Source organism: Monodon monoceros, unplaced genomic scaffold (genome assembly GCF_005190385.1).
Source record: "Monodon monoceros isolate NGI ecotype Baffin Bay Population unplaced genomic scaffold, NGI_Narwhal_1 Super_Scaffold_2, whole genome shotgun sequence".
NCBI lineage: Eukaryota > Metazoa > Chordata > Mammalia > Artiodactyla > Monodontidae > Monodon > Monodon monoceros.
This window is the reverse complement of record NW_021703776.1, coordinates 84,372,348-84,433,872: the sequence shown is the minus strand read 5'-3', so window position 1 is coordinate 84,433,872 and position 61,525 is coordinate 84,372,348. Positions and strand designations below refer to the sequence as shown.

At 47.6% G+C, this 61,525-nt stretch overlaps 1 pseudogene; it reads left to right on the top strand.

Annotated features, from left to right (window-relative positions):
• Positions 1 to 25,514: 25,514 nt before the first annotated feature.
• Positions 25,515 to 26,387, top strand: LOC114901880 (annotated as a pseudogene).
• Positions 26,388 to 61,525: the final 35,138 nt, after the last annotated feature.

The following is a 61,525-nucleotide window of genomic DNA, read 5'->3' as shown; positions in this document are numbered from 1 at the left end:
GCCCCAAGCTGTATTTCCTGGCTTTGCGGTCCATGCCTTCACTTATAACCCACCAGTGCTGCCCAAGTTTGTCGAGTAGTTCACTGGTCAGGGCTCACTGTCTTATGACCGACCCCAAGGACAGTCATAAATGTCAAGAAAGGAAACAAAAAAGAGAGCACCAGGGCACACTACAGCTGGGAGGCACTGCAGGGACCATCTACAATCCCCTCATTTTACAGGTGAGGAGTCGGGGTCATGGAGGAACTAAGATACTCACGTTGGCTGCACCAGCAAAGATGCCACCCTCACACTTGCTTCTAGGCTTTTAAAGACTAACCATGGATCACAATTACATGGAAATTAGGTGGATCAACAGGCAGTGGGAAGTGAATGTAGTGGGCTACAGGCATGGGGGCCGTCAAGAAAGAGATGCTCCAAGTGATGGAAGAACGCTTCCTGAAATAAAAGTGTTGTGAAGCAGGCGCTGAAGTGTGAAAGAACATGGAGAAGTTTACTTGAAGGCTTTAAAGCAGAAATATATCTCAGAAGCTGTGGTGTGCCATTGTTTGGGACTAGTTGTCTCTGCCAATGTCTGAGCTCCTCTTCTTCCTTTGAAACAGACTTCCTGATTTTTTGCCGGGCACATGAACATCTGGAATGAAAACTACATTTCCCAGCCTCCTTTGCAGGCAGGTATGGCCAAGTGACTAAGTTTTGGCCAATGAGATCTAAGACAGAAGTGTTGCGTGAAACTTCCAGGACTGAGCATAGCCTTTTCTCCTCCTATCTCTGCTGACTAGCGCAGATATGATGATTGGTCCTGAGCAGATATCCTGGACCATGAGGTGGCATGCTAACCATGTCAGAGCAGGTAGTTTTGGACTGCCTACCCCCAACTTCTTTACATTAGAACGTCTATGTTGTTTAAGTCACTTATAATTGGCCTTTATCCCCCCAACTGAATCTAATTCTAGCTAATACAGAAATAGAAGAGAAATAAATTCAGACACCCCTGATAAGATCCAGAGGCCTAGGGCTTCCCTGGTGGCGCAGTGGTTAAGAATCCACCTGCCAGTGCAGGGGACACAGGTTTGATCCCTGGTCCGGGAAGATCCCACATGCCACGGAGCAACTAAGCCCGTGCACCACAACTACTGAGCCTGTACTCTAGAGCCCACAAGCCACAACTACTGACCCGCATGCCACAACTACTGAGCTCGCGTGCCACAACTACTGAAGCCCGTGTGCCTAAAGCCCATGCTCTGCAACAAGAGAAGCCACCACAATGAGAAGCCCACACACCGCAACAAAGAGTAGCCCCCACTCGCCACAACCAGAGAAAGCCCGCGCGCAGCAACAAAGACCCAATGCACCCAAAAATAAATTAAAAAAAAAAAAGATCCAGAGACCTAGACAGTGGAGCTAGCCTTGCAGAGAGTTAAAGTGAATTGAGAAGAATTCTGACACTGACATTCCAGAGGACCTAGTCAATGTTCTAGATAGACCAGTGGTTTTCAAACCTGACTGCATATCAGAATCACCTGGAGAGCTTCCACAGACTGCTGGGCCACACCTCAGAGCTTCTGATTCCGCTAGTTTGGGAAGCGGGGCCTGAAAATTTGCAAGTCTAACGAGTTACCAGGATGCTGATGCTGCCGGTTCAGGGGCCCACACTTTGAGAACCACTGTTCTAGACTTTTCAAAGATGCTCACCCAAACTCAGTTTTCTTGGGTGGGTCTCAGCTTTGCATCTCTGACAAGGAGGTGTGATGACTGTCAGCTGCTTTCAAGAAGGAATGTGGGGATGCAGGAGAGCCTGGGTGAGCTAAGCATCCAGTGAAGAGAAGATTTGTGATGCAAATGATTTACTGGTGTTCAGCTGGGAGCAGAAGGGATTTCTATATGGTGAGCCAAATCGAATTCATTACCTGACAATGAGCTCCAAATTAATGCGAGACTGTGCAGCCCGACTGTGCTCTAAGAAAGAGGTTCCCTGACAGCTTCAGATGGGTAGGATCTGAGACCTCAATCTTAGCTGGATGCAGGCAGGGCTTTTTCCCAGTTTACAAGTGTACCCCGAGCTCAGAGGATGGCCAGCGCCCCCCTCAGAGGCCCTCTCCAATTTCACACCCTCCAGACTTGGCCCTTATTAACCCAACTCAACCCCATCCAAAGTGGACTTGTCTCCCAATGCCCTTGCGCCTCCAGGTTTGTTCCTCGGGAGACTGCCTTGGGCCTGCACACAGGCTGGCTGCTAATTCTTCAGCAATGAGATGCTGCAGGTTGAAGCTCATTATGTTTTAGGGGAGCAAACCGTTGGCATTATGTGAATATATCTGATCTCCTTAACTGAAGCTGCAAATCCCTGGAGGATAGGAACAAGTTTCCTTATTTCTTTTTTTTTTTTTTTTTTTTTTTTTTGTGGTACACGGGCCTCTCACTGCTATGGCCTCTCCCGTTGCGGAGCACAGGCTCCGGACGCGCAGGCTCAGCGGCCATGGCTCACGGGCTCAGCCGCTCCGCGTCATGTGGGATCCTCCCGGACCGGGGCACGAACCCACGTCCCCTGCATTGGCAGGCGGACTCTCAACCACTGTGCCACCAGGGAAGCCCTTCCTTATTTCTTTAGTTAATTTTCTCCCCATTCTTCCCATCCCCTCCCCTTCCCTGCCCTTCCCACTCTGCCTCTACTACTTCCCATCAGGGCCCCTGATAGGGGGCACACAAGAGATGACCATGATAAATGATGGCCAGTGGATTGAGCACCCTTGGGACTTCATTCATTTATTCATTAAACATTATGTGCCAGGATACAGGTCCTGATGGCCTCTGACCACATATAACTCACAGGCTAGTCTAAGAGATAGGCAAGGAAGGAATTTTTTAAAAACCAGCAAGTTCTGCCCTGTGGTCCATGGAGTAAGGCACAGGGCACCCTGCAGACCACTGTTTGCCAACTGAAAACTCCTGTAAGCATTCCAGCTCAGGATGTGGACCCTTCCGCTTCTTTCCAGGACAGTGGTCAGCCCTGCCATCTGCCCACAGCTCCCTCCCCTGCTCAGGGCACTCTCCTGAGCCGTGTCGTGCCCACAAATCCTCAGGATCAGTGATTCTGAAAAGTCTAGTTAAGCAAGGTAAGCAACGCAAGAGGGGCAAAAATGCCTTGGAGCTGCCTCAGCTCCACCCCGAAGGCCTGACCAAAGCCTCTTCCAAGTGGGGGCTTTACTTCCCATCGTTGCCTTATGACACACATCTGCATCCCTGAGAGACCTCACGTAAAGGACTTCACTGGTTCTGACAAATGGCCCCCAGTGTTTTCTCTTCTTGCTTGAACTTTGCTGAACTGACACTCAGAAGGAGAACCAAGCCCATCTCTACCTATTGGTCACACTCTCTCTAAATAACAGGTATTTGATACTTACCTCAGATAATTTGAGGGCTGAATCTGGGTTTAAAAAAAGTAAGGATACCGGGCTTCCCTGGTGGCGCAGTGGTTGGGAGTCCGCCTGCCGATGCAGGGGACACGGGTTCGTGCCCCGGTCAGGGAAGGTCCCACATGCCGCGGAGCGGCTGAGCCCGTGAGCCATGGCCGCTGAGCCTGCGCGTCCGGAGCCTGTGCTCCGCAACGGGAGAGGCCACAACAGTGAGAGGCCCGCGTACCGCAAAAAAAAAAAAAAAAAATCTCCTTCACATAGCATTGGCCCCTGCACCCTCCCATGGGTGCTCTCATGACAGATATAGAGAAGATGGAGAGAAACAGCTGCTACCAAATAGACTCAAAGACCCCGAAATCCGCTCACTGCCTAGTCGCCTTCAAATCCTGGAGCACCAGTGAGCTAATTCCCCACACTTACCCTCACCCTCCCGTGAAACAGTCACCCTGGGATTGATTTTCTTGATTAGCTTATTTCTCACATTTGATAAATAACACCTGCCCTGTTCCAGTGCCTTCCTCTGACTCTGTTTATTAACAATGTTCGAGAGATTTTTCTTCTCCCATGATGGGTACTAAAGGCGCAAAACTCTAACTAATCATAACGAGGGGAGGGCTCCAGCCATCCGCGGCTCTGCGCCAGGCAGGGGCGTTTTATTTGTCAAGGGCTGACCGGGGCAGCGCCGTGTTACTGGAAGAGTTCTGCTTCAGGGGGTCATCCTGGCCCTGCCTCGAGTGGCCTTGAGCAAGTTGGTAACCTCCATGAGCTTCGGCTTGAAGATCATCTGAAAAGAGAGTTCTCCTGCCTATAAAGTGGGAATTGTTGATGCGACATTACTATGGAAAAGCACCTTTAAAGTACAAAGTGCTTCATGAACCCAGGGGCTGAGCCACTTCCATCCTCACTGTCCCAGATCCCTTCTGAGCCTTGTCACCCACGCGGCCTCAGGCAGCCCTGCTTTGGGGCCCGCTACTGGTTACTACTGCTATGTACGTACAACCGTAAATGCACTGACATTAGCAAAAAACATTTTCTTATGCTCAAGGATTCTGTTGGTCAGGAATTCAAAAAGAGCCCGGCAAGGATGGCTTTCTTTGCTCCCTGGTGTCTGCGGCCTCAGGTGGAAAGAGTCAAAGACCAGAGTGACTCATGACTGGGCACTGGAATCATCTGAAGACCTGTTCACTCACAGATCTGCTCTTGGCTGGGCTCACCTGGTGTGTTGGCCAGAATTCCTACACCTGAACCCTGCATGGGGCTGTTGGGCTTCCTCATAGCCTGGTGGCTGGGTCCCAGGAGCACGTGTCCCAAGGGAGCCAGGTGGCCGCTGTGTTGGCCTAGCCTCAGGAGACACACAGCTGCACTTCAGCTGTAAGCACACGTCCACTCAGGTTCACGGGTAAGGAATAGAGGCCACCACCTCTAGATGGAAAGTCCCACTGTAAGAACAGTGTGTAGGATGGAAGATATTGTTACAGACATTTTTAGAAAATTCAGTCTACCAGGGGTCTGAGTCACTAGGTGAATGAAAAAGCTGGCAGGTTAGAATCCTGGACCAGGGATGGAACTTGGCAGACGTAGTACCCCTCTACTCCTGGCCATTTCTGGCTCCAGGCATCCACTGAGACCAGCACAAATTGTACCCATCCCAGGAAACCTGGCCAGCACGAAAATCACACCAAGAAGTGTCCCAAGGAGGGAGCGGGGCAGACGGCACAACGGCCCTCTCCACCCACTCCTGGCCTCTCTGCCTCCGCCATGGCCTGAGCTAGTCTTGGTATTTACGTCTCCCCATTTCCCAGAATGATCCCAGCCTCCCATTTCACGGGCAGTGCTCCCCAGGGTCTGCCTCTTCAGGGTATTTGTAGTAGACTCTCTCTATGTAAACTCTGTTCCATGGAGGGCAGCAATGGCATTACTGGGGAACTTACTACAAATACAGAATCTCTGGGCCCACCCTAGATCTAGGGAATCAGAACCTGCATTTTAACAAGATCCCCAAGTGATTGTGATGTGATAAAAGCTGGAATAGCACCAGAGTGGGAGAAAGAGAACTTGATTTGAACAACTCAGGCTACTGGGTGTTGATTCTGGCTTTGCCTATTTAATAGCTCGGCCAACTCAAATTACTGAACCTCTCTGAGCCTCAGTTTCCCTAACATGTAAATTAGGTGTCATAGGCATGTATGTGTGCGTGTGCTTGTGTGACATTATGCCTCCCAGGGCTGGCAGTCAATAAAGTTCAACCCTGAGGGCCAAGCACGGCCATCAGTCCCCCGCCCCCTTCCACTTGGCCAGGCCTGTCCTGAAGTCTCCCCTCTGCCATGGGGTGTGAGAGGAGCCAGCTGTCAAGAGCGGCCCAGCAGCATGGTAGGCATTACAGGGAGGTGTAAAGCTCAGGGAACCCCTCCGGGAGACAGCAGTCTCCTTGAGGGGAGAGGGATTCAGGGCGTCTGCTCTCCTTTGCAGAACTTATTTATTTTTTCCAGCAGACACTGTTTATCGGCCACTTACAGGAGTTCTGACTGGGGCCTCTGTCGCCCTTTAGACTCTGGAAACTAGGTCAATCCCCTCCAGAATTTACTTGTGCTGGGAAACCTGCCTGGCTGTGGCAGCGAGGGGCCCTGACAGGGACCAGGGGCTTCGTGAGGATTCACAGAACCGCGGTCCCTGCACCCAGCGGCAATCCCCAAGGTCACCGAGCTGCTCCCGCTACCGACGCCCAGGCCTACCAGGCTCCAAGTGTGTGTGCAGGGGTGTGTATGGGGGTACTTTACATAAAAATCGTGCTTCGGTATGATCTTGGAAAGCAGAAGAAGGGCTGGTAAAAAAATGTTAACAGGATATTCATGTACTCCAAGCCTTTCTTTAAAATGTACATCAAAACGATCCCACCCTTCCCCTATGCTACAAGCTTTCAAACGAAATTTTTAAAATATCATACGTAAAGATTATGAGCAGTCCTTACTCTATCAGTACTGCTAGCTGCAAGTCCTTCTTTAGATCTAACTTCAAGTCCTACTGCTTTAAGTGTCTGCAACTAACTGCTCAGCACCATGAACACAGTAACTTCTCAGCAAGTACACAGCAGGTGGTTGTTCCAGAAGCCTATGGCCTGAGGTGGGTAGAAAAATCTCTCCATCTCTTTTGATTTCCCGGGAGGTCTGCTTCACTAGGGTCAGATGGTCCAGGTGTGTTCAGGGTCTTGCTAAGTCCAGCTGGCCTCCTCCCCAACCAAGGGTCTAGACAATCAGCGATACTCAAATTGCCCTTCTAAGATGGGCACAGTGCTGTGGGGACATTTGATTGTGTTTCGCAAAAGAAATCGGCGTTGAGGTTACGTAGTGAAGTAAAATTAAAACTAGGGAAATACTGAACCACAGAGAGCAGGGACTTTCTAGAGGAATATGTTATGGGAAATGATTCTGCTGCTAGTCAGCGGGATGACCAGGCTTTGGTCTCTCTTCTGGACGTCGGCCTTTATGTCAACATCTAACTGGCCTGTGAGCTGCCCTGTCTAGTTAGGAGGGTCACATGCGCACAATTCTACAGACACTGTCCTCCAAAGTCGTTTATTAGAAGATTTCAAAACATTTCAACTGAATGTGCAAGCGCTACAGACATGTTAATATAATAATTCTCTCACAGCAGAGCCACCAGAATTGAGCACCCTGGGAGGTCACTTGGGGGGGTCCGTGGGGCAGGGATGCAGAGGTCCAAGCTCAGCCTTCTCTGACTCACTGTGCGGACAAGGTCCTGCCCCAGCACGGGCCATGAGAGGGATCAGCCATCCCCGCCTCCACCTGATGGAGACACGCCAGAGACAAAGTGATGTGCTTGGAAGCGGGAGATGCTGACAGCAGATCACACCCTGACACGGCAGCTGCCCCGCGGGAGAGCCAGGCCTCCTCCACTCCATCTGGCTGATCCACAGCCACATAATCTGGTTAATACAGATGACTTCTGATGACTGGGTCCCCACAGAACCGTGTCAGGGCCAGATCTCCTGGCCAGAAATGGAGAGATCCATTTCCATGGGAAGGGATCGCTCCCAGCCCTCACAGACGTGGGCCTGGCTTTGGACTTTAAAGGCCAAGGTCGAGGGGTCTCTGATAGTGGAGTAGGGGTTCTCAGGTCCCACTTGTCTCAAGGCAAGATTTGGAGGCCTTGCTAAACTTTCCTCCCAAACCGAGGGCTGATTACGGGCTACAATGTGAATGGGTCAAATTGACCCATGGATGACCAGGTCCCTTACCCAGAACTGCCTCTACCTTCTTGTAAATACATCCCCACTTTCTGACTCGAACTTCACTGCTCAGGGTCTCAGTTCCTTGGAGGAGCGCCATCCAACCTTCCAACAAGCCAGCAGCCCTCAAACCTGGCTATGCATCTGCATGTGCCAGTAGGAAAGCCTCTTCTTCCTTCTAAGAGCTTGTCAGAGGCAGACAGGACAGAGAAGAGGACAGTGGGGGAGCCTATAGCATTAAGGACCCAGCGTGCAGTGGCTGGGAGAAGAGAGGAGAGGGATCCGTGACAAACCCGGGGAGGTGATGTTTAGGAGGGACGGGGCCTTGCAAGGTGACGCCTGTTTCTCACAGATGCCAGGGCCAGACAGTTCAGGCGTCTCCAAGAGAAGCCAGCTCGGGGAGCCATCCTGAGAGGTGCTAGAAAACCTCATGCGTCATTTCACTGTTTGTACACATGGGTCTGCCGAGGGGGCGGCACAAGAGGAAGGAAGTTCACACTGCCCACTACAAGAGTTCCCCTCCAGGATGTGCCCGAGGAAGTTTCTGGAACCCCCAACCTTGCCCACACTCCCGGCTGTGCCCCAGCTCTGCATTCTCCCCACCTCCCAGTCAAAACGCCCAGCCCTAAGTTCTCTGGCTCAGTTTTCACTTGCAGATCTCCTTGGAGACTTCCTTCCAGGGGTCCCCGTTAGAGCAAGCTCATGTACACAATAGACGGAGTCACTCAGCAGCAGCTGGCGAGTGTTTTCAATGAGTTGGAAAATCAGGTTGAATGTATCATTAAATATGGTGCTTACGCCGAAGCCCAGACATGCGGGCTAAGTGCTTTGTGATTAGACCTCCTTTACCCACTCCCCAGCCCCCTTGCCTTCTCTTCACCTTCGTCTCTGCTTCTCCAGGGTTTTTAAAGTTAAAATCTGCCTAAGTATTCTATTAATATGTTTTAAGAGATGCTTCTTCAAGTAAACAGTTCTTTGCCTTAGGGGTCAATGTGATCTTTTGCTAACAGGAGGCATGTTGGCTTGGTATGTACATGAGCTCATGAGTGTGTCCCTGTGTGTGCGGGGGCTGAATACATGTTTACCGTGGACACCTGCCCATACAAGTGTCATTGTGCTTGTATTTCTGTCCCATGGGCATCTGTGCATCTCTCTCTCTCACACACACACACACACACACACACACACACAGGCTCCCAGAGCTGTAGGTGCTCTAGTTTCAGTTTCTGAATGTCTTGAGAGGCTGGAGTCTGTCTAGATGGATGGACAGAGGGTACTCAGACGGCCACCAAGATGTGTTTTCCTAGCTGACCAGGACCGCCACCCCACCCCCCATAGTCTCAGGACCTTCAGCCCAGGGGGGTCAAGTCTTCAAAGGTCAGCTGCCCGCTTCTGAGCAGGCATAAACCAACCCAGCACAACCTTCCTTTTTTCCTTCCACCCCTGCCTCTCTGCTCTCCTCCTAATGGTATCTCTTCCCTCCCAGCCTCCTCCGTCTTCACTTCCCTTCTTCAAAGAGCCAGATGTTACACAAGCTTGACAAGGACCCAGAGAGCACAGACATCGGAATGGGAAAGGCAGGGGAAACCATCTTCAAACTCTCACTTCATGGATAAGCAAACTGAGACTCGGAGGTGCAGAGATTTCTCCCAAGTGCCCAAGGAGGTAATGGGAGAGCCAAAGCCAGAGCTCGGATTTTCCCAGCCTTTTCCACAACTCTGCCCTTGGAGGAGAAAAACCATTTCATGGGCTCTTTTACCACCCCTCTCAAGCCCCACCCATGTCAGAGCGTCGGGATAGAATGAGTGTGACCAGGGAAGGTCCCCAGTAAGGGAAAGAAGTCTGACCTCCTTCCGGGAGGTAAGGACTTCAAAGGGATTCTCTTCCCAGTGAGCGGGAAGGAGGGGGCGCTGAGACACGGAGGCAATGGCCCTGCTGCCATCAGACCTTTGGTGTAACTTTACAGGTGTCGCCTTGGTCCCCACACGCCCCCAGCTCTGCCACGTGGCCATCAGAATGCTGGCACGGACCGGCATAACCGTGAAAAGAAACGAGAAAGTGCTGACATGAATCCCAGCTTTTAGCCCTGGAAGGGGCTGGAGAGGTAGACGACCCTCCAGTTCAGTCCCTCGTGTTATGCAGGAACTCTGCACACGGGGACCAAGGACTTGCCCCAGTTCGCTCAGGTAGGTCCAGGGTTGCATCCCTAGAGCACCCTTCTGTTTACAGACCCTTCGCATCCATTCTCCCACTTGGAGCTGGTCCTGATGATGCTCCTATGAGGACAATGCTTGGCAAGCCTCGGATGAGGACGCTAACTCGAGATAACGTGCCCACATGGCAATAGTGTCCCCACAAGCCCAGCTCAGCTGTCTCTCCTCTGTCTACCACAGCCTACCGTTCCTCTGCTTCCCTGGAGACAGAGCAGAAGACAGAGGCACACGGAGGGAGGAAGCAGAGATCGGGGACACAGGTGTGCCTGGGACTCCCCCCAGAGCACTGCCCTCTGCAAGGCCCCCAAGAAGCCAGGCTGACGCGAGGGCTGAGGAAGGGGCGGGTATGATTCGTTCTCCAAGGTCAGGGGCGCCCTCTGCTGTTAGCACAGTGAATTGCACGGCCCCAGCCCATGCTCAGAGACTGTCCATTGAAAAATCAGGCAACCGCCCTGCATCCTGCCAGAGGAAGGGCTTATAGAACAGGGTCAGTGGAAATGGAACCAGAAGGCCTTCCTTTCCCTGGGTGTCAGAGCTCAGTCTATCCTCTGAGGACTCAGATGGGGAGGGTGTGGGTATAGGGGAGGAGAAAAAATAGGGGGCTGCCTTAATTCTCTGGGACAGGGGAGCCTTTTATTTCGGATTTAGGGCAAACGTAGATGCCCCTCTCCCCTTCGTCCTCTCCATGTATTGACATTTCCAGAAGCTCCTCTCACTTATTCAAAGACCAAGCTGTGCCAATGGAGTGAACAGCCCAAGAAGGAGCCCACAGGAGCCACAGCATCCATGAAGATTTCACTCAGTCACCCGCCAGCCCAAAAGTTAAAAACAAAATGTCCATTTTGGCAGCTTTGAACCTGGGCCAAAGCGGAGTAGCAGCAGGAAGAGCACAGAACTAGGAAACCTGGGATCTGGTTCTATGTCTACCACTTATTACTTATCGTTGACTAAGGCTTTTCTCTCTGTGCCTCAGTTTCCTCTCCTGCAAAATGGGCCTTCTAATACGCTGCCTTACAACTCAGAGATGTGTCCTGGAAAATTCACTTAGGTATATACATAGCAGCGTTAGCAAATGGTGGTGATGCTACCTTGCCCCGTTTTCTTTCCCACGAAATGGGCAGTTGTGGTGGGAAGGTGTGGACAGAGCCAGGGCCAACTTCCCTGCCTGGAACTCTTGACTTTGAAATGTCACTGGTGGTTCCATCTTAGCCCTTAACCATGTCACTGGGCTCCCACCTTAAGGCAAGGCATTGCCAAGGTTGTATAAATAAAAATGCTGGTAGTGGGGCAACACAGTAGCCGAAAACTAGACAATCCCCTTAGCAGTCAGCCTCCTGGAAAGCAGGGGCTGCTCCCAGCTAGGTCCAGAGGATCTAGGACTGGGGGAGGGGAACTCTGCTCAGGAAGGCAAGAGAGAGCAGGGGTAAGGTCCCAGCGACAGCATGAGGACCCTAAGATAGGGGCATGGAGGCAGGGAGGGAAAGGACAGCTTTCTCTGAGTTTAGGATTGTCCTGGGACCAGCCCTGAGTTGACTTTACCTGACAGAGAGGTCAGGAGCATTAGTGAGAGCTCGCTGTGAGGTGGGGTTCCCTCTGTCCCTGTGACCGGGACAGATCCTGGACCTCACTGACCTCAGCACCTACCCCAGTGCAGGCAAACTGCTTCCCCAGTAAGCAGCATCCAGCAAGCGCACACGAAGTATTACTGTTGTTATTATTGTCTCGATCATCATTGTGATAACAGTCCTGGCCCTCTTATTTCCTGCAAGATGTTCTCTTATTTGAATTTCTATTTCCTCATCAACAAAAACAAGAATCATCTTTGCCCCTCCTCAGCTCCCGGGGTTGCAGCGCGGAGAGGGAGAGAGGTATCCCAGGTGCATCTGCGGAGGAAGGTTCCAGAGGGACCCCAAATGCTATTATTGAAGGCTGAGTGTTCCGTGGCGAGAAGCTGCTGTAGCATCTCTGCCTGCACTTGATTTGAATGTGCACATTACTGTAATGTCCCAGCGCTGCCGTCAGCACCGGGAAGGTTGAGCTATTTGTAACCACGAGACGCATGAAGATCAAATGGTAGAGGAAAGCTTGTCTGGCTTACCTGAGAAAACAGGGCCACTGGCTTTGAACACAACTGGCATTGAGGCGTGGCCACCTGCGTCACATACCGCAGGGCTTCCTGTGGAGAGGGAGGAGAGACGGGGGTGAGGAGACAAAGGCAAGGAGAGCATGCGTCCTCCCGGGGCACCACGAAAGAAAGAGAGAGAGGGAATCCAGTTATAATCCCACCCCCGGTGCCATTATGGATGCTAGAAGTCCTGTCCGCCTCCACCTGTTGCTCTGAGAGCACCACCTGCCCTCCACAAAACTTCCTGGGCCCCTCAGAGCTGGGCTGAGTGCCTGGTCCTTGGTTTCAGGCTATTCCTCTCCCTGCTCTCTCATCCAGAGCGACAGAGGACCCCAAGGCAGCCAGTCTCCAAGGCTCAAGTTGCAGGGAGGGCATGGCAGTGAGGTGATGCCCTGACTGGACTTGAGAAGTGGCCGGAGGTGGAAACCAATGGGCAGCACAGAATCCTGTTGAGACCCTCATGAATGTCCCCTCAAGGCTATGGCTGCCTTTTAACTATCCCCAGGCCTCTCCCTCCTCATGGTAGGTCCTCCCAACTTTCCCACCACGCCTCCCTCGATGTACATTTGCAACTGTTTCCAGTACTGGGGTAGGGGGGGACGTCATCTTGCCTAAACCTTACTCCCCATGGGATGGCCAGACACTCATCCCCCTTTTTCTTTTCCCTCCAGACCCTGGGGAGATCTCTGGGCCTTGGTTTTGTCATCTGTATGATGGCAGTAGTCGTCAATGCTCTCCGAGGACCCAGGTCACTCCCAGCATTCTCACTGTCCTCATTAGGCCCCCCTCTCCCGACACCACGGGCCAGCAAGGCCTGTGCCCCTCAGTGTAGAGATTCTGCTTGGTCACCTCCTTCTCCCCTTCCCCCTATCATACTAGGAATTTCCCCCCAGACTTGCTGCTTCATTTCACCCTTTGGTTATGACAAAACATACACATTTATCATTTTAACTATTTGTAAGTATACAATTCGATGGCGTTAAGTACACTCACAATGTTTTATACTATCGTCACTATTTATACGCAAAAGTTTGTCATCATCCCCAATATAAACTCTATTCCCATTAAACAATGACTCCCCCCATTCCCCCTGCCCTCATCCCAAGTAACCACTATTCTACTTTCTATCTCTATAAATCTGTCTATTCTAGGTGCCTCATATAAGTGAAATTATACAATATTTGTCCTTCTGTCAGACTTGTTTCATTTAGCATATTTCCAAAGTCCATCCATGTTGCAGCACATGTCAAAATTTTATTTCTTTTTATGACTGAATAATATTCCATTTTATGGATATATACCACATTTTCTTTATCCTCCCATCTGTCCATGGACACTGGGTTGTTTCTACCTCTTGGCAATTGTCAACAGTGGTGTCACACACATGGATGTACAAGTATCTGTTTCGAATTCTCTCGGGTATATACCTAGGAGTGGAATTGCTGGGTCACATGGTAGTTCTCTGTTTAACTTTTTAAGGCGTTGTCAAACTATTTGCCCCAGTGACTGAACCATTTTACATTCCCACCAGCGGTGCATGAGGCTTCCAATTTCCCCACATCCCCACCAACCTTGTTATTTTCAAGGTTTTTTTAATCATAACTATCCTAGTAGGTGTTAAGTGGTTTAATTTCACTCTTAAACCCCCTCAACGCCCAAGATGCTTGTAGTTTTGTATGACAATGGTCCTAATCTTGTATTTCATTAGGTATAAATAATCCAGTTTAAGAGGGAAAGCTCACAGAGGGCAGGAACTGCGTATGGTTCCCTCAAGACCACCATTTTCACTTTCATGTCTCACTAGGAGGTGACCAGGGTGGCCTGCAGAGGAAACAGCTTTCTCCCTTAAGTCCCAGAGTCCAGCTTTGTCCGCCCTTCCCACTGACAGACGCTGGAATGCCAGAGGCCTCAAGGACAGTCTTTGATGAACCGGGAGAAAAAGAAAGAAAAGAGAATAAGAAAGAGTTGGACGAGCCTGAGATAGAAAGGGCAGGGCCCAAGAGTGAAAGCAGGGAGAGGAGAAGAGAGATTGAAGGGGGAGCTAATCACAGAATCCAATCCCCAGAGAAGCAGATTCCGCAGCTCCTTCTCTGCACCTGATTCTTCACCTCACGGATCTGAGCTGGAAAATTACAGAGATTCTGCTGTCGAACTCCCTGCCACCTTAGCCCCTGCCACTGAGGCCAGAGACAGCCTCAGGTGCCCCCCCAAGGACGCCAGTCAGGGCCCAGGCAGACTGGAGAATCCAGCTGTTGTCAACACAGCTGTTGCTCTGGGCTTTGCCAAGGGACCTGTCATTGCGGGCCTTTGAGGGGTGCAGGTTACTCCAGGAGAGGGAGGGCCCAGGAACGGGGTGGCAGTGGGACCTGTGAGTGCGGTTGACTAGCCAGTGGCTACATCCCTGCTTCTTCTTGTCCAGACATCCATGGAAAGGCAGAAGAGATGCTCAGAGGCTCACTCACCCAAAGGGCAGGATAGGGAGATGCGTGGAAAGGGACGTGAAGAACCCCAGGGAGGCCAGGAGAGCAGACCGGGGGCAGAGGGAGGCCTGGGACACGTTGATCAAATGTAAATCGACTGTGCAGGTCTAAAGTGGAACACTTTCCCCTCTCTCCCTGTCTTTCCCCGTCTCTCTTCCAGTTACTATCAAGGCAAAATTTATGAAGGGCTTCAGGCACTGGATATTCCTTGTATTTCAATCTAACTTTTTGCAATCTCAAGTGAACAGCTTGGCTGCTTCTGCCTGTCAGGGAATTTAAATTGCAGATGGGATAGTGAGCCAGCCACCCAGGCAGGAGCAGCCCCTCTAGTGCGCACCATCATTGCCTAGCAACCAGGCTGAGAAGAACTTGACGAAGCTGTAGAAAGTTCCACTCCGGAAAGTGCCCTTGACCCAGGGCACCTCCTGGGAAAACAGAGGGAGTTTCCCAGAGAGAAGAGACAGCCAGGTAAGAGGTCTGCTCAGTCAAGGAACGCAGCCAGGGAATACAACCAGTGCCACTGGTGTGTCCTTCTTGACATACAGAATCCCCTCTGGCCTCTGCCTGGTTTTTGACATTCCATTGTTTTGGAGATTGTTTTCAAACCAAAGATGCCGTCCTTCTTCTCTGTGTGCCCTTCACACCTCACACATCGACAATGTGTGGAGAGAGACGAGAATGAATAATCCAACACACACACACACACACAAAATCACATGCAGAGATAGGTAGGTGCTTATGCTGTTAAAAACTAACCGTCAGCAAATACCCACAACAGCTAAAAGGAGGAGGAAACCTATTAAGTCTGCTCCCGCTTGGACCTCAGTTCTCCAGGATGGAACCGGTATGATTATGGCCTTTGGCCTTGATCAGAGTTAGTAAAGTGTTTGCTACACTTAACATCCTAGGAAAGAGCACCCCAAATGCACTTAAGGCCGTAATCAAAGCATATGCTTTTACTTAAATAATTGGCTTTGAGAATAAAAATGTAAATAGTACCCCAGTGTGTCTGTCAAAGTTTACACATATTGGTGTCCCATCAACTTTGAGGCAAAACAACCCTCCACACACACTCATGGAAAACACACCCACATCAGACACACCTTTTTCTACCGTGTGTCCAGGAGATACCTAATGTATTTTCTGGGTTTCTGCTCTGAGTTGAATTGTGTCTTTCCTCCAAAAAAAAAAAAAGATATGCTGAAGTCCTAATCCCTGGTATCTCAGAATGTGACCTTATTTGGAAATAGAGTCACTGCAGATGTAATTAGTTAAGATGAGGTCATGGTGGATACGGTGTCCATAGGACTGGGGTGTCCTTCTAAGAAGTTGCACGGGCCATGGCAAGACACAGAGACACAGGGAGGATGCGATGTAAGGACGAAGGCAGAGACTGGAGAGCTGCAGCTGCAAGCAAGGAGCACCAAGGACTGCAGGCAAACCAGCAGAAGCGACAAGAGGCCAGGAAGGATTCTCCGCTATAGGTTTCCGAGGGAGTGTGGCCCTACGACACTTGATTTTAGACTTTTAGCCTCCAGAACTGTGAGACGATACATTTCTATTGTTTCAAGCCACCTGGTTTGCAGCCCTAGGAAATAATACAATCTGCTCTCTGTCACTCTGCTGAAGGGGACCAGAAAGGCCCATGTGCTGGCAGTGCCAGCTCGGAGTGAGATAGAAGTGGGTCCGCACAGGAACAAGCCTGGGCCCTCTGGATGCAAATGCTGGCGTGGAGTTGAAGGGTTTCAAAATCTTTGAGACTCTGGGCAGAGAGCTGGATATTGGCTTTTTGGCTAAACTGTGCTTTTTCATTAAGGGTTTGTTCAGTAGACAATCCCATGGCCCTCGAGCATCCCGTGGGGGAGCCATGTTTTCAGAGTGCTGAGGCCGGTGCCCTGGCCCGCATCTTCTTCACACGTGTCGACCCCACTCACTGGGCACTTCTCCACTGCTGCCTGGCCCTGTCCTTTAGCTTGTCCTGCCCCTCCAGAGGAGCACATCTTCCAGGGCTGGCACCACGCTGTGTCCTTCACTGGGTCATGCAGAGTCTTGTGCACTTAGTAGGTGCTCAATAAATGTGTGGGACTCAATGCACAAGGCATACAAATATGAAACCCGTGATTCGCACAAAGACGCCGTGAGTCACCACCAGTGGAATTAGCGCGCCAACCCATTCATGTCTGAGTTGTTATTATTGCTGTGTTATCAACACCCCATTCATGGTGTCTGATTCAAGTGTATTCGCTTCGGGTACCTATGTCTTCCTGGAAATTCTAGAAGGTAGGTAAAATGGGTGTGATCACCCCATAGGTCAGAGACAAGACAGAGGTAGGATCTGAGTACTGGACCAGTGAGGCAGCTGGATGTGGAGTGGGCCAAGAGTTGGGAGCATATGGTTCTAGACCTGCCCACTGACAGAACAAGTTACTTCACCTCCCCTGACTGAGTATCAGTGCCAGCAATCTGTTAAATGAAGGTAGTTATGCCTTAACCAACCTGCAAATGACTCTTTGGCCTCTGATTTCCCAATCGTGGTAGACACAGAAAAGTGCCACAGGTCCCCTTCCGTGGTCGAGGTCAGCTTCAGCTGAGGGCACCGAGCCCTCAGGGGGATGAGCGAAGAAGTACAAGTATCAAAGGCCAGGTCCCTGTGCGTGATGAGTAGTCCTCAGGCCAGAGCCCCAGGCTTTGGGGCCCGCACCCCAGATTCAGTCTAACGTCCTCCTCTTCCCAAACCTACCTCCTCCCCCGTCCTTCAGAAGTGTGGGTCCCCAAAGTCACCTTGCAGCCCAAACTCCACCCCAGCATCTGCATCTAGAAGGCCCGACCTGCAGCACCAACTTGCCCCTCTGCAGACTTTTTAAAAATTGTGGTGAAATACACATAACATTAAATTGATCATTTTAACCATTTTTAAGGGTACAGATCAGTGGCGTTCTGTACATTCCCAGTGTTGTGCAACCATCACCACCATCCATCCCATCTTTGCTGTCTTCCCCAACTGAAACTCTGCCCCCATTCAACACTAACTCCCCATTCTCCCCTCCCCAAGAAACCACCATTTGACTTTTTGTCTCCATGAATTTGACTGCTCTAGGGACCTCATATAAGTGGAATCACACAGTATTTGTCCTTTCATGTCTGGCTTACGTCACTTAGCATGATATCTCCAAGGTTCATCCATGTTACAGCATTTGTCAGAATTCCTCCCTTTAAGGCTGATTAATATCCCATTGTATGTACAGACCACATTTTGTTCATCCATCCATTCATCTGTCAGTGGACACTTGGGTTGCTTCCACCTCTGGCTATTACTAATAATGCTGTGCATCTTTATTCCCATCCTGCCCCTAGATTCTTCATGACCACTTTTTTTTCAAAGTGAGAGACTGGCATGGACATATATACACTACCAAATGCAAAATCGATAGCAAGTGGGAAGCAGACGCATAGTACAGGGAGATCAGCTCAGTGCTTTGTGACCACCTAGAGGGGTGGGATAGGGAGGGTGGGAGGGAGGAAGACACAAGAGGGAAGAGATACGGGAACATATGTATATGTATAGCTGATTCACTTTGTTATAAAGCAGAAACTAACACACCATTGTAAAGCAATTATATACTCCAATAAAGATGTTAAAAAAAAAAAGAAATAATATAATACATGTAACATACTGGCACACTGTAAAAAAAAAAAAAGAGAGAAAGAGAATAATGCTGTGCAGATATATTTTTATCTCACGCCAGCTTATCTCCATATACAAATGGGCCTTCCTAGCCTCCTTCAGGATGACCAAGAAATAAGAGGAATGGCAGACATGGTCAGAATTTCCCAATCATGGGGTTAAAAAGGCACAATTTCTCTAGCTCCCCTGGCCTCAAGGATGGTTAGCTGGGCAGTATCCTGGGCAGAGGTGCTGGTGTAGACAAACAGACAAGGCAATATCTGTTTTCCAAGGTGCAAAAACTGCACAAGGTATGGAAGTGAGGAATGACGGAAAAGCACTGGGGCAGCCCAGAAAGCGTTCATGTCCTCTGCCCTTGCTAGGCCATCTTTCCCTATAACACTGCCTGTGACATTCCCTGCAGAGAAGGAAGTGAGCAAGGGTTCCCCACTCTGCAGTTTGCCTTGCCCAGCACCCCCTATCCACACAGCCAGGGGGAGCCCCGGGAAGATGACTGTATTAGAAATAATAATCCCTGACCTCAAAGAAAAACATGATGGATTGCATTAATTCAGCAACAGCTTCTGAAAGCCCGACTGCACCGGGCACAGTGCTAGGCGTATGCACTTCACCACTGAGACCACCCTTCCAAGAGCTCAGGAACTCTTAACTGGGTCTCCATATATAACAGGGCAGAATAATGCAACCAAGCACACGAAAACTGCCCTAATGTCTGTCCTCTTTGGGAGGAGACTGTCCCCGCTCTAAAGACCTGGCCCCTTGACCCTTAGGGCAATTCCCAATTCTTCTGCTCATCTATTCATTCATCCAGGCATCCCATGGTTGTCTTTTCATCTGCCAGGCACCATGTTGGGGAAGCAGAGGTCAAGAGTGCCTCCCAAGCGGATGAGAGGAGCCCCCGTCCACATACACGCATTGTGAGAAATATCGCTGGGGATGCATATGTGCCCTTCATCGCAAAACAAAAAGAGAGCCTCTGACCCAACTCTGGTAAAAATGTAAGCACACTGTCCTCTGCCCACATGGTCAGCAGTCAGTGGGTTTGGGAACAGCGTCTCTGGCAGCTTTCTCTGTCAGAGACCTTGGGCTGATCAACATTATTCAACCACCAACAGAGCAGTGGGCCAGCCCTTACCTTCAGAGACCACCCCCCCTCCACTGCGTCCTTAATACCCACCTCAGCACCAAGTGGTCCCTGACGAAGCTTCAGGGACCAGCCATTCAAATAGGGACTTGGATGCCGGGTGTCACCTCAGGAAGGAAGGAAAAACCCAAGCTGAAGGCACGTGAGCTTCCCCTCTGTGCCAGAAACCCTGCTGCCTGTCACAAGCCAGACATGATGTATAGGAATAATAAGGCCCCTTGAATTACCCATTAAGTACTGTCAGCAAATCACATGATTTCTTTTTTAATATTGCACATATCTGGCCCCTGGAAAATGATGATGATGCTATCTCCGCCGGCTGGATAATAAACAGAGCTCCCCTCCGCCGCCCCCACCCCCCCTCCCCCCACCGAGCCAGGGAGACACAGCCCCTCCTCCAAAGTCATATCAGAGCAAAGGCGAGGAAAGGAAGGAGGAGAGACTCAGCCCACACTCCGGCTCCTGCATCTTGGGCTTCAAGCCAGCACTCTTCTGACTGCCTTCACAGATACAGGAGGGTTCACAAACTTCCCTACCTTGTTCCTCCCTCCAGCCAACTTTCCATGGCTTCCCAGGGAGCATGGCTGCTGTGTAGATGTCACTTGCTCAGAGTAGCCATCCCTGACTCCCCTGTGTAACTAAACCAGGAACCCTCCACGATTCTCCCACCAAGCGCCTGTGGTTTCACTTCTAGCATCCCACCTGTTTGCTTGTTCAATGCATCAGTCATGAGACAACATGCCCCGGGAAGGCAGGAACCATGGCTGCCTTGTTCACAATTCAGCCCCACTACTGGCACACAGTAGGACCTCAGGAACCACATGCTGAGTAACTTAGTAGTAAATGCTCAGTAAACCCTGCGTGACTGAACTGGGCCACATTTCCTAGAGCAATCAGCGCATGGCGAACTTTGGCGTGCATCAGAATCATGCCACAGGTTTTTTAAACCACAGACCGCTGGGCCCCATCCCCAGCTTCTGATTCAGTAGGTCTGGGGTGAGGGGAGGGGCGGCCTGTGGATTTGCATTCCCAACCAGCTGCGAGCTGATGGCAATGCTGCTGGTCCAGGGACCCCACTTTGAGAATCACATCCTGAGAGAATCGCCTATAAATGAAGATACCCGTTTCCTGCCCTTCTGCCTTCTCATCAAATTTATTGGAGCTGTCCACGTGAGTACAAGTGACAAGGACAGAAAACAGAGCTCTCTGGATCCAATTTGTCCTATGTAAATAAAATTCTTCTCATCCCTAATAGTGGGAAGGTAAACTGAGGAGAATGGATGCAAAGTGAGCTGGATTGTTCAGCAAGTTGGCACAAACAACATAGAACCCCGCACACCAGATACACAGCTTCCTGCTCCAATCACTGGGCTGCACTTTTCTGACACCAACTGTAGAAATGAGTTGGCTTCCAAGTGGCTTATTAGAGAACAAATTATTCCCTGTTTTGCTACTCTTTCCATTTGAGTTAATCTGCAAGTCTAAAGTCCAAGCAGGTGCCAGAGTTATTCCTGCAACTGGCACCAAATTGCATTCAGAAAGCACAATTAGCACTTCGTTAATGTGCCTCAGAATGGGATAATCTACATATTACCCAAAGGCCGCCTCAGTCCCCACTGCACTTCACCTTAATGTGCCAAAGTGCAGGTTGCCCTGCTCACAGGCCTTTACAAATCCAGCATTTGCCAGGCAGCTGTCCCGAACTTTTCATTTGAACAGAGCAGGGAGGACCCCCTGGTGACAGCAGTTAAGAATCCCAGATGCAACCTCTCTTCTTTCTTCCTATTCTTTTTCTTCCTGAACTATTCAGGCCACAAACAAACGGCGGGGGGGGGGGGGGGGCTGATGGGGGCATCCTAGAAAAGTGGGCACCTGTGCCACAGCACTGGGGAGACACAGTGGCCCAGAGCCAAGTGTTGGAGCACAAGTGTGGAGAGAAGGACCCAACCAAGGGACAGCTCAGCTCAGGGTGTGGAGCCTGAACACTGTGAGAGGTTCCTGCATGGGACGAGGGCCACAGGGGGAGCCTGGTGTGGGGTGCTGGAGCTCCAGAGGGTAAGGAGGGAGTCCCAGGAGGGGGCAGCCAGGCGAGGGGTATGGGTACCTAAGAGGATTGGGAGGGTCTTCCTCACCAGGTTAGGGGGACAGCCTGGGACAGGCTGGGAGGCCAAGAGGGATGAGGAGGGCATCTGTGCCAGGAAGGGGTGATGGTGGCAATAGAAGATTACATAAGGGGAGATTGATCAAATAAGAAAGATAAACAGGAGCCAGATTTCCCACTGTTAGAGAAGGAAGCTACAGGCATAAAAAGGATGAAAACTAAAGTGAATCCTGAGGTATTAGATTGGAATTTGGGGTATCTATGTGAACTGATGGTTTTTACTATTTAGTTAGATAAACATATAAATACACATGCCATTGTATGTGTAGACATATATGCACATATTTCTCCACTCTGTCCACCGAGAGGGTCTGGGAGCCACCCCAGTACCAATGAGCACGCCTAGCCCTTAGATCTTGGTTTCTAAATACCATTCTCCACTGAAAGGAATCAGGGCTCCCTGAAAAATGGGCTGATTCCAGACAGGGGCAGGGAAAGTACAATACGAATTTGGAATATCTTACTTTACCGTTAAGTAAGGAAGCACTCAGAGAATGATGGGGACTTGTGAAAAGGACACTAAAGCTAGCTTGGAGGGATTCCCACCGGGCAACTCTGAGACAATTTCAGCATCAAAAGACATAATAATAAGAAGGTACAATCCACTGAATAAAATATGAAACACCAGTTCATCCTGATACGGATAAATGAATAAACTGAAGTTTGATAAGGAATGGGATATTCACCTAATCCCAAAGCGTCTCCACACATGGTTACTTACAAAGAGGAAAAGAGTAACTTTGCCGTGAAGGCTGGTGACACCACCTTAAACAAAAGTAATCAAAGTCTATATCACCAAGTCTGGGACAAATCAGAATCACGGGATGCCTGATAAGGTGCAATGAGAAGGGCACAGCATCACTTCTATGAAACTCCTGCCGAAGATGCACCGTCTGAATCGAACCATGAGGAAACATCAGACAAACCCAATGTAAGGGACATTAATCAAAAGAGTTGGCCTGGAGTCTTCAAAAGCGTCAATGTCTGGAAAGTTAAGAAAGGACCGGGAATCTGTTCCAGAGTGAAGGAGATTAGGGAGACACAACAACGAAATGCAGTGTGTGACCCTAGACTGGATCCTTTCACTCTAAAGATCATCACTGGGGCAGCTGGCCAAACTTGACTGGGGTCTGAGGATTAAATGTTAGTAATGAATCAGGTCACTTCCTGCCTTCGACGATTGTTTACGGTCACGTAAGAGCACGTCCTTGCTTGTAGAATATATAAACTCAAGTATTCATGTCATGCATCATGTCAGCAACATACTCTGAAATAGTTGAGGAAGAAAAAGGTTTTCTGCACTGTACTTGCAGCTATTCGGTATAATTGAAGATTGTTTCCAATAAACCATTCAAGAAGCTACAGCAATGATGACAGCAACAGACCTGAGTCTCCTTCAGCCAGCATTATCTGGCCGTGCTCTCAACGAGCTCGGTCGGCTTAAAGACACTGCATGAGTCAGCCTCACGCCACCGGGGTGAGGTCATAGTCGTGCCTGCCATTTTAAACATCCTGAGTGGACGAGTGGCTTGAGGGGAGATCAGTGGATGCTGTGCCCTCCGGGAGCCCTGCACTGATTTGGGGAAGGATCCAGGCCACTCAGATTGGGAAGACGGAAGTCTATCGCTGATGTGAACGCTGGGTCTTTGCGGAGGGGAGCGGTGTCCTGGCTTCCGATTCCAGGTCTGGTCCTCACGGGTGCTACTCTCTAGGGCTCTACCCTCAGAGGCTTTGCCTCCTCCACCTTTTCATGCGGAATGCTGGCTGGGCAGGAGTGTCTATGCCAAAGCCTATCCTGGAAAGCAGATGTGGTCCTCTCGGGGTCTGACCTGCTTGCCAAGGATGAGAAGCCTCCTTCAGTGTAGACTGACGTTCACACCTGTGCTCCACAGTGCAAACACAGCAAAGACCTACTAACTGATTAACCCCTAGAACAGGGTGACCAGGTGGTGAGGGGTCTGACAACCACATCGTGAGAAGAGAAGACCCAGCAGAGATGGGACATCTGTCTTTAAACGTTTGAGGAGATGGCCCATGGGGGTGACTGGATTTATGTCACGTAGCTCCAGCTTACACCTAGAACCAATGGTGGAGGATGAAAGGCAGTGGAGTTCAGCTCCACATAAGGAAGGGACTTTCTAATACTGGATCTAGCCAACGCGGGCCAGGGCCCCTGGGTGGGCTGGGATCCTGGAAGTGGGCAAGCAGACATTGAAAGGCCATCTGGGAGGGGAGCTGCAGCAGTGACCTCATCAATGTTAGGATGATTCCAGGGATGACCAGATTACCCTGTATGGCTCTGACTAGGAAAAGAAGCCAGAGCTTTAGTGAGCAGAGTGAAGACAGCATTCCTGGGCTTTGCTTAGGCCAGTAGGACAGTCCCACCAAGCCAGAGGACCTCTATCTCCCCAGCAGCTCACCTTCTGCCACCCGCCCCAACTTTTCCAGCATCTAAGGTGAGTAGATGCAACACAAATCCTGAGGAAGGACCAGGACCTCACGGCTCAACACTGTGTCTGGGACTCCGTGTCCTCCCAGATGTGCGGCTTCTCCACCACCACCACGGAGGCTGCCCCCCCGAGTCCAGCTTGGACCATAGTCCCACCTGTTCCCAAAGACCTCTGGCCCCTCCCAAAGGCAAGACGGCTGGCCTGCCTGGTGAGTCTCCTCCTTCCATCACCTGTTTCTCTTCCTTCGACCCTTGAGTCACTGTCCCTACGTCACACAGGTGAACAAGCCTCAGGCTTCAGGTTACAAATCCTAAGCGGAACTGGAGGGCTGTGCCCTTCCTCCCACTTTACCAAGAGCTGGTGAAGAAGAGGAAAGGTCATCGGAGCCCCCGGAAAGAAAGAGTAGGGTGCTGCAAGATTCATCATTATGCCAGTTCACCTGGAGACAAAGCTCAGGTCAGCGCGGAGAGCTTCCCACGGGCAAAGCCATCATCCATTGACGAGTCCAGCAGATACACATATACTGTACGGTTTCACATTTGCGTTCATTGCTCTGGTTGGATTTATTAAAAGAAAGAGACAGGGCTTCCCTGGTGGCGCAGTGGTTGAGAGTCCGCCTGCCGATGCAGGGGACACGGGTTCGCGCCCCTGTCTGGGAAGATCCCACATGCTGCGGAGCGGCTGGGCCCCTGAGCCATGGCCACTGAGCGCGCGCGTCTGGAGCCTGTGCTCCGCAACGGGAGAGGCCACAACAGTGAGAGGCCCGCGTACCACAAAAAAAAAAAAAGAAAGAGACAGTGATTTTTAAAAAGGTAGAGAAAGGGGACTTACAATAGCACACAGGGATAATGGGTTGTTGCACTGGATGCATTATTCCCCAGGGGCCTGAATAAAGAATTAGAGCAGTGAGATCTTATTTGATGTTTCCATACGCCTGTTGAATTTTCAGCTTGGATGCAATAGCAAGCAGACCCAGTAGCCAGCCCCTCCCTTCTCAGCACTGCCACGACAAGTTTTAAGGGAGACCAGTTCAGGCTTATTAGACACTTTTATTATTCAACTTATACCCCACCCAGATCCATGGGCACAAATCACTTTTACATAACCCATGTATTCACACACATATAGTTAGCAACTTTGTGTCTCGGAGTTCAGCAGCAAACTCAAAGTTGAAAGCAGCCGACAGTCAGACTTTTATTTTTTTTATTTTCACGGTACTGCTGATAACCCCTCTCCACGGGCTCATCTGCCCAGTGAACATGCCATGGGCAAGAATGGACGGTGGGCTGGCACACCCAAGACCTGGCCTCTGCATTGGCTCTACTGCTAACTTACTGGTAGCCTTCAGAAGGCAGAACCTTCCCTGCCTCTGTGATCATACCGGCTCTATGTACTTCAGAGAGCAATGGGGAAGAGATCATAAGATCATGAACAGGAAAGTGCTCAGAACAATAGGAAGTGCTTTAAACCTATAAAATTAGGTGCCATGTAGTCAGAATCAGGTTCAAAAAATGGGATCTGCTTTCCGTGCCAGATAGGGGTCCATACGGCTTTGTCCTGGATTCCCGTCGTAACTTAAAGGGAAACTTTCACAATGTCCGGAGCCCTTGATGTCCTGCAAATGAAGGAGGAGGATGTCCTCAAATTCCTTGCAGCAGGAACCCACTTAGGTGGCATCAACCTTGACTTCCAAATGGAACAGTACGTCTACAAAAGGAAAAGTGATGGCATCTACATCATAAATCTGAAGAGAACCTGGGAGACGCTTCTGTTGGCAGCTCGTGCCATTGTTGCCATTGAAAACCCAGCTGATGTCAGTGTCATATCCTCCAGGAATACCGGCCAGCGAGCTGTGCTGAAGTTTGCTGCTGCCACTGGAGCCACTCCTATTGCTGGCTGCTTCTCTCCTGGCATCTTCACTAACCAGATCCAGGCAGGCTTCTGGGAGCCAAGACTTCTGGTCGGTGTTTATTGATCCGAGGGCTGACCACCAGCCTCTCCCAGAGGCCTCTTACGTTAACCTGTCTACCATTGCTCTGTGTAACACAGACTCTCCTCTGTGGTATGTGGACATCGCCATCCCATGCAACAACAAGGGAGCTCACTCAGTGGGTCTGATGTGGTGGATGCTTGCCCCGGGAAGTTCTGCGCATGCGTGGCACCATCTTCCGTGAACACCCATGGGAGGTCATGCCTGATCTCTACTTCTACAGAGATCCTGAAGAGACTGAAATGGAAGAGCAGGCGGCAGCTGAGAAGGCTGTGACCAAGGAGGAATTTCAGGGCGAATGGACCGCCCCACCTCCTGAGCTCCCTGCTCCTCAGCCTGAGGCAGCCGGCGGACTGGTCCGAAGGTGTGCAGGTGCCCTCTGTGCCTGTTCAGCGGTTCCCCACTGAAGACTGGAGTGCTCAGCCTGCCACTGCTCAGGCCGCTGAGTGGGTAGGAACAACCACTGAGTGGTCTTAAACTGTTCTTCCACAAACTCTTAAAACAGAAATAGGTTGATGAAAAATAAACAGTTTCTTAAAAAAAAAAAAAAAAAGGGATCTGAACACAGGGCTGTGAAACATATAGAGGTCTGAGTCATGCTCTGGTCCCACCCCTCATTTCACAGGTAAGAAAGTGGGCACCATGGGCGTCACAGCTACTCGCAGGACAATAGCAAGACCAGTCAGGTTTGGATGAGACAGTTAAGGTGCATCCCATACTTGAATGCCCACCCAATGGCCGCCTAGCCTCTGTTTGATTATCTGCATTGACGAGGAGCTCACTTCCTCAAAGGCAGCGCCTTCACCTTTGAAAGGCTTAGGAGACTTTTCAGAAGCATGAAGAAGGAGAAGCAATTTCTGTGGCCTTTTCTCTACCCATCATTTGGCCCAAGAGATACTAAAGACGCCCCACAGACTGCTTCTGCTCCCTTTTCTGTACAATACCTGGTCAGTGGGGCTGTTCCCTATGATACTTCTCTCCTTCAGTCTGTGCATCCCTGCATCACTGGCTCCTTTGTTCACTCCTCACATCAGTCTCTTTGCCGTCCCGGTTACCCTGCAATCAACATGCTCTAATTTGTCCAGCACTAGCTCCCAGCTCATCTCTTTGGCGTGGCCACCTTGTCCTTGGCAGCTGACAGTCTGAACATTCAGGACCTCTTCAGTCACCTTGTGTCAGAGCAGCTACTGTCAGCAGCTCCTGAAACTGAACAGGAAGCTGAGGGATCAGGCCTGGACAAGCAGAGCTCCACGTGCTCCAGTCCACTGTTGATACCTGGCACAAAAATTAAGGCCTTGAAACAACCCAGAGAGGCGGACACAGAGCCTGCGGCTTGGCTAGGTGCTGGTCAGGGGCCAGTACTCCAGCAAGGAAGCCCCTGCACTATAGAAGATGGCAAGGAAGACCGTTGCCATGGTGACTGTCGGGCAGCCTAGACTGCTGCGGCCAGTGAGGAAAAGGCACTAGGAAGGATCATAGTGAGATGCAAGAATTCACCCACAACCACTACCCAACCCACCAGGGGCGTTACCAACTCAAGCTGCGCCTGGGCTGTTTCCCTTGTGGTCCACGAGGAGGAGGGGGCAGGGCTGACATTAATCATCCTATAGGAGAAGGGGAGGTCTTCAGGGGTGTGTGTGTGCATGTGTGTGTGTGATATGTGTCTGTGTGTGTAATGTGTGTGATTGTGTAGTATCTGTGGTGTGTGTCTTTGGGGGGGTGGTCTGTGTGTGTGATACATGATGTGTGTGATATGTGTGATGTATGTGATGTCTGATGTGTGTGTCTATGTGTATATTTGTGTGATGTGTGTGGCTGTGTATGATGTGTATGTCTGTGAGTGTCTCTATATGATTGCGATGTGTCTGTGATGTCTGTGTGATGTGTGTGTAGTGTGTATCGTGTGTGTAATATCTGTGATGTGTGTGTCTGTGTGGGGAGGATGTACTCGGTGTGTAATACGTGATGTGTGTGATGTATGTGGTATACGTGTGATGTGTGTCTATGTGATGTGTGTGTGTACGCGATGTGTGTTTGCGTGTGGTGTGTCTTGTGTATGATTGTGGTGTGTGTGTCTGTGAAGTGTGAGGTGTCTGTGTGTGATGTGTGTCTGTATGTGTTGTGTCTGTGTGTGATGTCTTGTATCTGTGTGCTGTATTGTGAATGATGTGTGTGAGGTGTGTCTGTGTGTGTGATGATGCGTTGAGCTGACCAAGCATCAGTGCCTTCTTGGGCAAAGCCTCTTTCTTTTCAGGCCCAAAAGCACAGGAACTCTTGGAGCAGCTGGAGGGTGGTGACTTGAGGCTGAGCGAGTCACCCCTCCCCCGTGCCCCGGGAGCAGTATGCATGCTCCTCTATTAGCATTAATTACAATGTGCTCTAATCATTTGTTTACAGGCTGCCTCCCCCACTGAAGGAGGGAGGAGCTCGAGCCCAGGGGCTGCGTCTCCTATTTCTGCCCGAGTGCCAGCACAACTTTGTGTCCTCGGCACAAGGTAGACATCCAGTGAGTGTCGCCTGGCTGAATGACTCTGACAAGGACAAGATCAGAGCATCTGCACTTCATACAGCAGTGTGCAAGATCAAGCTCATTCAAGGAGCAGCAGTGGGGCTCTCGCTCCGCTGGGCACGGCGCTGTGATGGAGTCTCCTCACCACGGAGTTCACGCAGAGCGAGAGGGACACTCAGACTGTGGCCCTCCTTCTCCTGTGGCAGGGACACAGCACCGGAGGCAGGCCCGCTGTACTGGTCAGTGGCAGAGCTGGAAGAGGTGCCCGGAAGACCTCACCACGCGGGCATCCACTCTGCAGGTTACCAAGGAAGGACTGGTCTTGTTTCACATTTATTTAGTTGCTTTTAATTTACATCCAGTCCACCTGCTCTTTTTGGTGTACAGGTTTACACGTTTTGGACAAAGGCATAGAATTGTGTAACCACAATGAAGATGCAGAAACATTCCCTCACCGATCTGTTTCGTTTTCTTAAGTAACCACCCATCTTTTTTCTGGCCCCATTTTTATTTCATATCCCCTTTTAGTGGAGATGTGTTAACTGAAAACTGAGTCAGTTCCTTCCAGTAGCCTAGTCAGATCTGCCCCTCCTCTGAGCCCTATTTGACATTTCAAAGCAAAAGAGGGCAGTACAGGAAAAAGTAAGGTGGGATGTACACCAACTCATCCTGAGAAAGAAGTATTTTCCTCAAGAATATCCCCCTTGAATCGGAAGGACACACAAGCCAGAGAAGGAACTCTGTGAGGACAGACTTTGCCATACACCACTGGTACACTCCTGAAAATTAGGATTATACCTAATCCCAATTTGATCAAACAACCTATCAATCTTTGTCTCTGCTGGTCACCAATCCTCGGCTCTATTTCCGTCACCTTCCCACCTATCCATGCATACCCTTGGAGTTTCAGGGAAGCAGAAGATGGATAAAAATCACTTGCAGATAAACTTAAATGTCACTAGAGATTGCTATTATTTAGAAGGAAACTTTAAGAATATTTTTAAAGGAATAAATATTATCCTAGGAGAACGAGCACATGAGAGCATTTTTTAAAACCATAAAAGGTTGGAATCTGTCCATTCACATTACGTTGCTCTTCGAAGCGGTTCTGTAGGATGCGGCTGACTCCTTTCAAGTTTGCTGTTATTACTCTGAACACTGTTGGAACTTTGCCTCTGAAACTGCCTTCAGAGTCAGTATATGAAGCATTCAAGAAAACCAGCTTCACTTTTCATGTCGCATATGTTTTTGTCAAGTATATTTCCTCCTCCTTGATCCTTGCGAGCTAGTCTCCATTGATTTTCATTAACCTAATGTCCAACCTTGAGGCTGGCAATAGAGTAGTCAAGCATCATTAATTTGGAATCCACCATTTTGGAATAAGAAATAATTCAGACAGTAAACTTCAGCCATCCAATTGCTCTCTTCGAAGGAAGGAAACTAATCATATATGTAAATCAGAAGGAAACCATTTAAAGCTACTTAAAAGAGCAAACTTCGCAAGCATTCTCGAGCACACCTTAGATTAAATCACCCTTTACCCAACATATTTGTAGGCTCATTATAAATTGTCTTTATTAACCAGACATCCCTCCATGGACTTGTAGAGACAGTATTTTTTTGACCTACTTCCTGTTACTGTCAGCGCTGGGGTGCAGGAAGGTTGCATGTCTTTAAAATGATCTCATAATTCAGACTTTTTTTGTGGCACTCCAGCAAATTCAGACGAACCTTCCTTGCATTAGTCTGAATTAACGAAGTTTGATTGTACTGGATTGAACCATATTAAATCAGCAACATTCAACCATTTTTGACCTTTAAAAATGGTGATTTTATATGGTTCATTCAATGTAACATATTTCTTTTCTGGGACTCCTTTCCAAGGAACCAAAAGCATTCCCCATTTCCATGCTTTCTTCGTATATTTTAAAGATACAAGTAGGAGAGTGGGATTGAACACCCAGCCCCTAACCGCCTGCCCCTCAGTTCACAAGTACAGAAACTGCGAGAGTAATAGAAGAAAATCACTCAAACCACAACTGCTTCAAAATGGGACGAAAAAAGTACTAAAATAAAAATAAACAACATCAGAGAACTATCACCACTGCTTTCCCATCACCCAAACTCTCGCCCTCTCCTTCAGACCAGTCTTCCCATCTGGAAATCACTTCGGGGACAAAATATACCTTGCCTACCCGTAAGTGTAATCCATTAGAGCCCAAGAGATTCTGACTGTGTGAAGAAAACTCCAATATCAGACTCCTGACAGGTCTGGGATGAGAGGGGAGCAAATTAAAGTTTAATAGGATGGAACCTCAGGAAATGGACAAATGTAAATTAGGACAGAGAAACAGAAATTATTCTCACTTATACAAGGCTCCTCATTAACTTATTTGATAGCATTCTGAGAATTTGTTTAATAAATGTAGGGGGCTTCCCTGGTGGCGCAGTGGTTGAGAGTCTGCCTGCCGATGCAGGGGACGCGGGTTCGTGCCCCGGTCCGGGAGGATCCCACATGCCGCGGAGCGGCTGGGCCCGTGAGCCATGGCCGCTGAGCCTGCGCGTCCGGAGCCTGTGCTCCGCAACGGGAGAGGCCACAGCAGTGAGAGGCCCACGTACCGCAAAAAAAAAAAAAAAGAAAAAAGAAATGCAGGGATGTGCAAACTCAGAAGAGTGTAAGATTGACTCTCTCTGCTTCCGGGCAAGGAAATGGATTTGCAGTGCAGAAAGAAAGGGTTTCTGATGAGTATTAAGAACTTCCTGGATCGTGAAGGCCAGGAGAAGCTGAGGAAGGAGAGGGTGGCAGACGGTGAAATGTCCTTGTCTGGGGGTATTATAGTGGAGGAGCCCCACTTTGCGAGACGGGTTGATTCTGTCTTCATTTGACTTGTTCCATCTTCTGCCAGAGCAGGCTGGTCCCCCTTGGCCACAGGGTGCCTCTTGAAGGCTCTGTGACCACTGGGGCAAGCCATCAGATGACGGTTTCCTCTGAGGGCTTGGGGGCTCATCCAGCCCTCAGGGGAGCTCCTCCAAGACTATCATTCTCCAGCAAAGACCCTATTTGTAGGAGCTATATGAGGCTTGCTGCCACCAAAGCAACAAATTCCTGAAACAGAGAGGGAGAAACAGCTACCTAAGGGAGCATCTCCTCTGCACTGAGCGGAGGGGGAGGGGAGCAATTTATGTTTAGCTTATTTTTATTTTTAATTTTTTGTTTTTAAAAAAGATGTAGTGACTGCATCTACTCCTTCATTCAACAGGTTCAACTGGTGTTACTGAGACTCCACAGTATCATCAAGGGCACTGTTTCTTTCCTGCCCTCCCACAGTGTCACCTTCATCCAAAGGTCAATCCTAATTAAAGTCTCAATACCTCCCAACACTCCTGCAGCTACACGTCCAGACAGAGAGAAGTTGGGTCTCTTCAAGAAACACTCAGAAGGCTAAGAACATTTTTCCTGGTGTGTTTAGCTTATTTTTAACCAAGTGACACACAGGCATGGAGGAGGAGAATTCGAGCTGGGTTTGAAGCTACAACCTTTCCCGGGGGAGCTGCTACAAGAGGCGCTCTCCATGGACCGGCTTGGTCTCATATGCCCCATGTCACAGGAAGGGAGCATTTCCCACTCCTGCAAAGCCAAGCAGACCCACCACTTGAGTCTCCCTCTCCCACTGACTTGGGCACAGAGTGGTAGTTTATGGCAACAATTAATGTGGCTCTAAAGGTAAATTGAAAACACCAAGAGGAGCACATTTTCACATGAAAATGCAAATTGTTCCTTATATGGGCTGTTCCACAGACACTATGATTCATCATTGACTGTTCAACTGTATTTCCAAGTAAGATCTCAGTGAGAAGGATAGAAAGGCAGAGCCCAAGCCTGGGGAGATTTATAGCTCCTTTTATCCAGATGTAAAGCACACGGCATTGCAAGGGAATATTAAACCTATAAAATCTCCATCTATCTTGTAGTCCTTATTTGAGGAGGGGCCAAAGGACACACAAGCATATACTTACATCCTCCAAAATTTGCCCTCTCCAGACATGCACACTCCTTTACTTTCATGCAATTCACCTTTACTTTCCCTTCTTACATGAAGGCAAACTCATCCATCCATCCACCCATCCATCCATTCACCAAGGCTTTACTGCCAGCCACATACACAATTTCTGATTAAGAAAAGGAATCCAAGTGGGTTTTCCGACGTTCTCTTGTGCCAGCATTCGTAAAGGACACTTATTAAACAGGAAACACCAAACTTGAGAACTGGACCAGGGCTCAGTGTGTGACCCAAAACCAATCGTCTAAAAGCTGGAACTCAAGGAAAGCTGTCCCTTAAGACGGGTCAGGAGGGAACGCTTACATAGCACTCTGGATGTGCCAGCCCGGCTCTGAGTGCTTTATGAATATTAATTAATTTACTGAGCCCCGTAGATGAGTGTGCCCTGAGTGAAACCCACTGGCACATCACACTCTACTTCTGGAAACTACCATGGAGAAAAATCACTTAAGCTCAGGGTGCTCGCTCCCTGAGTGGCCACACTCTGGGTCCTGTGTGGAGCCTCTGCACGTCCTATTGTGGGACAAACTAGGACCTGGGTGACTGGGCTGCCGAATGGGTGGTCTTCCCGGCCTCCCCAGGCGCCCAGATATCCTTGTGATTCTCTGTGTGTCTCTTCCTTGTAATGAGAAGCCTGACCAGTAAACAACCATGCAAAACATTATTCAAAAAAAACAAAAATGAAAACAAAACAAAATGTTATTCCACAGATAACTTCCCGGGTACCAGGGTTTCAGGCAAAGAGTTCCTGCAGGGGAGGGGCGGAAAGGGAGCTAGAGCCAGCGCCAAGCCCTGTTGGTTTTTGAGAGCTGCTGCAACAAGCTAGGAGACTTAGAACAACAAAAATATGTCTCACAGTTCTGGAGAATTCTGAAATCACGGTGTCACAGGGCACCTAGTCCCTCTGAAGGCACTAGGGAAGAAGGATCTATTCCAGGCCTCTCTCTAGCCCCTAGCAGTTCCTTGGCTTATAGCAGCGTAACTCCGATCATCATATAGCATTCTCCCTGTGTGCATGTCTGTGTCCAAAGTTCCTCTTTTTCTAAGGACACCAGTCATATTGGATTAGGGGCTCACTGTACTCCAGCCTGAGGTCATCTTAACTAATTGCATCTGCAACTGCCCTATTTCCAAATAAGGTCACATTCTGAGGCGCTAGGGGTTAGGACAACGACATAATGAAATTCGGGGGCATACAATTCAACCCACAATACTAGCTAAAGGGTTTGAGCTTTACAAGAGAATGTCTTGGGACTGCAGCCTCCAATCATGGGGCCCCTGCATTTGAAATTTGGCCTTAAAAATCCTTCTGCCATCCTTCAGCTTTTCGGATGTCTAGAAACATATTGAGGGGCTATGTTAGGGGCCTCCTACCCCAACAACCTGTGAATGTTTCAGCAGGAGAGACGCGACGATCGGCATTCCCACAGCTCAAATGCAGCTGGCAGAGTTGCCTTGTGCATCCCACTTCCCACCCCCAGCCCCATCCCTTTGTTAGTCGATTTTAAGAAAGGTATGGAATTTCTCCTTGCCTTAAACTCACTGGCTGTCCTCCCAGCATGAAGTTACACTGAGGATGAGTTTTTTTTTATTTTTTTGGGTTTTTTGGCCATGCTGTGTGACTTACGGGATCTTAGTTTCCCAACCAGGGATTGAACCTGGGCCCAGAGCAGTGAAAGCACCGAATCTTAACCACTGGACCACCAGGGAATTCCTGAGGATGAGTTTCTGACCATCCTTCTCATGCAGAGATACACACTCCTTCCAGATGTTCTACCTCACTACCACCCACAAGGACCACTCCTCAGATACCCGTATTCTATAGTGCAAGAAATTGAGAGCTGGTTAGACCATCTGTGGAAGTCCATCTACACTTCCCTCAACTTTCTAAACCAGGCAGAGTAAGCACCTAATTTTTTTATCAGCTTTAATGAAGTGTAATTTATATATGAGAAAGTTCACCAAATTTTATATATAATTCAGTGAGTTTTGACAAATATACACAGACTGTAACCACCACAGTCACAATAGAGAATATTTCTGTCACCATAAAATTCCCTTGTGCATCTTAGTCATCAATCTCCTTCCCCTACCTCCCTGGCAACCACTGATCTGCTTTGTCTCCACAGTTCTGCCTTGTACAGACGTGATATAAATGAAATGATAAAATATGTAGTCTTTTGTGCCTGGCTTTCTTCACTTAGCATGATGTTTTGGAGATTCTTCATGTTGTTGCTCGTTCCTTTTCACTGCTGAATAGTATTCCATTGTATTCATCTGCCAAAATTTGTTTATGCTTTTACCTGCCAATGGACATCTGGGTTTTGTCCAACTTGGGGCAATAAGAATAAAGAATGAAGATTTGAGTGTAAGTCTTTGTGTTGATATAGTATTCATTTGTCTTGGGTAGATAACTAGGAGTGGGGTTTCTGGAAGGAAGAGTAAAAGTATGTTTAACTTTATAAGAAACTGCTAAACTGCTTTCTCACGTGGCTGTACCATTTGCATTCTCAGCAGCAAGGTTCATGTTCATCAAACCTTAAAGCTGTCAGTTCCTTAAGTTTTAGCAATACGGGTAGCTCACTGTGGTATTAATTTGCATTTCCCTAATGACTAATAAAGTTAATCATCTTTTCATGCATTCATTTGCTATTTATCTACCTTCTTTGGTTAAGTGTCTGTTTAAATCTTTCACTTATTTTCTATCAAGGCATTTGTCCTCTTAAGTTTTAAGGATTCTGATCCATGAACATGTTATATATCTCCATTTATTTAAATCTTTAATTTCTTTTGGCAGTGTGTCATAGTTTTCAATGTGAAGGTCTTGCACATATTTTGTTAAATTTTCCATAATTATATCATATTCGTTCTCCATTAATTGTGATGATCCTACAGTTTTTCTTCTTTAGACAATTGATTTTCAAATGTTAAGCCAATCTAGTGTTGCTGGGATAACCTCACGTGGTCATGATATAGTTTTTGTATGTTGAAGGATTTGGATTTGTTAAGATTTTGTTAAGGAAATTGTGTCTACGTTCACGTGGAATATAGTTTTCTGTTCTTACGTCTTTGGTTTTGGTATCCAGGTAATGCTTCATAAAACGTGTTGGGAAGTGCTCTCTTCTATTTTCTGGAAGAGTTTGTGTAGACTTGATATTATTTTTCTTTAAATGATTGATAGAATTAATCAGTGAGACCATCTGGGCCTGGAGTTTTCTTTGTTGAAACCGTTTTTTGCTTTGTTTGTGAAAGATTTTAAAATGTGAATAAATTTCCTTAATAAATATTGGGATACTCAGGTTTTTTCTTTTAAGTGAGCTTTGGTAGTTTGTGTCTTTGCAGGAGTTGGTCCGTTTCATCTAAGTTATCAAATTGACTAGTATACAGTTGTTTCTTTCTCTTTATTATCCTTTCAGTGTTTGTAAGATCTGTAGTAATGCCCCATTTCTCATTCCCGTTATTTGTAATTTGTATCTTTTCTCTTTTCTCCTTGATCTGTCAGGCTAGAAGTTTATGAATTTTATTCATCTTTGTGAAAAAATAGGTTTTGTTTTCATGGATTTTTCTATGTCGTTTTTCTGTTTTCTGTTTCACTGATTTTTGCACTTATCTTCATTATTCCTTCTGCTTACTTTGGGTTTAATTTGCTCTTCTTTTTCTAGTTTCTTAAGATGGAAGCTGGGACTTTTTACATGAAATCTATCTGCTTTTCTAATACAAGAAGTTAATGCTATAAACTTCTCTGTAATCACTCCTTTGGTTGTATCTCACACATCTTCATTTTCATCTTATTCAAAATATTTTTTAATTTTCCTTGTGATTTCTTACTTGACCCATGGATTACTTAAAAGCACATTATTGATTTCCAAATATTTGAGGATTTTACATACTTTTTGTGGATTCCTAGTTTAATCCTGTTATGGTCAGAAAAGATACTTTGCTATAATTTCAATCCTCTTAAGTTTATTGAGACTTGTTTTATGTTTCAGAATATAGTCTGCCTTGGTGAATATTCCATGTGCACTTGAAAAGAGTATGTACTCTGCTCTTGTTGGGTAGAATGTTTTATAAATATTAATTAGGTCAAGTTTGACCTAATAGTGCTCAGGACTTCTAGATCCTTACAGAATTTTTGTCTAATTGTTCTATAAATTTTTGAGAAAGGACCACTGGGGCTTCCAACTGTAATTGTAGGGTTTTCTATTTATCCTTTCTGTCAGCTTTGCCTCAGATATTTTGAAGCCGTATTTTTAGGTTCCTATGCATTGAGGATTGTTATGTTTTCTTGGTGAGTTGACTCTTTCATCATTATGTAATCTTCCTCTTCATTGCTGGTAATTTTCCCTACTCTGAAGTCTGATTTGTCTGATATTATATAATACAACCACTCCAGCTTTCTTTCAATCAATGTTATCATAGCACATCGTTTTCTATCCTTTTACTTTTAACCTACCTTTGTCTTTATATTTAACGTGGATTTCTTATAGGTGCATATAGTTGAGTTTTGCTTTTATTAATCCAACTGAACAACCCATTTATTTGGAATGTTTAGACTCTTTACATGTTATATATGTAATTATTTATATTATTGAGTTTAAAACTACCATCCTATTATTTGTTTTCTACTTGTGCCATCTGTTCTCTTTTTCTTGTTTTTTGTCTTTTTTTTTACTAATCCTATTTTTATGACACCACTGTATCTCCAATACTAGCTATAGTTTTTTGTTTTGTTTTGTGGTTGCTTTGGAGTTTGCTAACTTATCTCAGTCTGCTTTCCAATAACATTATGCCTCCCACATATAGAGGAAGAACTTTACAATAGTATACTTCCATTTCTCCCTCCCATCTCTTTTGCTATTGGCATACATTTATTTCAACTAATGCTATAAACCATAAATTACATTTTTTTTTGCTTATAACAATTGTTATGTAACACATTTTAAAATGAGAACAAATTTATTTTATATCTATTCATATATTTATAACTTGCAGAACTCTTCATTTCTCTGTATAGTCTAAATTTTTTTTTTTTTTTTTTTTTGCGGTACGCGGGCCTCTGACTGTTGCGGCCTCTCCCACTGCGGAGCACAGGCTCCAGACGCGCAGGCCCAGCGGCCATGGGTCACGGACGCAGCTGCTCCGCGGCATGTGGGATCCTCCCGGACCGGGGCACGAACCCGTGTCCCCTGCATCGGCAGGCGGACTCTCAACCACTGTGCCACCAGGGAAGCCCTGTATAGTCTAAATTTGTATCTGTTTTCATATTTCTTCTCCCTGAAGAACCTAATTTTTTAAAAAATTCCATCCTGCGGTAATGTATTCTCTCACCTTTTTTTTGTCTGAAAACGTCTTCATTTCACCTTCACTGTTAAAAAATATTTTTTTAGGTTAGATTTCTAGGTTGAGAGTCTATTTTTTTATCATAAGTTTAAAATGCTGCTACATTACCTCTGGTTTGCTTGGTTTATGATAAGAAGTCTGCTATCATTTCTGTCTTTGTCCCTTTATACATAATATGCCTTTTTTCCTTTGGCTGATTTTGTGGTTTCCTGATTATCTCTGGCTTTTACCAATTTGATTATGATGTGCCTTGGTATGATTTTCTTTATATTTCTCCTACTTTGATCTTGTTGAAATTGTTGGATCTATGGGTTCATATTTTTTATTGTACTTCAGAAACTGGCTATTACCTCTTGAAACATTTTTCCTGTCTCACCCTTTCCTCTTTTCCTTCTGTGACACCAGTAACATACAAAAGGCCACTTAATATTGTATCATAGGTCACTGATGTTCTGTTTATTTTTTTAGTGTTTTTTCTCTGTGCTTAATTTTGAATCACTATTATACTATTTATTTCAGTCCATTGATCCTTACTGCTACAGTGTCTTAACCACTGTAATTCCATCCAGTATATTTTTTATTTCAGATACTGTTTTTCATCTCTGAAAGTTCCATTTGACCTTCCTTTATATCTCCCATTTCTCTCCTCATGTTCACATTCTCCTATACTTTCTTGAATATATGTATAATTTTTATAATGATGGCTTTAACATCCTTGTCTACTAATTTCATCATTTCTCTCATATCCTGGTCTATTTCTCTTAATTGATTTTCTCAATTATTCATCTTATTTCCTTGCTTTTTTATGTCTTATAATTGTGTGTGTGTATGTGTATGTGTGTGTGTGTGTGTTGGATTCTGCTCTCATGTATAGTGAAGTTACTTGGAATGTTGGATAATTTTGAGACTTGCTTTAAGCTTTTTAGAGCAGGTCCACAACAACCATTAGTCTAGTGTTTTGGCTCTACTACTGAAAAAATACCTCTTCTGAGGATTCTACCCAATGCCTCATTTATTAGGAGATCTTCCCACTCTAGCTGGTGGGAACATGAATTATTTCTGCCCCTCTCTGTGCTTTAGCAACTGTTCGGTCTACTGCTTTCTAGTGAGTTCCCCCAGTTGTAGTGAGTTTCCTCTCATGCATGTGCACATCAGTACTCAGCCAAAGATGCAAGGGAACTTCTGCAAACCTTCAGAGCTCTCTCTCTCTCTGTGTGCAATTCCATTCCATCCTCTGTGCTACCCGACCCTGCAAATTCCGGGTACCTTGGCCTCCCCAAACTGATATCTGTCTTCTCAAGCGAACAAGGTCACCAAGCTATGTGTGGTTCTCTCCATCCTCACCTCGCACTGCGGCCTAGAAACTGCCTCAAGGAGCAAGCTGGGACCATCTTAGGGTTCACCTCTCTTGTTTCCCTTCTCTCAGGGATCACCCTCCTGTGTTACCTGCTGGCCAATGTCTGAAAACCACTGTTTCATACATGCTGTTTTGTTTTTTAGCTGTTTAAAGTGAGAACATAAATCTGGTCCCAGTGATTGTATCATGGCTGATGGAAGTCAATACCTATCTTTGAAGAATTTTGAAGGACAGATGTCCACATTTCCTGCACCGATCTATCCTACTGTCCCATTTAACCTCATTACTACCTCTTGTCTCCTGCATATTTTCTCTGGACTCTCTTTGGAACTGCCATATTTTAGACCTACTGGAAAGGACTCAGCACAAGTTCCCAGGGTACTGCCAGAGCTTTACCAACCTCAGGCGTATACTCTCCAGGATGTAGAAAAACAGAAACTCAGCTTTAATACAATGGTCCCTTGATCTCCAGAGCGACTTCGCCTCTGTCCACTTTGACAGCCAGCACGGTGTCATCTTCCCCAGCCACCCCCTCAAATATTCCCCATAAATCGCCCCAGCCAACCACAAAGGAACCTTCAGCTACGCCTCAGATCAGCAACCTTACAAAAACCACCAGTGAATCTATTTCCAACCTTTTGGAGCCCGGCTCAATCAAGAAAGGAGAAAGAGAGCTCAAAATTGGAGACCGAGTACTGGAGACGCGGTTTTGATCCCTGGTCCGGGAGCTGAGGTTCCACATGCCGAGGAGCAACCAAGTCCACGCGCTCTGGAGCCTGCGCGCCACAACTAGAGAGAAGACTGCGCCGCAACTAAGACCCGACGCAGCCAAATAAATTAATTCATTTTTTAAAAAAAAAAAAGGTGACAGTCGCTCTGTCACCTGTTATTACAGAGACAGGTGAACTTGGTCAGACGAGCTGACCCTAATCAGCGAGGGCGCTGAATGGAGTCCTGGGCTGGAAGTTGAGGAAACCAGGTTCTAGTTCCATTCTGTGGCTTAGCAGCTGTATCCGTTTGGGCATGTCACTGAGTTCAGTTTTCTCATCTGAACATTGAAGGGCTTGAATCAGACGGTCTTTAAGTATCCTTCTAACTTTAAGGTTATGATCCTAGGATCTATCAACAAAGTAAACCTGACCATGGTCCCTTTCTGTTCCCTTGTCCACATGGATAAGTTATGCAAGAACCAGTCATGCCCTGGTTCTGAACACCACCACCCATCAGTTCTCTATAAGGCAGAAGAGGGTCTTCTGGGTTGGGGGACCCCCAGTGCGACCATCCTGCCTCCATGCTCTCATATGAGTGAATGCAGAACCATTATCTAACTGGGCCCACCCTTTATTTTGTTTACTCAGAAAGACATCCATGTGTCATTCCATTTGCCAGCACCTTCTTTCGCATCAACAGTGTGCCACCATATATAAACATGGGTTCCATATCCCTGCTAAGTCAACCCTGACAAATCTAGTCTTCACTCTCCTCCCCAAATGCCACAGGGCAGAGGATCTTTCCTTCCCCACTCCATCTGTTCCAACCTTGACAGCCACCCACTGGGTGCTCCAATCGTCACTGCACAACAGCTCTGGGCCCAGCACGGGGAGTAAAGGAACAGTGGGGAGCCCGCAGGGGGTTGCTAAGAGTATTACATCCGCCCAGTCTCCAATGCTCCCACGGTCTGGGCAGTCAAGTCCTGAGAACACATTTTACTCCCAGAAGAAATCTAGTGCAGGGATCTCAGGAAGCAGGTAGTCATCTTCTGGCTCTGGTCACTCCATCCTCTCCATCCTTGCGTGGCCTTGGGCAGGCACTTTCCTTCCCTGGACCTTGGTCCCCTCCTATCTAAAAGGGGGTACACCATTTCTGGAGCCTCCATGATTTCAGTGTTGTTGATAGGACAAATAAGACCCTAAATAAAAGGACAGAGTTTACTGAATGCAAGGTGGTAGCGACAGTGCTGAGATAATTAGCTTTCCTGCACTGAGGAGCTGCAAATACACACACACAGGAACTTTCTTTGCAGGCTTTCAGGCTGTTAAAAGATACTGTGGCTTCCCGTTTCACCCCTAGAGTTTCTTTGTGTTTTCCTGAAGAAAAAGACAGGAGGACTTCCCTGGTGGCGCAGTGGTTAAGAATCCGCCTGCCAATGCAGGGGACACGGGTTCGAGCCCTGGTCCAGGAAGATCCCACATGCTGCAGAGCAACTAAGCCTGTGTGCCACAACTACTGAGCCTGCAAGTCACAACTACTGAAGCCCGCGCACCTAGAGCCCGTGCTCCGCAACGAGAGAAGCCACCGCAATGAGAAGCCCGCGCACCACAACAAAGAGTAGCCCCCGCTCGCCGCAACTACAGGAATCCTGCACACAGCAATGAAGACTCAACACAGCCAATAAAAAAGACAGGGGAAGGAGGTGGGGGGTTGCAGATTTACTCCACAGTTGCTGTTTTAGTCTCCAGAGGAACCAGGCTTGTTGATTCAGAGAGACTGTTATCTCTCTTAGGGCTCAATGAAGCTCACCTTCAAACCAGATGCTCCTTTTCTCCTAGTGCTCAGTGCAGGCAGAACCTGGCACAGCAGTGGATCAAGAATGGGTAGGGGCTGCTGTACAGATGATGCCCTGAGAGCTAAGAACCCAGCTGGGGGGAAGAGGGAAAGGAAATGAGGTGAGAGGGATTTTGAGTGCCACTTCCTGCAGTGGATGTAAGAGACGTCTGGGAGGAATCTGAGAAGCATTTTTAATAACAATACCCTTGTCTGCCTTGGCTCTCCCTAGGGATAGGGAGATGCTCAAGTGGAGGTTGATGTAGAGCCTTGGGGTTTGGAGACCAGACTGATGGGACCACTAGGTGTCTCCAGTTTTCCTCGACTCTTGGAAACCCTGAGCCAACCAGCTTTCTGTATCACTGAATTCCTTGATTTTCTCAAACTTGCTCTTCAGGTGAGCTGTAATAAAGTGGACAGGCATGGGCATTAAGAAACAGACTCAGCTCCATCACTCGCTAGCCATATGATTTAACTTCTCTGGATCTCAGTTTCCTTATCTGTGCAATGGGCACAATAACAATATCCTCGCTGCTTACCTAGGAGGGTTAAAGGAGTTAACACATGTAAATGAACATTCTGAACTGGGAAAGAGGTGGACCAATGAGAAGCCCGCATGGCATGAAGGAACAGTCTGAGCTCTGGAGTCAGAAACTGTGGGTAAGTTACTTAGCTCTCAAGCTTCGGTTTCCCCACACACAAAACCAATGATCCCTAGGCCTTGGGCTCACTGTAAAGGGTCAAATGAGATAGCGTACGTAAAGCTCTTGGAACACAGAAGGGAATCTCTGAATGTGAGGTCTCTTCCATATCCACTTTCTCAGCATTCCTCTTGGAAGAGACTCTTGGGATTCCCTGAATTTTTTTTTTTTTTTTTTGACTGGTGATCATCTGAGTGTGCTTCTGGGCACAGGGGTCCTGGGAGTATTCATCAAAACTCAATTCAAGGCAAGTCAATTCATCACTTTTCTTTTGCCAAATGGTGATGTGGCTTCCCATCAACTGAGTCTTGGAAAACCTGCTTTTGGCGAGTGAGCCTGCCTTCCGGAGGGATTCTCTAGGGGAACTGGGCTGATCCGGATGCAAGTTTCGTGAGTCCTTGGCTCAGATGCAGGAAGCAGTTTGCTTTCAGCACTATATGTTGGCAGCTGAGCCCTGCACTTGGTGGCTGATGTTCTGTGAGGTCTCCTATGGGCTCTGCATTGCCACCAGGGCTCATTTATCGATACATAATCCCCCATCTATGAGGTCAGTACTACTAGAGATCAGGGGACGAGGGCTCCCGGCAGGTCCTAACTCACCCAGGCTCACACAGCCCCCAAGTGGTGGTGACAGGCTGCCCACCTGTAATGGCACTTGCTTTCTTCACGACAGCATGTATGTCCACGTCTTACGACTCATTAGGTTCTACACCTGTAACAAGTAGCTAAATGAAGGCTCAGGGGGAGCAGGTAGTTGACTCTGTGTCCCAACAAGGCAAGCCTTTGTTTTCCCCGAGGGGGCATGTGTCCTTCTAGCTCAAAACACTTCAAGACTTTGGTCTCTGTGGCCTAACACATGGTCTTCTCCCCCCAAATTCTAAGGATTGAGGACTTGCCTGTTGCCAAATTACCCTCTAGGATTATGGCTCCTCTAAGCCAACTCCCTAATCCATCTGAAGCTCTCAAATACAAATTGCCTATGGAAGCATCCAAGGCAACTGACTGATAGGCTGTGTCTAAGGTAGCCGATCAGACCAAGCTCAGGGATCTGAGAGGCAGCTGTATCTACTTCCCTGAAATGCAAACCCCACCCCTGAGCCACTGCAGCCTCCAGATTTCAGCAGCATCAAGACCCATCAAGCGCTGCTTGATTTGCCTTCAACATCTGAAGGCTGTCAGCAGGGAGGGCGCCACCAATTAGTCCATCAGTGAGCGGGAATCAGATATAAGGTTGCAGTTGCCCTGGGATCCACATAAAAGTGTCAACATTCTATAAGGAGACTGACGGGCCCAAGAGTTTATAAAGATTATGGCTCGAAGAGAAACAGCAGTCGCTAGCAGAGAACACATAGTTCTTTAGCTCCTGGATGTCCTGCTATTAAGGAAACGAAGTCCTATAAATTCCTTCTCTTAAATTCCTCTCAAATTCCTAGCCTCCTTCCCTTTCCCAAGGCTGCCCCGTGGGCTCTTCTCCTCTCTGACTTCGAGTCTATCAACAGGCTCCTAAATGCTCAAGAGAGTATTTGACTTCCACATGCCAACTGGGTGATCCATCCAAATGAAAGTTTGTCTGAAATTCCATCTGCTTAGGGCAGAGGCATGTATACACCCCAGGGAATACATAAGACGCACTGGGGTGTAGAAAGAAAAAAATTAACTTCTAATTTTTCTAAGAACAAATTTAAAGAAATTAAGCTTTACTAATATATAATATTCATCTTGATACTTACACCCCTGCTCAGTCCATAGGGGGAGCAAGCAGGGGAGTGGAGGCCCCACAACTAAGGGGCTGACAGTGGTGTCCTCATTCAATCCTTCATTTCCAGCGTTTTTTGTATAATCAATCCAAGCTGCACTAAATCAGATTAATCATAATCCCGATCCATATAACATTTCATCATTAGTCATTAATTCATTTATATATTTATATATTTTTAACAGTGCAATAAGCACACATCAATCTACCACCCAACAAGGAAGCTAGGACCTCAACAATAATTTCCACCCAGCTGTGCAGCCATTCCCCATCCCATCCTCCTGCTGTCCCCACCTAAGGTAGCCACCATCCTGAATCACAGGTCCATTGTTCCTTAATATAGGAACAATGTTGCTTCTAATACAGTGCTAACTCATCTGTATGTATTCCTTAAAGGTGAAGATTTTTATATTAGTTGCTTTTACCACTCTAAAAAAGTGGGGGGGGGGCATTGTGCTGTATGTAATCTTCTGAGCCTTTTCTTCCTTCACTTAATATTACTTTGCTAAGATGCATCCATATTACTTCATGTCACAGAGGTTCATTCACTTTCACTGCTGTGTAATATTCCTTTATGTGCCTATACTACACTTTATTCACCCACTCTCCTGTTCGTGGGCATTGGGGCTGTTTTCATTAATAAAGTTAAAATTTATTTAAAAACTAAAATGAAATGCAAATATCCAAGGATAGCCAGGACAGTCTAGAATATATATATATATATATATATATATATATGGCATATGTAAATATATCCTCTGGAAGGACTCATATGCAGAATATATATCCCTGGAATGTCTAAAAATACTGCTATGCTATTGCTGTCTTCATCAACTAAGATTTGCCTCATTGTTCTAAACCACCTTTTGTTAGTAAAGAGAAACCTAATCACAAGATCTGCTAAGTTAAAGAGGATGTGTACATGTCAAATTGTATCCAGAGGTATTGCTGGGGATAAACCAACTGCAGATGTAACTTAAATAAAAACACTTAAGATGCAAATAAAAAAAGTATATATATATATAAAGAATATCAAAATTCAGTAAGAGGGAAGAGACTCAAACACTTCATGAGGAAGAATATCCACGTGACCAATAAATATATGAAAAGATGCTCAACCTCGTTAATCTTCAAAGAAACTCAAAGTAAAACCACACTGAGATATGACCTCACACCCAACACAATGATGAAAACCTGAAAGACTGACAACATGAAGTGTTGGTGAGGATGTGGAGAAACTAGAACTCTCACGCCTGCTGACAAGAGCACAGATTGGTACAACCACTTCAGAACACGGCATTGTCTATCAGAGTTGAACATACATATACTCTATAACCCAGCAATTTCACTACTAGATATACAGCCAAAGGAAATGTATACATATGTACACCAAAATATATGTATAAGAATGTTTATAGAAGTATTATTCATCAGTTTAGTACCACTTACAAATGTAAATTCTGCCCCAGAATTTATACATCCTTCAGCATACCTACGACAGGATGTAAGAGAGACTGGAACTTGCCTCTCCCCAAAAGGGTGGGTGATGAGGGTATTCCTGGGTACACTGTGCTATACAGAGGTACCCCCCCTCAACCTCCTTAGAAAAAAGTGACTGTCTTTCTAGAATATCAACTTGGGGATCCAGTACTAAATATCCACTTAACTTCAGTGCCAACATTGTTCCATGCGTGGCCTGCTGGTCCACTCATTCATTCATGCATTCATTCATTCATTTTTGTTCATCCAATGCCAAATCTAGAATAATATAAATAACGTATCTCTGTGTTCCTCACCTTGGCTGGCCCTCTCTCAGTGCTCCCCACCTGTGCCAGAGATAACCATTATACTAAATCACCTATATACATACGCCTTATATTATGTATCTTTTCAGTTTTAATTCTGAAGTTTAGAAAACAGGTATTGTACTCTATACAACCTTCTAGGACTTGCTTTTTTCCCATTATGTTACTAAGATTCACCTGTGTTGTTACATGCAATTCATTCATTTTCACTGCTATAAAAATCTCCATTTTGTAACAATATCATCATTCATTTATCCATTCTTCACTCTGTGGGCCTCTGGGTTGTTTCCAAACAGTGCTGCTATGAACACTCTTCTTTTGTGTATGTGAGGTACGTGGGCCTCTCGCTGTTGTGGCCTCTCCCGTTGCAGAGAACAGGCTCTGGACGCGCAGGCTCAGTGGCCATGGCTCACGGGCCCAGCCGCTCCACGGCACATGGGATCTTCCCAGACCGGGACACGAACCCGCGTCCCCTGCATCGGCAGGCGGACTCTCAACCACTGTGCCACCAGGGAAGCGCTATGAACACTCTTATTCCTGTCCTAACACCCACCATTTCTCACGCTATTGTTAAGGCTGTATTATGCTTCTGGACTTGTGTTTCTGGAAAGGTGATAATGATAATAATAACGTGATGATGATAACTAACACTTGTCTGATGTGTTACCCGTTACAAAGCACTCTTATCAATGTGATCTAATTCAACAACTCTAGACACAGGCCAGCCTATCGCAGGGATGGGAAGTAGCTGAATCCACAGCCGCTGGGTCTTGTTTAATGAATTATTCTGATCCACGTTCAGGCATCAGGACTTAATTAGCATTTCTGTCCCTGTAAAGACTAGTTTCAGTGCAATATGCTATTAAAAATGGGTGGGACATTTTATGTCAGTGGGCATTTGAGGAAACTGAGGCATATATTGAATACAAAGGCCATCGGCAAGCAGCCAGAGCTGATACCACCAAAGATTCTTTTCCCCTTCTCCAGCCAAAGGTGAGATGCTCCAGGGCCTGTGAGAGACCTGGGCTGTCTGGGAGGTGGGATTCCTCCTGGAGTCAGCCACCTGGTACCCTTTCTCCCAGGATGAGAGTGAGTTGCCCTTGACCCTTTCCTGGCTGTCTGTCCCTCCCAGTTCCCACATCCACTCCTCTCCTGGGAGGCCAGGCTTGGGAGCAGGATGCCAGCCCTTCTCTGCTCATCCCCTCACTGAATAATGAATACCAGCTAAGTGATGGGCTGGTGCCAGTGACCTCCCAGCAAATCTTCCCCTTGGAACCTGGATCAATAACACTTAGCTGCTCCTTTTCAGCTTGGAAGGTGGGCAGAAGGAAACCTAGCCTGGGCCCTTCCCCTCAGGGAGACACTGCTCTGACAACCCCCAAGCCCACCCTCACAGGCTCTTACTGATCCCCGACCTCCCACGGGGTGTGAGTGCAGGAGTGAAGCAGTGTGTCCACAAAGGAATGATTACACTTCTGTCTGCGGCCGAAGTCCCCCATCTCCCATTAGAATGTGAGTGTTATGCTCCATCTCCAGGAAAGGGCTCTTGTCCTGGGAGCTCTGGCCTGGGCAGCCACGGGAGCTCAGGGGAGACTGTGTTCTGGATCCTTTGGGAGCCATCAGCCATCTCATAACCTTGAGCTGCTTGGGTTGGGATTGGGGAAGATGAGAGGGAAAGAGGAGGTGTTTCTACATTGATGGTCAATTCAACAACCTTGGCTGGGCTCCGTGTCTGATCTAGGCACTGTCAGGTCCAGCCTGGATCTGGGAATCATACCCTCTCACACACTGAGAGGTCATGTTGCAGAGTTTGTATGGGTAAGAACAGCCAACACTCACAACGTGCTTCCTTTGTGCAGGCTCTGCTCCAAGCCCTTGGCTTATAACTCTTTGAATCCTCTGTTACCTACAAGGTGCACACTAGCATCTCCACTTCAGAGATGGGGAAACTGAAGTGCAGAGAGATTAAGTGACTTGCCCAGGGTCACAAGGCTAGTGGGCAGTGAAGCCAGAGATTAAATGCAGGCAGTCAAGTTCTAGAGTACATGGTCTATGCCACTACACCAAGCCTTCCATGACTCCACCACCTGGGCAAACAGGGGCTCTGGAGGCAGATGTTCCTGACTCTGAATCCAGCTGTTATTTACCAGTGACATGATGGGCAAGTTTTGCAATCTCTCTATTTCCCTGAGTCTCTCTTTCCTTACGTAAGAAATGGAGATCATGCTTACCTCCATGGGCTGTTGTAAAAATAAAAATGAACTAATGTGCAGAGTAGGTGTTCAACAGGTATTAGTTTTCTGATTCAGAAGCTGGAGTCCCTTGATCCTCTTTGCAGAGGGAGGACTTCTGACCTGGGGCAGGAAGGCCCTGGCCCATATTTGGGGTCCTGGTATCATAGCTTCTCCTTCTTCTCTGGTTGCTGTTCCCAGGTTCCTCTTCCTGACACCTTCCCAATACCCCAGCCCTCTTCAAGGGCTGGGGGAGGCGGGCAGGGCCTGTCACCACTCCCCTCCCCTGGTCTGCTGGCTCCTGCTCCCCTGCTAACCTCTCAGGCTGCAGCCCATACCTGGTTATGTGGACTTCTGAGGCCACTCTCCATAGTTGTGCCCTTCTCAAGGAAGGTTTGGCCACATCGTCTGGGACACACTGCTCTGCTGATGCACAGCTTAGATCTGTGGCCAAAGAAGTTCCTCAAAGTGGCCTCCCCGCATACCTCTGAATTAAATGTCTCATTCACTGCAGACCTGGTGCATTGGTTATTCAATGCTGCGTAACAAATCATCCCAAACTTAACAACTTCATACACCAGTGATCGTGTATCATCTCATGCTTCTGGTGAGTCAGGAATTTAGACAGGCATGTGGAGGATGTCTTATCTCTGTTCCACGATGTCTGGAGCCTCAGCTGAAGAATTTGGAGGCTGGGTGGCTGGAATCACCTGAAGGCTCGACTGGGGCAGGAGAATCTGCCCTCAAGGTGGTTCACTCATATGACGGATAGTCGGTGCTGCCGGGCTGCTTCCTCTCCACGTGGGCCTCTTCACAAGGTTGCTTGAGTGTTGTATTAGTCTGCTCAGGTTGTCATAGCACGGACCACAGATTGGGGGCTTAAACAATAGAAATTAATTTTCTCACAATTCTGGAGGGTGTAAGTCCAAGATCAAGGTTTCGACAGAATCAGTTTCTTCTCAGGCCTCTCTCCTTGGCTTGCAGACTGTGCCTTCCCCTGTGTCCTCACAGATCATCCCTCTGGGCATGCCTGTGTCCTAATCTCCTCTTCATATAAGGACACCAGTCATATTAGATTAGGACCTACCCAAAATACCTCATTTTACCTTAATTACCTTTTTAAAGGCTCTATTTCTAAATACAGTCACATGGTGAGGGTCTAGGGGTTAGGACCTCAATATATGAACTGGGCAAGGGGGACACAGTTCAGACCATAACAAGTGTCTCTGTGATGTGGTGACCCCAGAGACCAAGAGGGCAGGAGCCACGTCTTCTATGGCCCAGGCTTAGGAGCCACACAGCATCGTTTCCTCACTCTGCTGTTGGTCACATGGGTCAGTCCCATTCAGTGTAGGAGGCAAGCGAGGAGAACACAGGCATGAGAATAAGCTTCTGAAGGAGAGAACTGGAAGGCACACAGTCGCTCTGCCAAAGGCTCCCGTCACCCTCAGCGGTCAGGACAGTGGCTCCAGAGAAGGAGTGAAGAGAAAGGGCTGGAAGCATTCCTCTCAAACCATTACCTCTGGGGTAGTGTCACTGCCCCTGTGGAAACCTGGGACTGATGTCCCTGGTGTAGAGAGAGGTTCCATCCCGCCCCCTGGTTCATGCCTCCTGCTGTGTAGTGTGTGTACCCTGAGCAGCATCGGCCAAGTCTCGGGGTGGAGCGGACACTGCCAGGTGGGCATCGATGAATGAGATACGCGCTGTTTGCAAGGAGCTTGTAATGCAGCACATGGCATAGAACAGGTGACAAAAGACTACCAAGTCAGACTGCATTTGTTCATTCCCAGTACACACTGGGCCACATCGTGGCTGAGGAGAGGGAGGCTCTACTCCTTTGTCCTGAGTAGACCGGACTTCAAAGCAGAATCGTTATTCTTTCTCCCTTATTTGTTTAATCCACAGAAAAACAGAACTGCTGCCGTCCAGCATCGGCTACTTTTTTCCTGGGTCAAAGATCTGTGTCTGGGGCCCCGGATGATCTGCAGTCCCTTTACTGAGTCCTCACTGGGTGTATGTCCATGGAGATATGGAATGAACTTGAGATTGGGTCCCAGCACAACCCTGACTTAGAAGGAGCCACTCAGCTCTGAGGACCGCTGCCTCGTCCAAGTGGATGTGGACTTGCCACTGACCTGGGGCTGGAGTCATAACGTACAGCTCTCAGTCCTACCTTGGAGTCGGTCCCTCACAGGCCTGCCAGCCTTCCTCTCCCCCCTCGTCATATATTCCTGGGACTTGACACCAAAAGAGTCAATCCTCCCCACCCCACCTCCCCATCACCTTCCTTCTTGGCTAAAATCACCCAGCCCAAGCTCTAGGGGAGAACAGCTCATCCTGCGATAGTGCCTTCCCTTCCTCAGGATCTCTGGACTTGATTCAAACTTCCCACACTCCCCCCCAACCTTATTAGAGAAAGGGAGGATTCCTCCAGCCCCAGCTGGCCACATCCCTCATTCACCTCATCCATCATCCCGACAGATGGTTCCTAGAGAGAAGCCATGAGCAGGACAGGGGTAATTAGGATCCATTAAGGAGATGAGGCTGAGCTGCAGGGGGACCATTTATTGCCCAGCCCCCTCTTCTAAATGGGGCCATCAGCCACTGTGAGCTTGCTCCCCCTGCCCCCCAAGTTCCTGGGGAGGATGAGACAACAGTGGGTAAATGAGCATCTTGAGGACAGAGAGGCTGGGATTTGAGGCAAGGGACCACAGGCCACATTCCGGCAAAGGAAGCAGGACCCCCGGCAGGATCCAATGAAGGCGCTGTTCCTGAGCCAGGGCCTCAGCTTATGAATCCAAACCCTGCAGTCAAGGCTGCTTTCGGCGGCCTCCCCATGGGTCCCAGCCCAGGGCCCGCCTTTGCAGAGGCGAAGAAGGAGGTAGCCCCCAGGTGCCCGGTGGCTCTCGTGGAGCCGTCTGCAGAAGGCCCCTGCCAGCAAGCAAATGTGCTTCACGAGAGAAGGTTATAAATTAAACTCGCAGCGCTTTCATCAAACACCTTCTTCCCGATTCATTTGTCAGGCTGGCTGCCTCCCCGAGAGACTGAGAATGCTCACAGCCAGCCCAATTCATTTTTTCTGTTTTGATCAGATCAGAAATATGGGGGGGGGGGGCAATGGCAGATGGTGATGGGGTGGAGAGTAGACAAAGGGGTCAAGTGTGAGAAGCACCCACTGCAGGGGAACCAAGATCCATGATCCCCTTTCTCCTAAACTCAGGCTTGACTCAGTCAGAGGAAGAGGGGGAGCGCTTGTCCTAGGATATGGGGCCCACCCTGGAAAGGACCGGTGGCCCGAAAATGCTCACACACCCCCTGTGCACAGATCATGACTAGAGAGTGGGGCTCCCAATCTTCAGATGGTGCCAATCACCAGAAGCCCTCAGAACCCTCAGTAATAGTCTGGTTGTCTCGTCCTGGAGGCCCCTCCCTCTGGGGCAGTGAAGACGCACAGGAGAGCCTCCACCGTCGAGATGCAGGTGCACAGAGAAGATGAGGCAATGATTCCTAAGTCAAGGTGTGGTGCTCTGCCATCCATGACTGGCCCCCTCCTCAAGGTGGTGGTAGCAACATTTGTCTCCATCTTCCCACCAGGAGACGGGCTCAGAGATGCGGAGTGACATGCCAAGGTCACACAGCTAGTAAACAGCCAAGTCTGGACCTAACCAGCCCCTATTTTCAGCAGGAAGTCCAGGTTTTTAATACATGAAGACCTGTTTATATCACCTAAACCCTGACAAGTCATCCATACTTTCATAATCCAGTTCCTCCTTGGGGATCTGAATTCTTCACTCATTCGTTCATTCATTCAGAGCTGATAAGAAATTGATCCTATATGAGGACGTGGAGAAAAGGGAACCCTCCTACACTGTTGGTGGGAATGTAAGTTGGTACAGCCACTATGGAAAACAGTGTGGAAGTGCCTCAGAATACTAAAAATACAATTACCATATGATCCAGCAATCCCACTCCTAGGCATATATCCAGACAAAACTCTAATCCAGGGACTTCCCTCGTGTCACAGTGGTTGGGATTCCATGCTCCCAATGCAGGGGGCCCGGGTTCGATCCCTGGTCGGGGAACTAGATCCCACGTGCATGCCGCAACTAAGAGTTCACATGTCAAAACTAAGGAGCTGGTGAGCCGCAACTAAGGAGCCCACCTGCTGCAACTAAGACCGGGTGCAACGAAATAAATTAATAAATAAATTAATTAAAAAACTCTAATCCAAAAAGATACATGCACCCCTATGTTCATGGCAACACTATTCATAATAGCCAAGACATGGAAACAACCTAAATGTCCACTGACAGATGAATGGATAAAGAAGATGTGGTACATATATACCATGGAATACTACTCAGCCATAAAAGAAGAATGAAATGATGCCATTTGTAGCAACATGGATGCAACTAGGATTATCATACTAAGTAAGTCAGAAAGAGAATGACAAATACCGTATGATGTCACTTACGTGTGGAATCCAAAATATGACACAAATGAACCTATCTATTGATACAAAACAGAAACAGACACATGGACACAGAGAACAGACTTGTGGTTGCCAAGGGGGAGGGGCTTGGGGGAGGGATGGAGTGGAAAGTTGGGGTTAGCAGATGTCAGCTATTATATATGGAATGGATAAACAACACGGTCCTACTGTATAACAAAGAGAACTATATTCAGTAGCCCATGATAAACCATAATGGAAAAGAATATTAAAAACGTATATATAGGTGTAACTGAATCATTTTGCTGTACAGCAGAAATTAACACAACATTGTAAATCAACTATACTTCAATTTAAAAAAAATGTTTTAATTGGTCCTATGATCTTGATACCTACATGCCATGCCCTTGGTAACAGTGCTCACGCAGTGGTGGGACAGCTCACAGCCTGAGCCCTGATCTACACCAGGCCATAGAGTTGAGGCAAAGTCTGGTTGATCAGGGCTCCACAGCATCACACTCTGTGGCCCAACAAGAGCCCAGAAACAAAACTTTCCCCCTTTGGTCATGCAGTTGAACCCCATACCTCTTGAGTAAAAAAGCAAGAAGATGTATTTTGAATATAATTCAATTTTTGGTGTAGCATATATGCTTTCTGAAGTATGTTTGTTGGGTCTTTAGCAGTTTGCTGTTTGTTTGTTTGTTTGTGACATCAAGTTCCATGATGTCTGCTGAAAGAAGCAAGGAGAAATAGTGGTGCAGGACCACAGAGAGCAGCTCGGGAAACCTCTACCCACTATACCCTTCATCCTGCTGCCCGGGATCTTCTGGAAGGCACTTCTTAGCTTCCTCTTTCCCAAGGCCCTTATAGAACAGAAATGGATGAAACCTGAATCTTGGCTACCTGTGTCTGGCTGAGCTTCCTGCAGGGACTGAGCTACTTTTGCCTTTCTTTGCTGGTTTTAGTCAGGGTAGCAGTTAAGTCCACATGAGACCAGGAAATGAGAGATGATAATTACTAACGTGCTGAGATAGACTAGATGGGTAGATAGACAGATAGATAGGTAGATAGACAGACAGTACTGATGCTTGATATTAAGTATAAGAGAGATGATAATTCAGACAGGCAGAAACTTTAAATCCACCTTGAGGCTTCCCAAGGCAGAATGCACTGACTGGCCACACATCTGCATAATAGCTTTCTTGTTGTTCCCTTTGTCCTTTTGTTGCTTTGACTAAATGCTTCTAAGCACCCTGTTATTTCTCTCATTCCTGTGAAAGGACCGAGCCCAGTGATTTGTAAAAAATGGTAACTTTCACCAGCACAATACTGTCATACATTTGTAAATTTGGGAATATGAATGGACACAAAGCTCTTGATACTGTATGCTAACACATATATGTGGAATTTAAGAAAAAAAATGTCATGAAGAACCTAGGGGTAAGACAGGAATAAAGACGCAGACCTACTAGAGAATGGACTTGAGGATATGGGGAGGGGGAAGGGTAAACTGTGACAAAGCAAGAGAGTGGCATGGACATATATACACTACCAAACGTAAAATAGCTAGCTAGTGGGAAGCAGCCGCATAGCACAGGGAGATCAGCTCCGTGCTTTGTGACCACCTAGAGGGGTGGGATAGGGAGGGTGGGAGGGAGGGAGACGCAAGAGGGAAGAGATACGGGAACATATGTATATGTATAACTGATTGACTTTGTTATAAAGCAGAAACTAACACACCATTGTAAAGCAATTATACTCCAATAAAGATGTCAAGAAAAATATAAAATAAAGAACACCTTGACTCCAAAAAAAAAAAAAAAGATAGCGCGAGGGACCACTCCTTCTGCCCCTCCAGGAAATGGGATATGACAGGTGTGCCACCTCTTCAGCTGTCCCATGCTTAGAAGGGCCCTCTGATTAGAAAGGTCCTATGCTTGGTTTAAAGCAGGGGTCCCCAACCCCCAGGCCGTGGACCGGTACCAGTCCGTGGCCTGTTAGGAACCGGGCCGCACAGCAGCAGGTAAGCGGCGGGTGAGCGTGCGAAGCTCCATCTGCCGCTCCCCATCGCTAGCATTACCGCCTGGACCATCCCCACGCCCCACCCCCGTCCCTGAAACCGGTCCCAGGCGCCAAAAACGTCGGGGACCGCTGGTTTTAAGCGTGCAGTCACTGTTTAGAATTTCTCTGTCATTTTTTAACAAGGAGCTCCACGTTTTCATTTCATACCTGGCCCTACCAATCATGTATGCTTCTCTCTCTAAGTCAAGTTTGGCTGGGATATGGCGGAACTCCAACGGCAAGTGGGCACCATGTGACAAAGCCTCCCAATCATCGCTCCACCACAGGATCTCTGCCTCCTCTGGTTCTCACCTAGCTCCCCAGCACCCTCGATGGCCATGACCCAGAGCAGAGGGACAAATCCCATTAGCCAGCACTCAATCTGATGCCAGATTTCCTGAACTCAGCTGTCAGGCTAGCCCGGCTCATTCATGAAGACATGGAACAAACAGAAGCACAAAGATTGTTGTCTGGACAGGACTTTTAATAGCTGAAGTCACTTCCTTCGTGCAGAAAACCTGAGTGAGTTGGGAGTGATTCCTCTGGTCCTAGGGATTCTAATGGTCCCAGTAAGAAGCTCCCAATAAGGAGCTGCCGTGCTTATGCTGCTCATACCTGCTGCCTCCTCACTTCTGCACTGTTCCAGATAAACGTCATTCATCTGTTCCTAAAATAAGCATTACCAGAGTACTCCAGGCTGTCCTAGGCATTGGGGATCCAAGTGTAAACAGAGAGACTCGTTCTATGCCTTGACGATCTTATGGTCTCATCACAAATGAGACCCAAATGCCTCATCCACCCATATACACATTCACGTGGGAAGGGCCAACTGCCACGTTCCTGCCTTGGAGCCCATTGTTATCCTCACTGGAGTGGCTGCCCCTCTTTTCTGACAACTCATGCCTAGTTAACTGGATATCCAGAATCCAGGTCAAAACATCCTTCTATGAGGAGTCCTTCTCTGTCCAGCTGCATGCTGGTCCCTGCTTTGTACCGCTCCACTCAGCTGCCTCTGTGCTGCATCCACCTGGAGACCCAAGTGCTTCTGTGTCTCTCTGTGTTCTTCAGTTCCTACGAGGATTACAGATTTCCTGGCTTGATAGGAAGTGCACAGATCTGGGGTCTGTTTCCCCGTGTTCCCTCATTACTGTCCCTGATGTAGCAGGTACTGTTTGCTGCCCACATAAACCCATTGCCCTCTTCTGCCTGGACAGGGGACCCCAATTTTGTTTCCATAGTCGCACTTTTCTCAAGCCTATCTTGTTGGGAAAGGTGACCTTATCTCTATCCTCCTTCCCTAGGAAGATGAGGCATGAATCTTGATGGGTCTGTGGGGAACCCCTTCTTCTTCCATCATTGGATTCAAAAGGGTCATGTGACCTAGTCTTAGCCAATGAAATGTGAGAGGAATAATGGGGTGGCTTCTAAAGAAAGATTCTCAATCAATAAAAATAGAATCCTGGGAGGGAATGGCCCCTTCTCTTCAGCTGGATCATGTCATGTCTGCATGCGATGCCTGGAACTATGGCCGCTATCTTGTGACTATGAAGGACAAGACCAACAGGTCGAGGATGACAGTGAACAATGATTGAGAGAACCTGGGTCCCAGATGACACAGTTGAACAGATGTTAACCAATCTGGTACCACCCTACCTACTTCCGGGATTCTTGCTAAGTAACTTAAAAATTCTCTGTATCACTTAATACATATTTATTTAGGTTTTCATTCTTTGTAGCTGAACATGTCCTAAATGATAAACAGGGTTTTGCCTATAATATATGTGCCTTATGGGTTTTCTCTGACTAATTGTTAGGTACAGGGCAGGCAGGCAGGCAGATCTCCTTGGAACTAAGCTAATTAGACTGCTTGTATGAAATGTGAGTGGCCCATCAGAAAAAGAATGAAGGCTTCCTGGTGTTTCTGAGGTGCAGTTCTCTCTCTGTCCCTGACTGTGACTTTGACAGGATGGAATACAGGAAACTAAGACACTGAGGAGGAAAGTCTTGACCTTGGTTGCACCACAATCTGAAGAAACTCAATTTAGACCACCTACTTGGAACCAATCCCAAATAAAATTGGGGCATAAGGAAAGTTTGTCTTTTGTGAACTAAGCTTCTTCTGTATAAAACTGCTCAACTCTGATGATAAGTTCATCCCAAGTAACTGTTCTATGCACCGTTTCTATCCCTTATTTTATGCTCAAGGAAAAAAGGGCTACCCATAAATAGGAATGTTTGCATTTTAATTGTTTTAGAGATGATTTATACAGCCGAAAGAATGGATCTCTAATGGTGGAATTTCAGACTTTATCAGTTCTAGATGATCTACTTTTAGACAGACTGATGTCCCTAAAATCCCATTATATCAGTAGCCACCAATCTCTCCTGCTTGAAGGCAGGCCTTACCCCTGCCTTACTCTGCTATGACAGGTAAGCTTATCTTAGCTGTCATGACTCTTTATCCACTCTCTGCCCTAAGACAGATTTTGGCTGACCCTACTGGCCAGTGGATATTTTTGTTTGCCCCAGTTAAAAAGGGGAAAGGAAAAGAAAGGGGTAAGAAGACCTGTAGGCATGGGTCTGGCAGTCACCCATCCCCTCTCTACCTCTCAGAAGCAGGAAGAAACAACAACAACCACTTTAGCTAATGCCAAAACACTCTGGGCTGCCCCCAGCAGGGTAGAGAAGCTCACAGATAGAGCAGCCTTCTTCAGCATTGCCCTGGCTTCAGGGAAAGAAGGTGGTCTTTGGCTACAGGTCCTATTTCTTCTGCATTTCCAAGTCTCACCTTGCTGAGAAAGTCCAGCCTTGAAAAGACCTGGGAGAGGGGTCCACTGAAGGGGCATAACTTCTGCCAAGGAGACAAGAGAATGGTGAGGGAGGGGCCCAGATCCTCTGACCACTGTTGAGCCTTCATAGTGGAAGAAAGGAAGGGAGGGAGAGAGAGAGGGGATATGGGGATATATGTATACGTATAGCTGATTCACTTTGTTTTACAGCAGAAACTAACACAACACTGTAAAGCAATTATACTCCAATAAAGATGTTTTAAAAAAAAATAAAGGCAGTTGATTTTTTAACTTGCTACTGCTTTATAGCTTTGTATAAAATGTTAATGCCCTTTCATTTGTAGAACTATTAGATCATTTTAATGAAAAAGTAAAAAAAAAAATTCTCTCTTCTTCTGATGAAAACTCTTATTCAAAAAGATACATACACCCCAATATTCATAGCAATACTATTTATAATAGCCAAGACACAGAAGTAACCTAAATGTCCATCAACAGATGCATGGATAAAGAAGATGTGATATACACACACACACACACACACACACACACACACACACACACACAATGGAATACTACTCAGCCATAAAAAAAGAATGAAATAATGCCATTTGCAGCTACATGGATGGACCTAGAGAGTATAATACTAAGTGAAGTAAGTCAGAGAAAGACAAACATCGTATGATATCACTTATATGCGGAATCTAAAAAATAATACGAATGAACTTATTTACAAAACAGAAACGGACTCAACAGACATAGAAAACAAAGTTAAGGTTACCAAAGGAGAAGGGGGGGATGGGATAAATTAGGAGTATGGGATTAATAAATACACACTACTACATATAAAATGAACAAGAAGGATTTACTGTATAGTGCAGGGAACTACACTGAATATCTGTATAACCTATAATGAAAAAGAATCTGAAAAAGAACATATATATGTGTGTGTGTGTATATATATATGTAACTGAATCACTTTGCTGTACACCTAAAACTAACACAATATTGTAAAACAACTATACTTCAATTTAATAAATAAGTAAAGAGACTACGGAAAAAATATGTATAGTCTCTCTTATTCTTAGATTCCTGCCCAGAGCGACTCAGTTACGTGTTCCAGAGTTTCACAAGATCCTCTCCCGTAATCCTCTAGCCAGTGTCTCTGCCTCTCATTGTCCCTCAATCCTCCATCGCGACGGTGAGGGAACGGCAGCCACCGCTGAGTGGGGCACAGTGACCAGTGGTCCAGGCACAAGAAGAAATGTCCAGGCCTCACAGGAACTGGAAGGAAACGCGTCTGTTTCGGTGCTTTCTCAGAGACCCAGACACCTGGGCCTCCCTGGGAGGGCTCAGAGCCTGCACAGACCAGTGTGGACCAAACCATTTCCCACAGAGCAGGCAGGCAGACAGCACTGGGTGATTTTCTGTCTTAGCGCCTTAGAGACAGAAGGCACTAAGGTGTAGGAAAAATAAGACTCCAAGCAGATGGAGGATGTTGCACAGCTTAAGGTCAGGGAGAGTCAGGCATTCTCATAAGAGGTTGGGGACAACAGGCTTGGGCTGCAGCAGTGGCCCACAAAGGGGCAACCAAGGGGTAGTTATAAGCTGAGAGGTCCGTGAGCTTTCAGTATTTTTAGGCAAAGAGAAAGGATCTGAGGCACTTGGTTCCAAGGCAAGAGTGGAAGCTACTGCAAGACCAGATGAGCCCTTCCCAATGGCAGGCCCCTCAGAGAGATGCTAAGGTCACCCTTAGGGGACCCGCTCTGTAGCCAGCAATTTCCCTTCTGCGGGGCAAACCTGCCAGCAAGCCTCTCACCAGCACACAGGCCTCCTCCTGCTTCCAGGCTGAGGGACAAAGAAGCAGTGGGACAGAGTCACAGTCCCTCCTCAGGGATCAGCCAGGTGGGGCCCACCCTCACCTTGAGTCTGGTTGCTCTGGGGGGAAGAGAGAAACCTATAGCCATATTGACTATAATAATCAAAGTAATCACAATGATTCTCCCCACCTGCACAGAGCTGTTTAGCTAGCAAGACCCTTGTTTCTTTTTTTTACAGTCTTTTCTTAAATTAAATTTTATTTATTTTTGGCTGTGTTGGGTCTTCGTTGCTGTGAGCAGGCTTTCTCTAGTTGCAGCGAGCGGGGGCTACACTTCGTTGCGGCCTGTGCGCTTCTCATTGCAGTGGCTTCTCTTGTTGCGGAGCACAGGCTCTAGGCACGCGGGCACAGTAGTTGCGGCACGCAGGCTCAGTAGTTGTGGCTCATTGGCTCCAGAGCGCAGGCTCGGTAGTTGTGGCACACGGGCTTAGCTGCTCCACGGCATGTGGGATCTTCCCAGACCAGGGCTCAAACCCATGTACCCTGCATTGGCAGGCAGATTCTTAACCACTGTGCCACCAGGGAAGCCCAACCCCTTTGTTTCTACTGTCAGCCCCCATGTCCCTGGGTAGCTGGCCAAGGAAGGAGAAGGATCCCCACTCCATCCCTCATCTGCCCAGACTCGGGCCCACGAGAGGCCGTCCACACAGGGTCTGGCCCTTGCTTCCACCACTGGCGCTTGTGGCCTTTGCCTGGCTGTGCCCTTCCCATTTTCCGGTGTGCGCCATGCTCCCATGATGGCCCCGCCCTGGAAGGAGGCACTGTCCACACTCCCTGGGGCTGGAGGGACCCTCAGAGGACGTTCAACAGCTGCTCCTGCCTCTGGGAAGGACAGGCAGCTCCTGAGTCATTGCAGGCAGATGGGAGCCCGTCCTATTTTTTTTTCAAAATATCCACAAGGAATGCCACCATCTGCTTAGGTAGTCAAATGTGTCTGATAATCTGACAAGGCCAAATGGGGAACCGCAACAGCACCATTCACTGCTGGGAATAGCAACCCGAGGAAATGGAAAGAATCCCTTCTCTCAGAACAGCCATTTTCAAGTTTGCAACGCACTTTTTGGGGAGCTTTGCAGTTTTCGAGGGTCCTACCTATGGAGCTTTTAAAAGAAGCACTTTTTAAATGTGGGTCCCATCCTCAAGACTCGGAATGAGCAGGTCTGGGATGTGATCTGGCCTTTTGTGGTTCTGAAAAGGTCCACAGGTGATTCTGATGCACAGTCAAAATTGAGAGCCCCTGGGCTGCGTCATCTCATTACCTCCTCAAAGAAAGAAAGGCTTCCCTGAAAGACTGGAGACACATAATGTTATTTTCAATTTGTAGATGAGAAAACTGAGGCTCAGGACACCTAAATGGCTTGCCCAGGCTAACACATTTAACTAAGCTTAGATCTAAGAGCAAAATCAGGTCTTCAGTCCACTGGTCCATGCCTTCCCATCTCACCATGCTGTCCATCAGAAGGGGGAAGGTGAGGATGCTAGGAAGCTCTTCTTGCTCAAGAACGTACCTCCCAGGAGGGTGGAGCCTGTGAGTCACTCACACTTTAGTTAATCTCACAGTGTTCGGTCATGTCAAGTTTCCACATCACTGTGGGGAAAGATAGCAAACCAAGGAAAAGGAGGTTATCTTTCCAAACTCTGAGCAATGACAATGGAAGACCAGCCCCCCAACCCCCAGGAGTAGTATGTGTGCTCTGAAACTGTTTAAGGCACTTTCCAAACTTTTCTGATGCTAAAAATCCCCTGAGACACTGCAAATGCTTTACTTAAAAAAAATTAAGGAAAAAGAAAAACAAAAAAGAACTGAGTCAGAATCTCCACAAAAAGGGATGGAGAAAACAGCTTCCACAAGCTCCTTGGTGACCCTCACGGTCACAGAAGTTGGGGGAAATTGCTCTAAGGTAGTGGTTCTCCACAGCACAGGGTGGTTATTCAAGCATGACAGGACTCCCACTCAGCACTTCCGCGTTTAAAACTGTCCTTGGGGCCTCTCAGGTGACAAGAAGTTCCATCTAGAGCAGGATTTCTCAACCTTGCACCACTGACATCTGGGAGCAGATCGTTCCTTGCTGGGAGGGGCTATCCCGAGCATTGCAGGATGTTTAGCAGGATCCCCGGCCTCTGCCCACTAG